A 72089-nucleotide genomic window follows, 5' to 3' on the forward strand; every position below is an offset into this window, starting at 1 on the left:
ACTAGTCCCAAGTTCAAAATCAATGAAATAGAGGATTTTGAAATATTATCTTGAAAATTTGGATTTTATGAGAATGTGATGTTGTTTGCAAGGATTAGAAGTTGAAGAAAGATCTAATTCCGACTTGTATTTGATGATTTTGGCAAAAATGGAGATTTAGAGAGAAAGAGAGGATGAACGACGTTTAAAAAGAAGAGAGTGTTTGAGCAAATATTGGGTTCTGCCTGTGTTAAAACCAAAACCCCATGGGCGTATCGATTCCCCTACAGGGGGATCAGTTCCCATTCAAAGGGGGAATCGGTTCCCTTATGGGGGTATCGGTTCCCTCTGCCAAATATTAAAAAAATATGTATTTTAAACATCAATAGTGCTAAAATAATTAATCCTAGTGGTATTGGCAACTCATATTTCAAAATTAACTATGTTCAAACAATCAAATTTGTCATTAAACATCATTTGAACAAACAATTAATTTTCACTAATAATCATAAACTCCCCTAACTAATAACAAGAATGCAATCAAAAATATTATTTTAAGCTTTTTCATTTATTTTTAAAAGTGCTAAAAATTATTTTTAAACACTAAGTGAAGATAGGCCAGTTAAACCTAATTTTCTCCTAAGTGTCCAAAATCTTTCCTTATCTAAAGGTTTTGTAAAGATATCCACTAATTGATGCAAAGTATCAACAAATTCTAGAACTACATCTTCCTTAGTGACATGGTCTCTAATGAAGTGATGTCTTATTTCAATGTGCTTAGTTCTAGAGTGTTGGATGGGATTTTTAGTGAGAAAAATAGCACTAGTATTGTCACACTTGATAGGAATGATACCAACTTTAATTCCATAATAAAAAATTTGTTGTTTCATCCATAAAACTTGTGCACAACAACTACCAGCTGAAATGTATTCAGCTTCAGTGGTAGATAATGTAACACAATTTTGTTTCTTTGAAAACCAAGAAATCAGCATATTTCCAAGGAATTGGCAAGTACCAGACGTGCTTTTCCTATCTAATTTGCATCCTCCATAATCCGCATCATAAAAGGCATGCAAGCTAAAGCTAGAGTCTCTAGGATACCAAAGTCCTAAACTAAGAGTGTCCTTAAGGTATCTAAAGATTCTCTTAACAACTAGTAAATGTGATTCCTTAGGGCATGATTAAAATCTAGCACATAAGCAAACACTAAACATAATGTGTGGTCTACTTGCAGTTAGATAAAGTAGAGATCCAATCATTAACCTATATAATTTAACATCTACACATTTACCTCCTTCATCCAAGTCAAGCTTTGTAGAAGAGCTCATTGGAGTGTCATGAGGTTTCCCATTTTCCAGTCCAAACTTCTTGAGCATATCTTTGACGTACTTAGCTTGATTGATGAAGATGCCATATTTTCTTTGCTTGATTTGGAGTCCCAAGAAAAATGAGAGCTCCCCCATCATGCTCATTTCGAATTCGCTTTGCATTAGCTTAGAAAATTCTTGGCAAAGAACATCATTAGTAGAACCAAATATTATATCATCAACATAAATTTGAACTACTAATAAATCTTTACCTTTATGCTTTAAAAACAATGTAGTGTCAACCTTCCCTTTTGAAAAACCTTTTTCAATTAAAATATTTGACAGTCTTTCATACCAAACTCTAGAAGCTTGTTTTAAACCATAAAGTGCTTTTGTCAATTTAAGAACACGATCTGGAAATTTTGAATCTTCAAAACCTGGAGGTTGTTCCACATACACTTCTTCTTTTATAAAACCATTTAAAAATGCACTTTTAACATCCATTTGATATAGTTTAAATTCATGAAAACATGCAAATGCTAATAACATTCTAATTGCTTCTATCCTAGCGACGAGAGCGTATGTTTCATCATAGTCTATGCTCTCTTCTTGAGTATACCCTTGAGCAACAAGTCTAGCCTTGTTTCTCACTATATTACCACTCACATCAAGCTTATTCCTAAATACCCATCTAGTACCTACAGTAGATTTATTACTAGGCCTTTCAACTAATGTCCATACTTTACTTCTCTCAAATTGATTTAATTCTTCTTGCATAGCCATAATCCAATGTTCATCTTTTAATGCTTCTTTAATATTCTTAGGCTCTATGCATGAAATAAATGCAACATAATTACAAATATTTCTAAGAGAAGATCGAGTTTTTACCCCTTTGGATGGATCACCTATAATCTCACCATCCTTGACATAGTTGTACTCTCTTGGATAAGATACTTCCCTTTCTTCAATGGTTGGATTCTCAAGAGGATCATGAGTTACCTCATCTTTTGTTTATTCCTTTGATGATGGTTCTTCAACGTCATGTCTAACTTCATTTGTATTTATAATACCTACATCATCATTCACACAAGAATCATTTCTCGGAAGGGGATTATCATCGAAAACATGTATAAACTCTTCTACAACTAAAGTTCTTTTATTAAATACTCGATAAGCTTTAGAATTTAAGGAATAACCCAGAAAAATTCCTTCATCACTTTTAGCATCAAATTTTCCAAGGTTTTCTTTACCGTTGTTCAAAACAAAACATTTAAATCCAAAAGGATGAAAATAGCTAATGTTATGTTTTTTATTTTTGAAAATTTCATATGGAGTTTTCTTTAAAATTGGCTAATCATTACTCTATTTACAATATAACAAGCGGTATTTGTGGCTTCCGCCCAAAAATATTTTGGCAAATTATTTTCACAAAGCATGGTTCTAGCCATTTCTTCTAAAGTTCGATTTTTCATCTCAACAACTCCATTTTTTTGAGGGGTTCTAGGTGCTGAAAAATTATGGCTAATACCATTAGAATTACAAAACTCAATAAATCCAAGATTTTCAAATTCAGTGCCATGATCACTCCTAACACTAGTTATAGAGTAACCTTTTTCATTTTGGATTATTTTTGAAAATGTGATGAAATGTTCTAATGCTTCATCTTTAGTACTTAAAAATAGAACCCAAGTATATCTAGAATAGTCATCTACCAAGACAAATGCATATTGTTTTCCACCCAAACTAGTAGTCCTAGTTGGCCCAAAAAGATCTATATGGATCAATTGTAATACTCTGCTAATTGATACGTCATTAATGGATTTAAAAGAAACTCGCTTTTGTTTTCCTTTAGCACAAGCATCACAGATTTTATCATTATCAAATTTTAGTTTAGGCAGCCCTCGAACCAATTATCCTTGAACTAACCGTTGCAAAACACTCATGCTAGCATGTCCTAGTCTCCTATGCCATAACCAACTATCATGCTCATCCTTTACAACTAGGCATAAATTAGTCATTTCTATAGAGTCTAAATGCACCATGTATATGTTTCCTATTCTATGACCAACAAGCATAATCCTATTAGATGCAATGTCAATGACTTTGCAACCATTAGTTTCAAATATGACATTGAATCCCTTATCACATAATTGACTAATACTCAAGAGATTATGCTTTAATCCATTCACATATAAAACATTCTTAATTTGTATGGAAGAGGTATTACCAATAGTACCAATACCTTCAATGTGACCTTTTGAATCATCACCAAAAGTCACTTCTCCTCCATTTTTGGCGTTAAACTCAATGAACTGGCTTTTGTCTCTGGTCATGTGTCTTTAGCATCCATTATCAAGGTACCATGAATTTGAATTTGTTTCCCGTGCCTTGTAGTAATGCTCCTTTTCCTACAAACATAGATTAATTTCTAATTTTTGGTAGCCAAATTCTTTTGGGTCCATATCCATTAGTTTCCAAAATCCTAGTCCCCTTAGGTATCCATTTGTGTATGATATCCTTATCTTTAGTAGTAATGAGCTCTTTAGGAACCCATATACTTCTAACGATTTTTCCATTAGAGGTTCTTTAGGGAACTCTATGATTGTAGTTTTTAAAACTTTTTCTAACAAAGTTGGATTTTGAATTTTCTCCATTTTTAAAACGTTTTGTTCCAACTTTATCAAAAGAACTTTAAGATCATCAATTTTCTTTTGATGATCATCGTTGACCTTTGAAAGTAAATTTTGCAAATCCAAAATTTTCTTTTCAAACTCTTCTAATTTGATTTGCAAATCTTTGATTTTACTTTCAAGATCGTTGTTGGTTTTGGATATGAGTTTATTTTCATTTTTCAATTTTGAAACATCATTTTTATATTTTAAAAATAATTTCTCATAATCCGAATCCAACCCATTATATTCCTCTAATAACTCATCATAGGATATATCATCAAAATCAGATGAGTTAGAGGTTACCTTAGAATCTTCCCCGAATGACATCAAGCACAAGTTTGCTACTTCTTGTTCTTCTTCATCGGAACCTTCTTCATCGCTCCATGTAGCCACATGAGCCTTGTGCTTATTCTTTGATTGACCCTTTCTCTTCAATTGTGGGCAATCATATTTGACATGCCCCAACTTTTTGCATTCATAGCAAATGATCGGGTCATTCTCTTTTGGTTCATTTTTGAGGTCTTCATTTCGTTTGAATTTTCTCCCTCGGTAAGGTCTCATCATTTTTCTGAACCGTTTGGCAAACAATGCCATTTCCTCATAATCGTTATCTTCATCCGAATCACTCTCATCTTTTGTGGATTTGAGAGCAACTCTAATATTTTTCTTCTTTTCCTTCTCATTTGGTGTCTCTTCAATCTTATCAAGGTCTACCTCATCTTCAAGCATCATTTCATGAGTGAGGAGTGAACCGATTAGCGCTTCAAGAGTTAAGGACGTTAGGTCCTTAGACTCGATGATTATTGTCTTCTTTGATTGCCACGATTTTGGAAGGGAGTAGAGTAACTTCCTCACAAGCTTTTCATTTGAAATGATCTCTCCATATGATTTGAGACCATTAAAAATTGTTAAAAATCTATCTGTCATAGCTTTGATATCTTCATTTGGTTTCATCCTGAAATTTTCATAGCTATGCGTTAGAACACTAATTTTAGATTTCTTTACCTCATCGGTACCTTCATGAGTGACTTGAAGTTTTTCCCATATTTCTTTGGCGGATGTACAAGATGAAACTCTTCTGTTTCATCTGGTCCAAGAGAAAAAATATGATATGGATGGCTTTGGAGTTGAGCTGGAACATTTTTGTCTCTCCTTCACTCCACAATCTTGGATGAGTGAGAGGCTTGATGTATCCGTCTTCTACGACAGCCCATGCTCCTATGTCACTTGCTTGAATGACGTACATCATCCTATTTTTCCAATAGGCATAGTTAGCCCCATTGAAGAAAGGAGGCTTGTTAACGGGCATCGAATCGAGACCGGAGTCGAAGTTTGAAGTAGAGGCCATTGATGACTTTTATTATTGATGTAACTCTTCCCGAATCGACTCAAGAGGCAATTAAACCTTCAAATGAGTTAGACTCTGATGCCAATTTTTGAGTTAATCGATTGGCGAATATGGCCAAGAGGAGGGTGAATTGGCAATTAAAATTTTGGTGGAAGCTTTTGCAGAAAATTGAAAGAAATTTGCACAACGATTTAGAGTGGTTCGACTTTCTCAACCAAAGTCTACGTCCACTACCTTAGCTATCAACACTAAGGATTTTCCACAAATTCACTAATTTGTCTTTCTTTTGAGGACAAAGAGTAACCTTACAAACCCTTAAGAATTATACCCCAAATTCTTGAGAACACTCTCTCCCAAAGAGAACAATACAAATTTGCAAACTTAAAAGGAAATCCTCACAAGGTAGATTGTTTGCACAATTCTAAAACAAAGAAAAGAACACTCAAGAATGAATACAATTGAGAACAACAAGTGTTCTTGAAAGCAAAATGAATATTGAATGAAAAATAGGCTTGAAATGCTCAAACTTGAGGTTTGATGCTTTCTCTTTGATTCTCTCTTGATTCTAGTTGCTTGATGTTTCTTGTTATTGATCAATGGCTTCTAAGTTTGCTTAAATACACCTTGAATCACTTCTGAACGTTGGGGATCATTAATGAAGTTTTTGGAGCCGTTTAAGTGTGAAAACAATTAATATTTCTGCTTAGAGCGTGGGGGGAATCGGTACCCCTAATAGGGAATCGGTTCCCTAGGTGTAAAATTAAAATATTTCGACCGTTGAACAGTGGGGAGAATCGGTACCCCCAGGGGGGAATCAAGTTCCCTCCGAGCATACTGGAATTCTCGGAGCCAAACCATTCAGGGGGAATCGATACCCCCTTGGGGGGGAATCGGTTCCCTCTGAGCAATCTGGAATTTTTGGCTTTGAAATGGTTCGAAATATTTTGTAAAATCATTTTGAAATTATTTTAAGATTAAAACTTAATTTTACACTTGAGTAAGGATTAAAAATGACATTTGAAAGATTTGGAGTAATATTTTGATATTCGAATAATTATATCGAATATACTTAGAAAATCTTTTTGGAAAATCTTAAAATTCATTTATCTTAATTTGTTATATTGAAATATCAAAATGTTTTCAATACTTCCCCATACGTAATAGGCCCCAAACACCTTTTCTATTACTAAAAAATGAATTTCTGGTTACACATATACTGGTTTATCTTTTAAAATGATGTTTTCTTAAAAACTCTTTTAAAAGGAGTGTTTTAGGTATTCGACCTACCTAGCCCAAAAAGGTCGATATCGACTCCTATTCTTTTCACTAAAAACCATTTATTTACTTGCTTTTTCCAAGAAACATCGTATCGCCGAAAATCGATTACGACTGCTTGGCGACTCCACTGTGGACCTTGCTGATCAAACCCTAAATCAATTATATATTATCTTTATAGTTAGAAATTGAGAATTCAATTTTATTAATTTACAATTCTTTTGATTTCTTTCAATTCTTTATTCTATATCCTTGTATACTAAGGTTTATATTTGATTGATTCTCAGATATTAAGATTCACTTTTTGGTGTTGTTTGTGAAAGGTCTGATAATTTCTCTTCACACAAGACACTTGCATTGCATAACATACGCTCTATACTCGAGCTCTTTCCCTTTTAAGTGGGAGTGAAAGCGACGTCTTCGTGAGAATTTATTCTCCGTGTCAGACCTAGCAAGTAGCTTCTAGGGTTCCTATGCCTTATGTCTTCGTGAGGATTTATTCTCCGTGTTAGGTATAGGGAAATGTGCCCTCTCGAATTGAACTCAATCCGCTTAAGCCTATAATGGATGAGGATTGAGGGTCTGGTTCGCCCAAGGGGGCACTGTCGAAGACAATTTGAGTACTTTTACTTTTAGAGCCAAAACTCTACATATAATAAATCGTAGAAATTCACCATATCTGAGGTAATGCTGAAACTCTGTCCATAGGCACCTGAATAAGTGTATACAAAGGAGAAATGAAATCTAACCTTCGTCTTTTAATTTATGTGATAGATTATTTTCTAAGTAAATGCATGTGAACTAGAAAAGCATGCGGTTAGGGTTATCAATTTCATTGTGTATTTTATTTATTGTATTTATGGTTCATTTAACCATTGAAGTTAATTTATTTCTTTATTTACTGATTTATCTTCCCTTAATTATTATTTTAATTTTATTAATTTGTTTTTTTTGTTTTATTGCTTGACTTTTTTATTTCCTTTGCATAAACATTACATGGCATAGAAGGCATTGATTCATGAGTTAATAGTCACATTAGAAGGCTTTTATTATCACAATGTCACTCGAAGAAGTAGAATAGAACTGAAAAAACACATCAAAATTCTAGAAAAGGGGCTCTAGGAAGCAACTAAGGAAGGAACATCAAGTCAAAATATGATCAGAGGCCTGTCCAAGAAGAAAATTCAGAAAGGAAGTTCCAAGAAATCGAAGCATTGAAGTCAAGCATCAAGATAGAGACGGAAGAAGAATGCCACCTGACTTGATCAATTGAGGAAGTTAGAAGATCAAACGATTCGTAGTTTTTTTCTGCCTCAGTGTACTGAGGCATTGTGCGTTATTTAAAAGTTTTTTTAGGACAATTATTTCAGAATCAATGCTTTCATTGCATGTGCCTTTTTTGCATTTGTATTTACCTTTACACTTATATTTTGCATTAATTTATGTCCTTGTTATTTTGTTATCTTATATGTCCTAACTTGTTTTTCTTGCATCTCGTAATCATGACATAAACAAATTCGATTTGTGAGTAGTCATCAATTAGAAGGTTTTCATGATGGATAAGGGGTTTCGTGATCAAGTAGACCATGCTACAGCTAAGAGTTGGCATCTTAAAGAAGCTCCGAGAAGAGTGGAAATTCATGTGCCCAAAGATTGTATGTCCAACAAAGAGCAAAAGGAAATACGAGAGATGAGAGAACAGATGTCCAAGATGATGGATAGAGTAGCTTCTTTGGATGAAGGAAATGAGACTTCTGCACAAGAAGAGAAAAATCTCAATGAAAACAATCATGGTATGTCAAATATACAAGGACTACTTTAGAGGCAGGTGATCCTAGAAAACTTGAGAAATCATGCATATTCACCATTCATATCAACAAGCTATTTGGAGATATCAGGGAAATAGTGCAACTATAAAAGTTCAAAGAGATGAAGAAAAGTCAAGTGATCAGGAATTATTGGTACTTGAGAGCCTACTCCCAATGTTGGTGGAAAGGAACCTGGTGACTCTGGTTTAGTGCAAGCCAAAAGAGTCCCCATATCCTAAGGGGTATAATACGAATGCCATATGTAGTTGCTACATAGGAAGCTCAGGGCATGTTACAGAAGATTGTGGGGCTTTGAAAAGTAAAGTTAGAGATCTTATCCATGCAGGGTTGTTAAGTTTTAAACAAGGTAAATTCGTGTTTCCTATAAGTCAAGTGGTAATGAGATTATCTGAAAAATGAGAAAACAAAGAATGACAAGAACCCAACTGTGGCAACTCAATATTCAAGTCCATTTCCAAATATCGTCTCAAGGAGTCACATTTAAATAATGACCAAAAGTTGGGGGGTAGTGGTCCTCATTTTAATCGTGTTCTTATCTCATATAAAGAATTGTATATCAATATATTAGAGGCTCGAGAAGTGGCCCCGCTTTACGTGAAGCCTTGACAACCTCTGTATCTAAATTGGTATGATGTTAATGCCCATTGTGAGTATCATGCATGAACTCAAGGGCATTCTATCGAGAACTGCATTGCCTTTAATCACCGAGTTCAGTGCTAGTTAGAGCATCGAGTATTAGAGTTCAAGATGGGAAGTGAACATGGTTTGGTAATTGACAGTCCAGTTGAGATGGAACCAAAAGTGTTCAAGGATAAAGGCACCACTGGGGCACCCAAGAAAAAGAATGTCTATTGAAGTACAAAGTCTAAATACTTCATTTACAAAAAGAAAATGATGATATGGGTAGATAGATGGAAGCCATGCGCAATGATTTTCAAAAAATCAGTCAAACCTTAAAAAATGTTGGTCTGGGTGATATTCATAGGAGTTGGCAAAAAGAGTCACTAAGTTGAAGAATGACGATGAACAATAGGAAAATAATTGTAAAGTGCATGAAAATTGAGCTAAGAAGTTCCTTCGTGATTTACGGATTGAAGAAGGTAAATACAATGCAACCCTAAATGATTTAGGAAAATATCGAGCAAAAAAATGAGATGTTGAGCATATCCATAGCCAGTGCAGAAGCATCATATCAAAGCCACATGCATGAGGTCGATGATGAGCTAGAAGCCAATAGAACCAATAGCAAGATATTAATAGAGATTGTACATGATCACAAGAATATTGCACAAGAACTTCATAATACATCGAGTCTCGCATGAAAAAATGTACAATACTGTCAACAGCTTCGAGAATTTAAATGTAGGGTGGAGAAAAAAGATAATTTCATGAAGGAGGTTGTTACTAAAGCAAGGAACGTAGCTCACAAGTTGGTTGACTTAGCTGACCTTGCAAGATATTTGAAGCATATTGATTACATAATATCACATCATACTTGGAAGTTAACGTGGCTTTTGAAGGAAATAGAGGAGCTAGGAGTTAAAGTTATTCCTTATCTGTAAATTTAGCAATTTGATGTACTGAAACCTTTGTGTTCAATGAAAATTGTTTTAAGATGGTCACTCTAGAATAACACCTTTTTTGCATACATGCATTGCATTAATTTATCTAAGCATTTTCACATGCATTAGTTATGAAAATACTAAAATAATTCATGGAGGATTTTCCAACAATGATCTTAGTCTTTTTTTGTTCCAAAGACAATGTTATTAATGACACGTACAATTGTCAGCTACGGGGCGAAATACATACAACCTAGAATTATGGGCGTTGAGGCATGATATATAGAGTGTTTCCAAGCCAAATACTTCAAAAGGGTGTTACAATTACATCACCAAAAGTTGTATCGAAAGATGCTCAAATTTGGAAGAAGGATGTTATTGCCAAGGAAATTCATTTTATGCTCAAATTTGGACCTAGTTTTCAACAAGAAAAGAAAATGGCAGAAGAAGAAGGAACGAGAGATTTCAAATTGAAAGGAGATGATATCCCCGTGGGGCATATGTCATTCCCCCATCTGAAGAACACTTTCAAATTTGAAAGGGTTAATGTTGAACCCCAATTGGCAAAAAATAATAATTCAAGAAGAAGATAAGATAAAATATCAAGGGTCACATGCCAACGGGATGACATGGATAGAAAATCTTTGGCTGAAATCTGACCATATTTCCTTGAAGAAAAGCTGAACAATTGGATATAGAAGATCTACTTGTAGTTTTGAGATGAAATTTAGAGCAATGCCATGAATTAACCCTTATGCTTTTGCCCGCGAGCATTAAGGGATTTTTTGTGAATGTCTCCTATGTTAATTCTACTTCTTTTGCAATTAAAGATGTTTTCTTTCATTTCTTAAGTGGCAACCATTTTATAAATTTTTATATTCTTTATTATTCATTACATTCTTTCATTTTTGACATATTTTTTCATTCATTCCATACAAATGTCTATTGCTCTTCCAAATGTATATATTCACTCCAAATTTTCTTTGCAGGTGCCCTAATCATTAATAGCATGAATGTTTTGGAACTTTAATCACGAGATAAATTTCGAGTGTCCTGTGTTTAGAAGAAATCTATGAGTGCAAAGATTAGGTAGAATGTGATGTTTCTACAATTTATTAAGGTTGGTGAAAAATGAATGGGCGTTAGAATTTTAAATAAGAAATTGGTGGAGCCAACTAGGATCGAAAGACGGGTTATTGCTAATTTTTATGCTCGTTGTGATCCAAAAAAAATTGTGCAAAGTCTGATTCGGTGCAGAGAAATAAAATGAATTAAAATAGATCCTCCATTTGATATATTTACTGAGACAAGCCAAAATAGACGCCTCCATTGGTTGCTAAAGTTGAGAAAATGTTCGACCTTGTACAATCTAAACTACCTGGAGCTCCAAAGTTCTTTCCCTACCTTTTGCCTGACAGGAAAAATTTTGATCTTTTTGGTCCATGGAAGAAGAAGAATCTTAAGGAGTTTGGCATAGTTATGCAGTGACTGGCTCCTACTAGGGTCAATAATCAGTACCTTACAAAACTTTTCTAAAAATCAATGCAAAGCGTGGAGGGCTGGATTTGATGTTAGTAATTGAACAAACACCTTCAATACATATGGTTTCAAAGGTTCCAACCATCATCCTTGGCATGGATGTGTCTCATGGCTCTCTTGGATTAGTTCTAAATGATTTGAATGAAATTTTAGTTCTTTTGGATGTATCTTTGAATCATATGCTTTTATATGTTAGGTTAACTTTTCTGTATTGTACGCCTTTGTATGTTAGGTTTACTGATGGTATGATATTTGTATAATATGCTTTTGTCTGTTATGGTTGGAACTAAATCTCATTCAAATGATTTAATATATTAAGAATTTTATTTTTGAGAAAAATGCACTTCCAAATGCTTCTTTTATAAATTAAACAGTAAAAAGAAAGTATAATTAGTGATATGACATGATTCAAAGATAGTTTTAGCACATAATGTTTATAAGTTTTGTTGTTTTGATCCTCATTTTTAAACTAAATTTGACCATCCTTCTTTTAAATGATTGAATTTGATCATTAACCCCTTAAAAGGAATGCTGAATCATTATTTTTTCTAATGAAAATACTAATTAAAATGTTAAAATATTTGTAATAATGTTACCATGACGAGCTATCTACAAATCCATATATATTTAATGTAAAAACATTATATATATATATATATTTTTAATATTTTTTAATTAATGTAGAGTATATACAAGACAAAATAGTATTTGATCAAAGATAACTCTAAAACATTTGACATTGAACGCTCACACCCCTGAATTCTTGGTGCTCAAACACGGACCTAAGAAATAACAACAATTTCTTTACAAATGAGACTGCTTGGTTAGAATTATTTTTAATATTTTAAATATCTATTAAGGTGACAGTCGTACTATATCAGTATGAAATACATATGCAATTTATCAGCTTCTAAAACCATTAAAAAGTTCAATGTTTTGTCCATATATTTCTTGAAGAAAATTTAAATGACCGAAAGTTAAATTGAACTAAAAAATCAATTTAACTAAATAAATAAAATATTTATATCTTAAAAATGCCTGAAAAAGAATTCACAATTGCTAATCTGTAGTCAAAATTTAACCAAAAAAAAAGGTCTGAATGCAGATGACAATGTGAAGTGTCTTCAATGTAAAAACTGGCATATTAAGGGAAGTCGTCTGCGGAATTGAATTCGATTTTCAAGTTATAAATTCAACTATTTGCACACACATATATATAATTAATGATCTCAAAAGATGGAGTTTATAGACCAAAAGCAAAAATATGAAAGCCTTGTCAGAAGATGTCTCTAAATTCAACCATTTGCACACACACATATATATATAATTTGAGTTTTGGGTAGGGAAAAAAACTTGCAATTAACATAACATGCCTTGCCTTTTCCAAACTCATTTCCTTTGAATCCATAAGACGCCAAACCAATGAGTAGTTGTTTTTACCGGTTCCCGTGTTAAGACCCCAACGCAAATACCAAATATTCTAAAGCGAACAGGTCAGACAAAGAGCCCTACTCAATTCAATCACTCGGTCAACAATTTCCTAACATGACTTGATCTCCTCAAATCTATCTATAAATAAAGCCCCCCTCGCCTTTCATCCATAACAACTCCGAACAAATCTTCCATTTCTTTGCTCAAACCACAAATCTTCAAAAACTTGTTTCCCATACAAATTCACAAACAGAAGAGATCTTGAAGAATAAAAACTGTCTCATGGCTTCTTTACATGCTTCTACTTTTCTACTATCTTCTTCTTCTTCTTCAAAGCAAATTGTTGAATAATCGGGTAAAGAAAACAGAAAGAACACAAGAATTTTAACGAGGTTCAACAATGTGCTTACGTCCTCGGTGCCTTAGGCGGCGCTAGAATTTTTATTCAATTCAATTGTCTCATAGGTTTAAGTTGCATCTCCTTTTATAATAAATAAACTCTGGTACATATTTACAAAAATAACCTTGTACCATACCACGGGGCCACAGCCCCCGCACCCCCAACCCACATAATCATAATCCCCACTACGAGACTTTCTCGGTATATTTATGAGTCATACCTAACAAATTTCACCTTGGCGAATATCCTTCCCCTTAAGAAACATTCAATAAGGGTTGTGTTACCTTACTTCTTTAACAACTCAAAACACTCAACAAGTCCAAGCAATGCATGAACTTGTATGTCGTAACTGGCTTGGTGAACATATCAGCGACATTTTCATCAGTATGTACCTTATGAAACAAAATCTCTCCAGACACAACCAACTCTCTGATATTGTGAAACCTTACATCAATATGCTTAGTTGTAGCACGTATACTGATTCTTAGCCAAGTGAATGGTCCTTTGATTGTCACAAAGGAACTGAACTCCACCTTGCTGAACACCCAACTCCTTCACTAAACCAGTAAGCCATAAAGCTTCTTTTGCAGCTTCAGCCGCTGCCACTACAACAAATTTGTCAATTTATGACAAAATTGCTATATGACATTACGTATATGGTCACAAAACATACTATAATGTGACGTTTTTTTATTTTCGTCATATTTTTGATTAATGGTATATCTTTTATGACAATTTTAAAAATGGTTATTGATTTTGTCACTATATGTTTGGCGCCAAAATCTTCCCACCAAAGTTTTTGGTGGGAAACTTTTTAATGACATTTAGATAAAATAATGAGTTTTAAAATTGTCTCCAATGAAAAACATGTATTAGTGACGATTTATTATAATGACGATTCAATTTGAATTAGTGGCGTTGCACATTTGTCACTATTAAGTTTTATTCGTGACAATTTAATTTGTCATTTTTTTATAAGGCACTAAAAGTGACATTTTATTATTGTCACAAAAGTGACAATTTAATTATTGTCATATATGAAGTTAGCTTGCGTATTCTATTTGGAGAAACTTTACACGTGAACCTATTATTTTTTTAAGTTTAGGAATTATAACTTTTTTTAATAATAAAAAAATTCTTTAATATTCAATCCAAAAAAACTCTTTAATATTCAATCCAAAAAAATTCTTTAAAATATATTAAAATTTATTTAATATATGTTAAAAGACATTTTCTTTTAAAAATACATATAAATAAATATATTTATCTAAATTATTTTTAATAATTATTTAAATTGAATATTCCTTATTTTTAATAACTATTTTAAATTATTTAAATTATTTTTAATTTATCTAAATTTTCTATATTTTTCTAATTTTTAATAATTATGTTTAGATATATTAGAGGTAATTTTTTAACTTCCCTCCAAATAAAATTTACCTTCCCTCTAATAAAATTGAATATTCCTTATTCATAGCAGGATTTTTCTCTCATTCATAATGAATCATTATTGCTTTCCTTATTAATTGATTTTCATTTTATAAAAGCATTTGTGTATTTGATTTCCTCTAGGGTTAAGAATACTATCATAAACAAGTAGGTGAAATAAGAAAATCTTTTCTATATTCTATATTAAGATAATTTTGCTTTATAGTTTTATTATTTTTATATTTATTTTTTGTTTTGATTCAGATTGCAGTAGTACAAAGGTTTCTTCAACTTTAATTTGCAGGTAATTTTTTGTTTTCTTTTAAATTTATTTTCTTTGCTGTTAAATATGGTTTTTTCGATATTGTTGAATTCATATGGTTTAGGGTTAGTTTTATTATTCGATTTCTAATTTTTTGCTAAACGTTGATGCTTTTTACAAAATAATTGTTAGTTTTTTTTTAATTTTACTAAATGTTGCTGCTTTTTTTATTCGATATTGTGCAATCTGATTGAGAATGACGTATAAGCAAAATTTTGATGATAAACTTAATTAGAATCATGGAAGAACTAAGACCCTTCTCTGATACGATGAGCAATGAAATAGACATTTCTTTCTCGAGTGGATTTAATGCTACTTCTAGTCTGTAACTTTAGATTTTTGGTTCTGTTGGTAGTGTTTTGCTTTCTTTTGGAATTCCTCATTCTGTATTCCAAGCACTGATTTTTCTTTTCTAATATGCATAATTTTTCATTTTGTTCTTTCTAGTTCACCTTATGGTTCTTTTGTCCAAACCGCTTACTTTGTTGCAATGAACTCATTGATTTGAAAGAAAATAAATTGTGTATTTGAAACAACTGGCATTATAATGCCTCATTGTCTGTAACCCTGCTTTGTGCAATTCAGGGTGTTATAATCCACTGATTCCCTTTATATTTTACTTTCAATTCAGTAACTTATCTAAATCCCCTGACAATTACAGTTTTCTACAACCATATCAGAGTGTCATACTGCAATTAGTTACTACATTGACGACAATTACAGTTTTCTCCAACTCAGATTAGAGTGCAGATATAATCGAGTTAAAAAAGAGTTTGAAGAATAAAGAACATGAACTTAATAACTATAAGTCGAATTTTGAATTGATTCAAAATCAAATGGAAGCTATGAGATCTGCTTTGTTAGTTGTTGGAATTTAAGTGCCATAACTTCAATTTTCAGGTAAACAATATAGTTAATCAAATAAAAATTATTATATAATATTAATTCTAGTAACTAATGTTGATTATTTTAATTTGTAGCTTCAAATGATACCACGAACTCAACATCAACAAAATCACAACCGACACAAGGTTTGGATTGAGATTGCTACAACGAAATATTCCACAAGTCATATTATTATCATATTATTTTTATTTTCTGTAAACATTTTTATATTTATAGAAATGAAATTATTATGTATTTAGTGAAATATTTGTTTAAATCTTATTATTTTACAATAAGTGGACTATTTTATTTTTTATTTAGATTTGTAAAAATAATTTTATTTTAATATATATTGTCATTAAAAATGTCATAGAATATAAATTATTTGTGCTTTGCCACAATATCTTTTTCGTCACATATAAGTTTATTTTAATGCATTATTTGTGACAATATAAATTATCAATAACAAAATCTTATTTAATTTAGTAACGTAACCAACTGTCATAAAATATAAATTATAAAGTGACGTTATGCATAAACGTCATTCATAATATTGTTAGGTAACATTTATATTATGTCACTAAAAATGTGACAATATCTCTTTCGTCACATATAGGTTGATTTTAATATATTATCTGTGACGATATAAATCATCAATAACGAAATTTTATATAATTTAGTGACATAATTAGTTGTCATTGAATATTAATTATATAGTGATGTTATATATAAATGTCATCCATGCTACTATTAGGTGACGATATACTATGTTACTAATAATGTGACAATTTTCTTTTCATCACATATACAATGAAATTATTGTGTTATTGGTGACGATGTGATTTATTAATGATGAAAATGTACATCATTTGGTGACAAAAGTAATTGTCACTGAATGCAAATTAAACTGTGATGTTATCCATTAGCGTCACCATATATTTAACAAACATGACTATAACACATACATCGTCACTTTTGACATTTAGTGACAAACCTAGGGTGACGATCGTCGTGACATTGACTTTTACATCACAAAATACATCTAGTGACATAAATTGAAGTTTTAGTGACAATAACCTAGATGCCACTAATAATAACATTTATTGTAGTGTGCCATGTATTTAGCTTCAATTGTAGATAATGCCACAACTAATTGAACAGTAGACTTCCAACAAATAGGCCCTCCACCAAGAGTAAAGACATACCCTGTCATAAATCTGCTATTATCTAAGTCACCCGTATAGTATGAATCCACATATCCTATAACCAAAGTATTATCCCACTGATTACCAAAATAATTTCATGTCCCACAGTACCCTTTAAGTACCTAAAGATCCACCTGACTGCTTCGTAGTGTTGCTTACCAGGTATAGACATGCACTTACAAACTTGACTAACAACATGAGCTAAATCAGGACGAGTACATACCATTGCATACATAAGCAGCCAACAACATTAGAATACAGAACCTTTGTTATATCTTCAACTTCCTTATCTGTCTTAGGGAACTGTTCTGATGAAAGCTTAAAGTGATTCGCCAATGAAGTGCTCACTGGTTTGCGCTACTCATCGCAAACCTTTCTAGCATTTTCTCAACATAACCCCGTTGAGATAGCCATAGTTTCCTTGAGTCCCTGTCCCTGCAAATTTTCATTCCAAGAATTTTCTTTACAGCACCTAAATCTTTCATATCAAATTCCTGACTCAATAAAGTTTTCAAACCGATAACATCATCCATGTTCTTCGTAGCAATTAACATATCATCAACATACAATAACAGAAACATAAAAGAACCATCATCAAGACTCTTAACATAGACACAACAATCATGCTCACATCGCTTGTAGCCAATCTTGATCATATAGGAGTCAAACCATTTGTATTATTGTCTCAGAGACTGTTTCAACCCGTACAAAGATTTCTTCAATCTGCAAACTAAATGCTTGTTTCCAGGTTGAGTGAAACCTTCAGGCTGTTGCATGTAGATCTGCTCCTCTAAATCACCATACGAAAAAGTAGTTTTAACATCATATACTCTAAATGCAAATCCCAACTAGCCACCAATGCAAATACTGCTCGGATTGAATTGTGCCTGACCACAGGAGAAAAAATTTCATCATAATCAACTCATTTCTATTATGAAAAAACCCTTTGCTACAAAACGAGCCTTGAACTTCTCCCCCTCTTTTTCTATTACTGATGGTTTCTTCTTATACACCCATTTGCAACCAATAGGCTTCTTACCCTCAGGAAGGCGAACTAACTCCCATGTGCGATTGTGATTTAAAGACTCCATCTCCTCAACCATGGCAGCCATCCACTTGTCGTTTTCTTGACTAGTAACAGCATCATGAAAAGTAATCGGATCATCACTGCTAACAGTAAGTGTAAAAGAGACCAAGTCTTCAAAACCCAATTTATTCAGAGGCTTTATATTCGTCAGTCTCACCCTATCTCTGGAGAGACTATAATCCTGCAAATCATCAGTAGCGGAACCACCAGAAGTCGGGTGAGAAGTTTCTGTTTTCTCAACTGGAAACTACTCGAAATCCACTACTGTCGTGTTTTTCTTCTGCTGCAACATGGTTGTTCATAAAAAACAACATCTCTACTGATCACAATTTTCTTCGCAGCTGGATCCTAGAACTTGAATCCTTTGACGCCTTTCTTATATCCCAGAAAAATGTACTCCTTCGATTTTGCATCAAGTTTGGATCTCTCATCAGCAGGTACATGCACATAAGCAGGACAACCAAAAATCCGTAAGTGATCAAAAGTAACACATGACCAGTTCATACCTCTTATGCAACTTTCCCAGCCAATGATGCCCTTGGCGATCTATTGATAAGATAACACGCCATGTTAACAGCCTCAGCCCAGAAGTGTTTGGGAAGCCCCGCATTCAACCACGAACATTTGGCTCTTTCATTCAATGACCTATTTATCCGTTCTGTAACACCATTTTGTTGTGGTGTCTTACGCACTGTGAAATACCTCTTAATCCCATGCTCTTTACATAAGTTTAGAAACTATGAATCTATGTACTCCGTACCATTGTAAGACTATAAACACTTGATTTTTCATCATGTTTGGTTTTCTACCTCAGCCTTCTACAGCTTGAACTTCTCAAAAACGTCAGACTTCTATTTTAAAAAATACACCCAAACTTTATGTGAAAATCGTCAATAAAAGTAACATAATACCTAGATCCACCGAAAGATAATGTCGTAGAAGGCCCCCATATATCAAAATGCACATAATCAAGAATCCCTTTAGTTGTGTGCTTCTCAATCTTGAAATGAACTTTAGTCTGTTTACCAAGAACACAATACTTGCAAAAATCGAGCTTACAACTTTTAACACCATGCAACATATTTCTTTTATATAATTCAGCCATACCACGTTCACTAAGATGAGCAAGACACATATGCCACAGTTTGGTAGTATCATCACATGACTCAACAGAATGAACTCCACCTACAATGGTACTCCCTAACAATCTGTAAATATTCCCTGCAATCATCTTTCCTTTCATCATAATCAAAGCTCCTTTAACAATCTGAAAGCTTTCCCTATCCTCATTAGCCATAGGGATAAAACCATTATTGTGCAAAGTGCCCAGAGAAATCAAATTCTTCTTCAAATCTGGGATATGCCGAACACGACACAACGTCCAAACAAAACCATCATACATCTTAATTCTGACATCACCAATACCAACAATATTGCAACATCGATCATCACCCAAATAAACAGAACCAGAATTAATGGACCTATATGTCGAAAACCATTCCTTATTTGGCGTGATGTGATAAGAACATCCATAATCAAGAATCCCGGCATCCGTCAGTTGAGTCGTTGAAATAGAGAGCATATCACCCTCACTGCAATCAGAATTGTCATCCTTGACCACATTCACAGACTTGGATGAGTCATCACACTTCTCATCAGTCTTCTTTTTTAACTTCGGACAGTCTCTCTTCATATGTTCCGCCTCCTTGCACTTGTAACAGTGAATTGCCTTCTTATCCCTAGATATGGAAATTCCCTTCCCAGACCCTGCCTTATCTGGCTTCCGTCCTCGGTCTCGATTACCCTTGACATATAAGCTATCAACTTAAGAGATTTCCCCTGTATTTTTCTTTGGATGGTTTTGAGCCAACAAGGCTGCAATAATCTCCTCAACTTTGATAATCTTTTTCCCATATGTAAGAGTAATCACCATGTGTTCGTAAGAGGGAGGAAACGAACACAACAAAATCATCGCTTTATCTTCATCCTCAATTTTCACATCAAGTCGAGCCAAACCGGAAACAATTAGATTGAAGACATTCACGTATTGCGCCAAATCATGAGCATCCTGCATCTTCAGCCCATACAGTCGTTGCTTTAGATACAGTTTAGTCGTTAAGGATTTTGACATAAACTGACTTTTCAATTTCTTCCAAATTTCATCTAGAGATGACAGATGCATGACGTGATACATGACCTCGTTCGTCAAACATAATCGTATGGTTCTTGTCGCTCGCTGCTGCAATTCTTCCCAATCTTTCTCCACCATTGACGTTGGCTTTGTAGGTCGCAAAGCCTTCAGGATTCCTTACTGCTCCAACATATCCTTCACCCTTGTTTGCCGTAATCCAAAGTTACCCTAACCATCGAATTTTACAACTTTAAATTTTATTCCTGGCTCTGATACCAATTGTTGAATAATCGGGTAAAGAAAACAGAAAGAACACAAGAATTTTAATGAGGTTCAGAAATGTGCTTACGTCATCGGTGCCTTAGGCGGCGCTAAAATTTTTATTCAATTCAATTGTCTCATAGGTTTAAGTTATATCTCCTTTTATAATAAATAAATCCTGGTACATATTTACAAAAATAACCCTTACCATACCGCGGGGTCGCAACCCCGCACCCCCAACCTACATAATCGTAACCCCACTACGAGACTTTTTCGATATATTTATGAGTCATACCTAACACAAATTCATGCCGCTCTATCTGCGCCAAAGCTTCATTCGATTAGGTTTTCAGCTCCAAAAGTATAGACCAAAGGGTTGTCTGTGGAATTGAAAACTAGGGGAGGGTTCATCAGCACAATTCCTTTTGAAAAGAATCTCGTTAGTTCACCATTGGTTCAAGGAAGCTCATCAGCTATTTTAATGCCTACCTTTCAACTTTATGCTATATTGGAGTCCATTGCCGACAGAGTGGAGATACACAACAACGTCGGACAACAACGGGACAACTGGAACACCCTTTTCCTTAATTCCGTCAACATGATCACTCTTACCGCCGCAACCATGGCTGGTTTTATGGCAACTGGCGACCACGGGGCTTCTGATTTGGGTTTGAAGTTGGCGTCGACTCTCATGTTCTTTGCAGCCACGGGAATGTTGGTGTTGATGAACAAAATCCAACCCTCACAACTCGTGGAAGAGCAACGTAATGTGACGAGATTGTTTAAGCAACTTTAGAGACATATAGAAACCCTACTTTTCACTGGCTCTCCAAGCAAAGAAGACGTGAGAGATGCTATGGAGAAAGTATTGGCACTTGATAAATCTTATACTCTTCCCTTGCTAGGTGTGATGCTTGAAAAATTCCCTGAAAGTTTAGAACCTACTGTTTGGTGGCCTAAGATGCAGTCTCAGAAAACCAACAAAGAAAAATACTTTAAGGGAAAGGTAGAAAGCAATGGATGGAGCAAGGAGCTGGAAATGGAAATGAGAGAAGTCGTTGAGGTGATTAAGAGAAAAGACAGTGAAGATTACGACATAGTAGGCAACAAAGTATTGAAGATGAACAAAGTTTTAGCTGCCTCAAGGCCAATACTAATTGGAATTGCAGCACTAGGATCTACCTTTATGGATTCGTCCAATGGTTCTTGGGTAGCAATCCTGGAAGCTGCTGCAGGAGCTTTATCTTCAGCAGTTAACACTTTGGAGAACGGTGGCCAAGTTGGGATGGTGTTTGAGATGTATAGGAACAATGTCGGCTTCTTCAAACACGTGCAAGAATCAATTGAATCAACTCTGAGAGAAAGTGATTGGGATAAAAGAGAAAACGGGGAGTTATTTGAAATGAAGGTGGCGTTGCAATTGGGAAGAAGCTTATCGTAGGTGAGAGATTTAGCCAAAAAAATCTAGTTATTCTCGTATAGAAAGAAGCCCCATTGATGAATTCGCAAGCAAGTTGTTTTAGTTTAGAGATTCATGATCACATGTACATATGTAAATGATCATTCTTTGATTTTTTCATTCATTTAATTAACCACTGCTAATATTTTTGTACAATTTTGTAAAGATGATACAGTTGAATTATGAAAATATACATATTTCATGGCCCATGCATAGAAATCAATGTGCATCTTTCCTTAAAGTTGATTATTTGTTTGATGTTAGTATTCTACTTAATTTCTTAAAAAAGAAAAGGAATTGTTTAAATAAATGAATAAATGTCTTCAAAACAAAAGGCAATGGCTTTTTGGAAGTAGAAATATTACCTGACAGTCAGGACAATACCTTAGTGAAAGTGATTGGGATAAAAGAGAAACGGAGAGTTGTTTGAAATGAAGGTGGTGTTAATATTGGGAAGAAGCTTACTGCAGCTGAGAGATCTAGCCAAAAAGTCCAGTTATTCTCGGGTAGAAGGAAGCTCCATCGATGAATTCACAAGCAAGCTGTTTTAATTTAGAGATTCATGACGACAACATTGTGCAAATGTACAAGGATTATTCTTTGATTCTTTCAGTCATTTAATTAACCACTGATGATAATATTTGTGTACAATTTTGTAAAGACAATACAGTTGAACAATGAAAATTTGAAAATATAATTCATGGCTCATGCATAGAAATCAATGTGTATCTTTTGTATAAAGTTGATTATTTGTTTGTTTTTTGCATTCAACTTTTCTTTAACAAATGAAAAGATAGAGCTGTATAAATAAAGTGAGAAATGTCAAATTTCAAAGTAAAATGAATGAATATTATTGCCTTTTCTCTTTCAGGTATAATATTGTATGCTTGGATGTTTACATTTTCACTCTTTCAACTATTTTTGACCCTTCCAACTATTTTTGAAGGATAAAGAGGAGGAAGTGTTCAACTTTGTATGCTTGGACTGTGTCACTCAATCATTCAGATCCAAAATTTAAGACCAAGTAGTTATTTCCTACACGAGCTAACTGCTCTCTGGGCTCTACATTTGTCCGAGCAAAAGCCCACGTTGTCTGGTTTGAGTGTCCATGAACATAGAACGATCGAGAAGGGATTCTCGGAGCCCGGAGGCTGCTACTTTATACATGAGGGAACCATATAAACAACTGTTTGATTTTAGCTTGCTCCCGTAGCCTGGATTCGACTTACATTTTCTCGTTGTAAATTAATTTCAGATTTCCGGGGCCCCTGTTCCAGGACTTCACTTTCAAGACATAATTTCATATTTTCAAAGAACGTTTTTATAATGCTTCAACTTGGATTCTAAATTCAGTTCAATTACAGACCAATTACATATAACCTCGGATAAAATCAGCAGCATACATTTAGATTCCTGGTCGTTAGATAAAGGGAGTAGACACATGTGGGTGTGGGTGTGGGTGTGGGACATGACAGTGATTGGGAAGTGGTGAAATAGACAGTGAGTTGAGCTCCACTGCTCCAAAGTCTTATAAGCACCACTCGCTGTTGATGTGGTTTTGTTGGCTATTTGTTTTTATTTTCCTTCTATATTTTGCAGACCAACCCTCCACCAATGAAACCATCTATTCATTTGTTTTAATACTACCAATATTTAAGTTATTGTATATATAGAAGGCTATCCTCTTTTTTATCTCTTCGCAGAGCAATGGTCTTTTGTGCTCTCTGTGACTTTTGAAGAAGAATAACGCAAAGAAGGGCCTTTGTAAGCCTTTTCCATTCTCTTGCTTTTCTTTTTATTGCATTGATAGTTTCATGTTATTTTTTCCTGTTATTTTTCCTTGGTGTTGTGGTGGTGAATTTGATCGTGGTGTTTTTCATTGGAGATGGTTCGGTTTTTTTCTAAATGTCTTGGATAGCTCAATGCTGATTTTCATATCGTTTTGGGTCATCTTCATCTGCGAAGAGATTCATTTGATATTTGATTGGTAATACGGTGTTGTGTTGTAAATATTCACATTGAACCGATTCATTGTATTGCTTGTGTGATTTTGCAGACAGTAAGCATTTCTATTGAATTATAGCATGGTTCCATTCTGTTTTCCCTGTAATCATGTTTTAGCACCTTCGGATTTTGACAACCTTTTTAGTTGAACATGGCAGAATGCTGTAAAAATCAGTTTCCCCTTTTAATTAGAATTTTACAAAATGGGTTTCATTTGACACTGCTTTTGCCTGCTGCTACCCGCTAGTTGTTTGATTTTGTGCAATTTTTCTTGGATTTGTGTTTCTTTACATATGACTGAGCATTACCTATTCTATCTTCAACTATCCAATTTTTCAAGTAAGATATGAATGTTATTCCTACTAGTATTGAAAGATTGTGTTATTGCTTATTTCTGAAAGATTACTTTTCTTCATATATTTCAACCTTAAAAGATGAGGGGAAGTCTTTGGCATCTGGGCAATCGATTACACGCCATCTTGCTCAAGCAGACAAGAAGGCTTAGCACGACGGTTCTTTGCTTCAGAGGCTGATCTGAAAAAGACTGTTCTTTATGACTTCCATGTTGCTAATGGTGGGAAGATGGTCCCATTTGCTGGATGGAGCATGCGATTCAGTACAAGGACTCAATCATGGACTCTACAGTCAACTGCAGGCAGCATGGTGGACTCTTTGAAGTATCCCATATGTGTGGGCTTAGCCTTAAGGGAAATGATTGTGTTCCTTTCCTCGAAAAGCTCGTCATTGCTGATGTTGCTGGACTATCCCTGGAATGGGAACACTAACCATCTTTACAAATGAGAAGGGAGGGGCAATTGATGATTCTGTGATCACCAAAGTGAAGGATGATCACTTATACCTGGTTGTGAATGCAGGCTGTAGGGATAAAGATCTGGCACACATTGAAGAGCATATGAAGGCATTAAAGTCCAAAGGTGGCGACGTCTCATGGCACATCCATGATGAGAGATCTCTTCTGGCTCTCCAGGCTAGTTACTAGACGCTTCTAATAGTATGGCTCCATGCCTAATTCTCTTTATAGATTGTAAGTGCATTACTTGCTGATCTTGGAGTAACCCCGCGACAGGAACCGGTTATATGGTGAGATAATACGGGCGCTGTGGCGTTGAGTGCCAATCCGGTTTATCATACTCAGTCGAAGCATATTGACTTGGACGTTCACTTTGTTCGGGAGAAGGTTGCGTCTGGACAGATGCGGGTTAACTATGTTCCTGCACTGCATCAGCTTGCAGATGGTTTCACTAAGCCTCTGTCGAAGGCTGCATTTGAAGATTTTCGAAGCAAAGTTGGTGTGGTGTCTGGATCATTTGTTTGAAGAAGATGGCAAAGAAGAGTAGGGAGAATATTAGACTATTTTGTATTTTGATATCCTATTCAGCATGTGCAGGTGATACGGTTAAGTTGTTGCCAGGTTGTTAGCTAGGTTGTTAGGCTAACTAACTGACTTCAGTGTATAAATAATGTAGAGGTTCATGTGAAAATGCAGATCATTTTTTTCAGTAGTATTCTTTGCTTTTCACGTGTTATAGTAGTTTCTTAAGATGGTATCTTTCGCTGTCGATCTTGGGTTTCTTGCCTGAGCTTCCGTTGCTGCTCGCCTGTCAAGGAGTTCTCTAAGGGTTTCTCGCACAAGAAGGTTAATGTAGTCCTCGACGAGATGAATTTTCTGCTCTGGAAGCAGTAAATTCTGCTTACTGTCCGTAGCCATCAGCGTTTATTGACTGGTGCCTTGATGCCACCACCGGAAACGGTTCTTGATGCTAACGGCAAAGTAAGTGTCAATGAGGCCTTTGAGGATTTTGTAGCACAGGACAGTGCGTTGGTGTCGTGGCTCCTCTCTACCATCAGTCCTTATTTCTTCCACAGTTCGTTGGTGCTGAATCGGCTGCGGCGATCTGGAATATGGTGCTACAGCTCTTTGCCAATAGATCTACGACTGCTGCAATGAGCTTGCACTGCAAGCTGCAGTCGTTGAAGAAAGGGAACAACAATATGTGTGTTTACCTTACACGCGTGAAAGAGATCTGCGATGCGCTTGCTTCGTGTGGTTATGTCGTTTCTCACGTTGGTCATGTTGCCAGTATTCTGAAAGGTTTACCCCGGGAATACCAACCGTTTATGGCGGTTATTACGACCATGAAGGATACACTATCGTTAGACGATCTTTATACGGTGCTCCTCGATGCTGAGGCGCAACTTGCCGGCTTTGATGACCAACTGGAATATCTTCCTATGAGCGCACATCTTGCTCAACGTGAAGTGGTTCGTGACTCTTCTGATTGAGATCGGCATGAATCAAGGTCGATTCGATCGTCATCTGCATCCAGAGTTGGGGGCCGTGGTCGAGGTAGACCTCGGATTCAATGCCAGCTGTGTGGCAAACTTGGCCACTTGGTCGATCGTTGCTGGCATTGATATGATGATGATTTTACATGTGTTACGTCCGATTCTTGATCCAACAAAGGTCAGTCTGCTTCGTGCATTATACTACTGAATCCTCTAATCCGAGTTGTATGTTTTGTAAAGGGTGCTCTCAGGCAGCTGGTCAATCACAAGCTAATATAATTTCTAACTCTGGCGAGCAACATTGGGTTGTAGACTCTGGTGCAACGCATCATCTTATGCCTGATGCTACCAAAGTCTTGAGCCCGACAGAGTTTAGAGGTCCAGGTAAACTCACTGTCGGTAATGGCGTCTCACTTGATATTCGTTCTATTGGTAGTTCGGTTCTGCCTTCTACTTCTTCTCGAGCCTTGTTATTGAACAATTTATTGCATGTGCCTAGCATGATAAAGAATTTGCTTTCAGTCTCTAAGCTTGCTAGGGACAATGTTGTTTACATTGGGTTTCATGCTGCGACGTGTTATGTTCGAGATGGTCAACTAAAGAGGTTCTTTTGCGTGGAAGAATGGATGGTGGCTTGATGATAAAAGTAAAGACAATTCTGGTGCTTCAGCTAATTTGGTTGCGGCTGATTCGTCGAGCTACGGCATCGTCGTTTAGGACATCCTGCTAGCTTTGCGTTAAATAAAGTTGCTAAGGAACTTGGTGTAAAGCTTGATTCAGAAATTAATAAAAATTGTGTGGCATGTTTTATGGGCAAGAGCCACAAATTGCCGTTTACTCAATCTAATACTCAATATTCTGCTCCCTTTGAACTCGTTTTTTCTGATTTGTGGGGACCTTCACATGTTGTGTCAGATGGATTTTGTTATTATATATCCTTTGTTGATGCATTTACTCGGCACACATGGCTCTATTTACTTAAAGATAAGTCACAAGCTTTGTTGGCTTTTCAATTGTTTCAGCAGCTAGTAACAAATCAGTTTGGAGTCACAATTAAGGTTGTTCAGTCAGATTGGGGTGGTGAGTATCGTTCCATCTCATCCATGCTTGCCAAGTTCGGGATAGTTTATCGAGTTACCTGCCCGCACACGTAGGAGCAAAATGGCGTTGCAGAACGCAAGCATCGCCATATTGTTGAGCTTGGTCTTGTGTTACTAGCTCAAGCATACCTATGAAATATTGGTCCTATGCTATGGTGACTACAACTCACCTAATTAATCGACTTCCTACAAAGGTCCTTGATGGGATAACTCCGTTTGAAAAACTCTACAAAAAAGGCCTGATTACTCTTCTCTGAAGGTTTTCGGGTGTCAATGTTTTCCGCATTTGTGACCATTTCAGAATCATAAATTATCATTTCGGTCTCAGTCGTGTACAAATTTGGGTTTTAGCCCACAGCACAAGGGTTTTTAGTGCATTGCAGATGATGGTCGTGTTTATATATCCCGTCATGTGGTGTTTAATGAGGAGGTTTTCCCTTTTGCAGGAAAAGATTCGAACCTCTCAACCACCCCAAGCAATCTGTTCCGATCGCAGGCAATTCCTATTACTGGTGATCCTCGAAAATGGTAGCATGGGACTAGTTCAATTGCTGGAGAGGGAATTGTGCATGAAGGAGCTATTGATGAGGTTACGTGTCAACTCCTCTTTGTTGCTCCTTCTCCTGTTGACACTGATTCACCTAATGAGCCTCCAGACGCTGCTGACACTGGTTTACCTGATGAGTCTTCGGACGTTGCTGAAGCTTCAGATGAACATGATATCGAATCAGGTTTCATGCCTATTGATTTGCGTGTGAGTACGAGGCAGCCTGAACATGCAAGTACATCATCAGTGCAGCCGACACATAATTCACATTCTATGTTGACGCGCAACAAATGTGGAGTGTTTAAGCCAAAGACATACTCAAGCTATTTTGAAGCTGAAATACCTTCTACTGTGCAAGAAGCCATGCAATCGGCTCATTCGAAAGAAGTTGTGCAATCGGAGTATGATGCTATCCTTAAGAATAACACATGGTCGTTGGTTAAACTTCCTGCATGTCGCATTCCTGTTGGTTGCAAGTGGTTGTTCAAACTTAAGCGTAATCTGGATGGTTCTGTCAACCGGTACAAAGCAAGCCTTATCGCGAAAGGTTACTCACAGGTTTCGGGTTATGATTTCACAGATACGTTCAGCCCCGTTGTGAAATTCTCAACCTTTAATGTTGTGTTGGCCTTAGCTGTATCAAATGATTGGGAGTTAAGGCATGTAGATGTGAATAACGCATTTCTTAATGGAGATTTGGATGAGGTTGTGTTCATGGAACAACCACCAGGCTTCGAGTAGGTTGCCGATGATGGAACGCCTCTTGTGTGCAAACTTCAGCGGGCTCTTTACGGTCTTCGGCAAGCTCCACGTAGCTGGCATGCAAAGCTTCGAGCCAACCTAGTTCAGATAGGTTTTATTGCTTCGCAAGCTGATCCATCGCTCTTTATTTCTAGACGGGATGATGGTGACATTTATGTGCTCGTGTATGTTGACGACATTGTCATTACTGGACAATCGTCTAATTCCATTCAAGATGTAGTGCAACTCCTTAGTGCCCGATTAAGGTTTTTTTGGGAATTGAGGTACTTTGCTCTCGTGGTTCGATTGTGTTATGTCAGAAGAAGTTTGTATTGGAGCTCTTACAAAAACAGGAATGAAGGGCGCGACTGCTTGTTCCACGCCAATGATTCTATCTTCCAAGCTCTCGGCAAATGAGGGGAAGTTGCTAACTGATGCTACTGAATATCGCAGCATCGTTGGGTCTTTACTTTATGTGTGTCACACACTTCATGATCTAAGCTATAGTGTTGGGAGAGTTGCACAGTTTATGCATGCTCCACGTGAAGCACATATGGTTGCTGTTAAGCGAATACTTAGATACTTGGCTGGTACTGTTGACTATGGGTTGTTTCGCATTGGGTGATGTTGGGTTGACGATTTCTGCATTTGCTGATGCTGATTGGGGTGTTAATATAGACGATCGTCGATCAGTTTCTAGATATGGTGTCTTCGTTGGTTCTTGTCTTGTTACATGGAGCTCCAAGAAGCAAAAAACTGTGTCGCGTTCAACGATGGAAGCAGAATACAAATGTGTTGCCGACACCGCAACAGAAGTTACCTGGGTAAGTGCATTACTTGCTGATCTTGGAGTAACCCCGCGACAGGAACCGATTATATGGTGCGATAATACGGGCGCTGTGGCGTTGAGTGCTAATCCGGATTATCATACTCAGTCGAAGCATATTGACTTGGACGTTCACTTTGTTCGGGAGAAGGTTGCGTCTGGACAGATGCGGGTTAACTATGTTCCTGCACCGCATCAGCTTGCAGATGGTTTCACTAAGCCTATGTCGAAGGCTGCATTTGAAGATTTTCGAATCAAAGTTGGTGTGGTGTCTGGATCATTTGTTTGAAGAAGATGGCAAAGAAGAGTAGGGAGAATATTAGACTATTTTGTATTCTGATATCCTATTCAGCATGTGCACGTGATACGGTTAAGTTGTTGCCAGGTTGTTAGGCTAACTAACTGACTTCAGTGTATAAATAATGTAGAGGTTCATGTGAAAATGCAGATCATTTTTTTCAGCAGTATTCTTTGCTTTTCACGTGTTACAATAGTTTCTTAAGATAGATTCATTATTTTGCATCCTTGTGATTGTTTTGAGTTAAACATGCATACTTTTGCTTCTTAATTTAGCACATTTTATGTGAACGTTTCTCCTTAATCAAATGTTTTCTTTTTATTCATATGAATAGTTTGGTCTGCTTAGTTTGTACGTTACTGAGATCATGAAATGCCTGTAGCAATCAAACTATGTGTTTGCCCTCTCACTATACGTGGAAAGCATAGTCTTCTGTTATCATGATGATGGATAGTCTTTAGAAGATGCAATCTGACTGAATTAGAAGACAACGAAACATTTTTTTCAGGGTCCTCATGCTGCCCCAGGTCTTCAACATATGACAATGGATGACCTGAGTAGGAATATAAACGAACCGAACGCACACGAACGGAGGTATGTTTATGTTCGTTCATTTAATAAATAAACGAACATAAACAAACAAGAACATAAACGAACAATTTTTTTTTGTTCATGTTCGTTCATTAAGGAATATAGCTTGTTCATGTTCGTTCATTTAAATAATAAACGAACATAAACGAACATAATAAATGAACATAAAAGAACAATACAAACACAAAAAACAAACTTATTTGAACAGAACAAATGAATGGAAAAAAAAGTAAACAAGAATAACAACTTAAAATTCATTAATATAACCTGCAACTTTAGAGTTAATTTATTCGAATACGAAAAAACATATATAAATCATAAATAAGCTATATGAACATAATAAAGTCTTAAAGTTAATTTGTTCAACAAAATAATCTTCTTGAAATCCAAACAACTTCAATAATCTTCTTAACATATTCAACTTGTCCTCTGTTCGAACATAAATGAACTAACATAAACAAACATATAATCGAACGTTCACGAACGTAAATGAACGAACGAGCCCTTTGTTTGTGTTCGTTCATTTATTAAACGAACGCAAAATATTGTTCATGTTCGTTCATTTAATAAATAAACGAACATAAACGAACTTCCCGCTGCACGGTTCATGAACGGTTTGCTGAACGTTCAGTTCATTTACAGGCCTAGACCTGAGTAAGCTATATTTTGGGGAATTCCACATATTGGATATTAATGGTGCAACATGTTTTCTCACTCGGACAGGGTAATCTTCCATATTTGTTTCTTCTTGCTATTCAAAGAGTAGTATTTGGTTGGCATGGTGATGCCATCACTTGTTAAGATGGCAATGGAGGTTAACTGATGAATCTATCAATCAGGTACACTGGTGAGGATGGATTTGAGATCTCAGTTCCTTCTGACAATGCTTTGGATCTTGCTAAAGCAATCTTGGAGAAGTTTGAAGGGTAGGTCAGGTTGACGGGCCTTGGAGCTCGAGTCAGTCTCCTACTCGAAGCTGGGCTGTGTCTATATGGTAATGACATGAACAACAAATAATAACAGTGGAGCTGGAATGACCTGGGCCATTGGGAAAAGGAGGAGAGCAGAAGGCGGATTCCTTGGAGCTGAGGTCATCCTTAACAACTAGAAGAGGGTCCCTCTATCAGGCGTGTCGGCTTCACCTCATCCGGACCACCTCCTCGATCCCACAGCGAGATTCAGGACGAGAAAGGGAACAACATTGGTGAGATCACCAGTGGAGGATTTAGCCCCTGCCCTAAGAAAAACATAGCAATGGGATACGTGAAATCTGGGTTACACAAGGCAGGCACCAAAGCTAAGATTTTGGTAAGAGGAAAGGCTTATGATGGAGTTGTCACAAAAATGCCATTTGTACCAACAAAATATTACAAGCCATCCTAAGCTCAATTTGATACTTCAGGCTCAGCTCCAACATATTTCGCCTTGTTTCCTCAACCTCTGCAATTAATACTAATCTCCCATTTTTCTGTTAACTGACAGGGCATGTTTTAATTTGTTGCTTTATCATGTGTTAAATTCCAATCTACTCAAAAAGTAATAATTAACACAAACTTAATAAATATCATAGGTATAACATTAGAGATTGTGGTCATACATACGATGATTAACCCTTTTTAATTAAGATGAAAAGTCATATAGGAATATAAATTTAGGGGAAAATAGAAAGGAGAGAAGAAGACACCAATATTTGAGAGGCCTCTTTTTAAGAGAGATTAAGAGTTTATAATCTATTTGGTGCTCTTCGAATCACGTAACGTCAATAGATCAAACAAATAATCAAGATTGAAACTATTACGAGCATTGTTTAAGTTGGTACTTATATAACTAAACAATACACTGATTTAGAGAATCTTGTTACATGCAACTTTACTAGTATAGTTTTGGGAACTATATTGCATGCACCTTTCAATAAAAAGAACATTTATTTTTAGTTATATGTTGTTCAAGAGAAGATTGTCTGAAATGAACAATAAGATATTATTAACATAATTTCGAGAACAGTGTTACATGCAACTTTACTCCCCATTATTCACTTTTAGGCTTTCATTTAACACACGTAGAAGGGAGCCAAAGCCAACTAATCGACAAGTAAAGCAAACCTAAATTGGTAATACCATACAACATACGGGATGAAGTTACTTCAGTCCCAAGTAACGTTCAGTTAGTTTCACAAACTCACGGTATCCAGCTCCCACTTCCGATTCCACCTCCAAATCCTGCACCATATCCTCCGCCAAACCCACCACCATGGGAGACCCCACCACCGCCACTTCCGCCTCCACCTCCAAGTCCTCCATTTCCAGACCCAATCCCACCTCCAACACCACCCCCGAAACCATATCCAGCTCCCCCATTGCCACCCCCGCCTCCGCCACCTCCACCACCTAATCCGCCACCCGCACCAGGCCAACCAAATCCACCACCATAAACAGGGATATAAGGGAAGAAAGATTTATTGTCACCAACTGCATGCACTTCCTTTTCACTCGCAGCTAGCTTCCTAGCATCAATACGACCGCAAAGAAGAAAAACACCAAGAAGCAGGAAAATGGAAACCCTGAAGGTACTCATCGTTTACATGCAATGAGAAAGGGTACCCAGAACGATGGACCGTACATCATATATATAGATGATTGAGAAGTAAAATTGAGTGATTAAATGGCCGGCAGTATTACGATACTTAAAAAGCGAATTAGTAATTTACATCCAATCATAAATAATCCGTGCTCAGACATGAAGTTAATAAAGCCAGCTAAGCCTAGGGAAGAAGCGACCCTCCACTATATGAGTAATGATCAAATCGACTTACCAAAGTGTTGATTTTGGTCTTTGGATCATCAATCAATATTGGAGACCTTCCTCCATCTAACTTCATTATTAGCAATCTTATCTTTTTAATTGGCCTCACTTTGAGGTCCTAACACTCTTCTCCATGACCATCATCTTCTAAACTTCATTTTAATTGTTTGAACATGTCAAAAGTTAAAACTTTCTTTCATTAAAATCAACCTCACCCTTAACATTAAACTTCAACTCAACCTCGTCCTTCTCTTTTCCCTTAGCATCCAAATTTTCGGTGGTAAAACTTCAATTCTTCCATTGAATTAGATGAATTGGTGGTTTAAAAGGATAAGAATAAAAGACGCCTGTAGGAAATAGAATTAAAAGTAACCAAAAGTTTGGTGTATCATCAGCACTCATATGTTAGATTGCCGACTCTGTGCATCATCAGGCCAAAATAATATATATTGGGAGTTGGTTAAGTCTAGTGGTTTTCTTATTAAAACTTATAACCGATAACAGATTGATTAACATAAGAACTGACTTAACTGAACCAAATTTGATCGAGTCCTATCGGTTAAGTCGGTTTCAACCAACTTTTACCCAGTCTAGAAAAAATGTTTCCTGGAGGCACATGTGAATCAAGCCTGGATTATCAGCCTTTCTGATGGCGCTTTTGGTCAGCGTTGGTCATAATTGGAGATAGCTGCATTGCTAACCGTCAAGGGTTAACTGTTCCGTGCCATGCATGTGGTTAGCATAGACATACTTTAAGCTAGAGTCGTTGAACAATCATTCACATTTAGGGTCTTAGCTTTGCTCGGCCTAAACACCGACTGGGAAACTTTTGAGTTCTGCATAAGCACATTGAACAATCAGATGTATTCTATCTGCAGCCGCCTGGGGATGAGCTAAGCCAACTTGCAGCACCATATACCCCCCGAGTTCGATTGCATTAAGAAATTCTTAATTAAAATCCCTTAAAGTAACGAAACAATCCAATCAAAGAAAACGACAACAGTACCAGTTCAAGGCTTTTATGTTGTTATTTGGACGCAGACTTTACATTGAAAAAGCTAAATATGAAGGGTCAATTGCCAATAAGATAAAAAGTGGCGGCCTCTTTCGGCAGTAAAATGACAATGTTGCAACTTTTCATTGGTAGTCTTTGGACAAATGGGCAGGCCTTTCTGGGAACTCTTATTTTAGGGCCTGCTTTACTCTATTGAGCTAACTCCAGCTTCTAGCTCCACCTTCAAATTTTCTAGGAAACTTAATGTAACTACAAATAAAGAAACATGCATGTTGCTATTTTTTATCTCAATTTATTTTTTTATCAAATATCATATTGTAAGTATTTTATATTATTTTAAATAAAATTTGTAATAGTTTTGGTGATTTGAATTCTGTTAAATCTGTATTGAAATATACTTTTAATATTAGATGTTGATTAAAAAGTAAAAAAATGAGTTTAGGTAGATTTCTTATAATGTAAGTTTTTTTTGTAATTATACCTATAAATAAATACTAATGATTAGGGTTAGAAATCAAACCTAGTCACACAATAAATTACAAATCCTTTTGTGTATTTTTTTCCTATAATATTAAAATTTCTCCTCATTTGTTCATGGTCTTTTCCTTAAGATTTTCCACTTAAATTTTGGGTAGTATTTTTTTCTCTTTTATTTTTTATTGTATCTATTGTCATTATATATTTTTAGTATAATAATTGGTCTCACTGTATACGAATTGTTTGTCTTGATCACAATAATGATATTCTTTAAGTATGAAATTCTATTGTTAAATTACAATACTAGATTTATGTTATAAAAGATGAATATATAAACAATTCTAGCATAGATGGATTTGAAAGATGTGATTAACATTGACACTTGAAGAAAAATAGCATAAGTATTGAAAAGTTTTATTGCCATTATATTTGCATCCTTTGAATGAAATTTTACAGGATGTAGTAAAAGAGGAGATCGTTGCTTACATTATAATTGAAGTTGGAGCAATTATATATGTAGAAAGTGTAGCGAATTACATTTGAAGTATGTGTATTTAAAGAATTCGTCTCATTGGAGACCATGAAGATTAACTATGATAAAAAGGATTATGGTTTATGGTTAACTATACTTTGTTTGTTGTTTGTATCTTATTAGGCTTTTAGAGATATAATTTTGTGTAGTCGAGAAACTCTCACACTTGATAAAATTTATGACTCCTTAGTCTTGTATAATAAGATAAATTATCTTGTGGTTGGATCTGACTCATAGGAAGATGGTCTCATTGTTTGTGGGAGAACTCAAGAAAAGAATTCTGACAATGATGCCAAAACTAGGTCATATATAGGATATAGGGAAAATGTATTATTATTATTACAAGAAAAGGGGAAAAACACATTAAGCTTGGGTGGTGCAGATTGTAGAATAGAAACTAAAAATATGATATAGATTATAAGAGAAAATAATCAAAGAATCTGAGAAAATTGACATAATTGGAGACTACAATGGGATTGAACTTTTAGTTGCTTATGATTAAGTACAATAAATTTTAACCAGGAATTTTTTGTTCTCTATCTCATTGCTATCTTACAGCAACGCAACGCCACACAATGTGCATTTTTCTACACTTAGGTGTCCACTCTATAGTTAAGTCCATATAGGCTGGAACGTCAGAAAGATCTTCCCTTATATTGTGCGCAGAGGCGTGGCTTGGGCGGCGCAAACTGCTCGACCGCGCAGGGCCCCAAAAAATGGGCCCCCAAAAAAGTATATATATAGTGGCGTTTTTCCAATAAACGCCACTATAGATTGACCTATTGCGACGTTTTTTCAAAAAAAAACGATACTATTATTGCGCAGGACCCTAAAAAAATGCCCAAAAAAGTATATATATAGTGGCGTTTTTCCAATAAACACCACTATAGATGGACCTATTGCGACGTTTTTTTCAAAAAAAGGCCACTATTGTTGCCCCGAAATCGAATATACCTAAAAAATAGGGCCCCTTTATAAGAAATTGTACAGGGCCCGAAAACCTAGCCACGGCCCTGATTGTGCGTTTAACCTTGTTTGTTTTCCTGCACCAACTATGTTTGGATATCCATACTTGTATATGCAAATTGATTTGTAACTATTTTTTATAATTAATCAAATATTTCTTCAAGGCTATATACTACTTTTGGCATGTCGAAACGAATACAGAAAATAATATAAGTGTTGCTATTTCATGTACTCTGATACACCTTATTATGTCGGCTCAGTGGGTATGACGACATGAGTGGTGTACATTGCCAAATGAACAAAAGATATAAAGAAAAATAAAATTCCATGGTGGCTCTCTTTATATAGTCAATGTTGCACACTCCATTATTGCCTTTATTTTTTTCCAGTGTTTGCAACATGAAAGGCTAATATTCTCTAAATTGTTAAAAAGTGCAGTGCATCATTATACTGATTCTTTTGTTTTTTTCTTTAAAAGGTCATTTTTTTACTACCTTGCATTAGGGGTGTCCATTATCGCATATTGGATATTATTCGATCCGAATTTTTGGATATTCGAAAATTCGGATACCTAAAGTAATGATCCGTATCCGATCCGAATATATGGATCAGAATCGATTTTTTTTTACAAAAAAATCAACATAATAAAACCATTAATCAAATAAGAAACACTTAATAGCTCTTATGATTTCTCAGTTTAGCAAATATATGGTGAAACTAGAGGATGATATTCGCTATAGTTATGGATTTTTCCACATCATATTCTCCATGGGTGCCATGTACTTTGCCATGTTGTTCATCAGCTGGAACTTATGTAGGTTATGCGATAGATAAGGATAATTAATTAGTATTTTAATATAATACTAACTCTTAGAAAGTTAGATAAAGATAACTACTACGTAGTTTAGTTTAACTTAACTCTTAGAAAGTTAGATAAGGATAACTACTAAGTAGTTTAGTTTAAATTAAATACTTGTTCTCACCTACTATATATACATATTAAACTTGTAATCTATTGTTACTTGAATATACGACAGTGAAGTTTTTCACTTTTTCTTACCTTTGTCATTTAATTTATTTCATCACCCAATTCCTTTTACTTCACTTTACATTAGCCCTATTTTTAACATGGTATCAGCTAGGAAACCGATCCTTCACCTAAATCTAGCCGATTTTTCTTTTCTTTTTTTACCCTAAATCTAGTCGTCGATCATGAATTCCACCACTTCTTCATCGGAGGTCACTTCGAAATTCCTCATTAATTCACCCCATTCTGATGCTTCTTCAGCCTCTATCACCTGTCACTGATTGAATGGTGACAATTATATCCCTCACTCTCGAACTAATACTCGGCCAAAAAAGGGGAGACCTTGGTGTGACTCTTGTAAGAAGGTTGGCCATCTGCGGGATTCCTGTTGGAAATTACATGGCAAGCCTACTGATGGGAAGTCTTCAAAACAGCATCAACAATGTGATACTCAAGAAACTGTGTTGTGAATACTGATTTACAAGGAAGTTCATTTACTAAAAAACAAATGGAAGAGTTGCAGCAGTTTTTTAGTCAGTTAAACACTCATTCCCAATCAGTACCTGCAGGTAGAATTCCTTCTGCTACTTTGGCTAATACATCCACCACTCCTACTTGGGTTGTGGATTTTGGTGCAAGTGATCATATGACAGGTGATCTTTGGCTCTTTCACACTTTTCATGCCGACTCGTCTATCTCTCATATTCGAACAGCTGATGGTTCTCTATCCGGTGTTGCCGGTCATGGGTCTATTCGAATAAATCAGGACATTTTGTTATCTCATATTCTTTATGTTCCCAATCTCACTTGCAATCTTATCTCCATTAGCAAGTTGTCTACCGATTTATGCTGTATCACGAAATTTAACTCTGATTTTTTTGAATTTCAGGATTCTAGCTCGGGGAAAGTGATTGGCAGTGCTAGGCTTTGTGGGGTCTTTACCTACTTCTAGCAACTTTATTTTCCCACCCATCTACTTCCTACCATGTTATACAACAATTTCCTTTACTTGAACCTTCAACCGATGTTATGTTATTACATTTTCATTTAGGACATCCCAGTTTCTTTTATCTTGCAAAATTGTTTCCACATTTGTTTGTCAATAAGAGTCCAAAATCTTTTTCTTGTGATATTTGTCCACTTGGTAAAAAAACTAGGAGTGTTTATCTACCTTCTCCATATAAACCGTCCAAACCATTTACCATGATCTATAGTGATATTTGGGGACCATCTCGGGTCGTATCTTTACATGGGTTTCGGTGGTTTATTTCATTTATTGATGATCACACTCGTACTACACGGACCTTTCTCATGAAAACCAAATCTGAAGCTTGTGAAATATTTAAATGGTTCCATAAGATGGTTGAAACCCAATTTCAGTGTTCAATCCAAATGTTTTATTCTGACAATGGTAGTGAGTATTTTGCCAATGTTTTGGGTTCTTTCTTTCAGGAAACCGGGATTGTTCATCTTACTTCGTGTGTCAATTCTCCTCAATAAAATGGGATTGCTGAGTGAAAAAATAGACATCTTCTTGAGGTTACTCGGTCTCTACTTTTTTCCACAAATATTCCTAACTATTTTTGGGGGGAAGCTCTTTTAACTGCCACTTATTTGATTAACCGTCTCCCTAGTAAACCGTTACAATTTAAGTGTCCGAGAGATGTTTTTCTTCAATTTTTCCCCAATTTTAAATCGATGACTTCATTGTTACCCCTTAGAGTTTTTGGTTGTATTGTGTTTGTTCATAACAATGTTCCTTTCGGGTCCAAATTAGATCCTCGAGCATTTCGGTGTGTGTTTCTGGGTTATTCATCGTCTCAAAAGGGCTTTCGGTGTTATTATCCTCGTACAAAGAAATTCTTTATTACTATGGATGTTACTTTCCTTGAACCCATAAAACGTATCCTTGATTTGCAGGGGGAGTCATAAAATGAATATCAGTTTTTGACTCACAACAATTGTCACTTGATTTGGTGCCAGCTCTTTTTGATCAACCAGCACCGTCAAACCAGTTAAACCAGTTAAATAAGCCTACAAAATCGCTACAGCCAGACCAAACAACACTATTGAACCCATAAAACGTATCCTTGCCAAACCAGTCCACCGAAACACATTTACCTTGGCATGATCAGTATATCACTTCGCCTAAAATACCTTAATCTGAGTTGTATATTTACAAGAGACGACAAAAACCAATTTCTAAATCAATCCCTGAACCTAATTCTGAGTCTCCCACATAACATGAACACTATCATGAACCGGAACCGAACGAGAATCCTTTGGAGAATGAAGAAGGTAATCAGAGTTCTTCCACTGAATTAAATGCTTTAATTGATGATAATGACTTGCCGATTGCTAAAAGGAAATGAGTAAGAAAATACAAAAATTATCCAATTGAGAGATTTGTTGCATACGGAAAGTTAATGCCTTGTTTTAAGAACTTTACAGCAAGTGTAGATAGCATTACTATTCCAGATACGGTGGAAGAAGCATTGAAAGATCCCAAGTGGAAAAAGGCAGTAGAAGAGGAATTAAAAGCATTGAAAATAAAAATACTTGGATTATAGTTGATCTTCTGAAAGATAAAAAACCAGTCGGCTGCAAATGGGTATTCACGGTAAAATACAAAGCTGATGGTAGCAATGAAAGATATAAGGCGAGATTAGTGGCGAAAGGAATCACTCAATCTTTTGGAGTTGATTATCATGAAACATTTGCTCCGGTAGCAAAATTAAACATTGTGAGAGTGTTACTGTCATTAGTAGTTAATGAGAATTGGGTGCTTCATCTGTTAGACATCAAAAACGCATTTTAAACGGAAACTTGGAGGAGGAAGTATATATGCGATTTCCACCGGGTGTGAAGAGCAATACAGGAAAAGCATATAGATTACTAAAGTTCTTGTATGGACTTAAGCAATCTCCAAGAGCCTGGTTTGACAGATTTACAAAGGTGATTATTTAGGATGGTTACAAGCAATGTCAGTCGGATCACACTTTATTTGTCAAAACAGGTTCAAACAACAAAAAGGCAATTTTGATTGTCTATGTGGATGATATCATTCTAACAGGTGATGATTGTATGGAGATAGAAAGATTAAAAAAGCTACTGGCGAAGGAGTTTGAAACCAAAGACTTGGGAACTTTATAATATTTTTTAGGCATGGAGGTTGCAAGGTCAAAAGAAGGAATAGTGATCAATCAAAGGAAATATATCTTTGATCTACTATCAGAAACTGGAATGAAGGGATGTAAGCCAGCAGAAACACTCATGGAAGCAAATCTTAAGCTAAGGAGATAAGAATTGGGAAGTCCTGTGAACAAAGAACAGTACCAAAGGCTAGTAGGTAAACTAATTTATTTATCACTTACTAGACCTGATATTGTGTTCCCTGTCAGTATAGTGAGTCAATATATGAATGATCCAAGAGAAGAACATTTAGAGGCAGTGAATAGAATTCTAAGATACTTGAAAATGACCCTAGGACATGGGTTAATTTTTAGAAAAAGTGATGATAGAACAGTAAGAATTTTTTTCGGATTCAAGCTGGGCAGGTGAATTAACGGATAGAAGATCTACAACTGGTTATTGTTCATTTGTTTGGGGAAATTTGGTTACTTGGAGAAGTAAAAAATAGGCGGTGGTGTCTCGAAGCAGTGCAGAAGTAGAATTTAGAGCAATGGAACTTGGAATTTGCGAAGGAATTTGGCTTCAAAGAATGTTAACTGAGTTGGGGTTATGTGCCAACAAATGGTTTGAACTTTAAAGTGACAATAAATCTTCAATAAGTATTGCAAAAAATCCAGTTCATCATGACCGAACGAAGCATGTGGAGATTGACAGACATTTCATCTCTGAAAAGGTGAATGGTGGAACGGTGAAACTCAATTATATTTCAACTAAGAATCAGTTAGCAGATATTCTCACCAAAGCACTTCCAAGAATTACCTTTGATGAGATTATATCCAAGTTGGGTCTTTTCAACATTTACTCCCCAACTTGAGGGGGAGTGTAGGTTATGCGATAGATAAGGATAATTAATTAGTATTTTAATATAACACTAACTCTTAGAAAGTTAGATAAAGATAACTACTAAGTAGTTTAGTTTAAATTAACTCTTAGAAAGTTAGATAAGGATAACTACTAAGTAGTTTAGTTTAAATTAAATACTTGTTCTCACCTACTATATATACATATTAAACTTGTAATCTATTGTTACTTGAATATAAGACAGTGAAGTTTTTCACTTTTTCTTACCTTTTTCATTTAATTTATTTCATCACCCAATTCCTTTTACTTCACTTTACATTAGCCCTATTTTCAACAACTTAGAAAACTCTGCAAGCAAGTGAGTAGATATGATTTAATTGTGAATATCGTCCATTTACTTTACTAAAATTGACAAGTTAATCCTTTAAATGTAATTTGATCCTTATACTTTACAATCAGATGGAGCATTGATGTAGGGTGGGCAAGCACTTGGGTGAAAATCATCAACGAGTGGTTTGCTGATATTACATAAATCGAGGCATGAGTTGAGGGATCATTGTTGTTATTTAAAGAACTGAAGGAGTTGATTGTACACAATATCCTGGGCATTTATACCCATTATGAAATCTGCATGTGCATAATCCTTAACGTACTGAACCGACAGCTTGTTCACATCATGGAACTTGAGATGATCCAACAATAGCTCTACATCTTGAACATCAGACAGAGCGTCGTGCCCTCCATAGCTAACGAAATTTCGGGCGAGAAGAAAACAAAGGAAATGGCTGAACAAGGTTTGAAACCTACTAATGTCTAATATAGCCCAAATAGCTATGGGCTAATAATAAAGCCCAAAATTTTTCGGGTTTTCGATAATCTGAAATTAGATTTTGATCGATCTGTATCTAATACGAAAATCCAAAAAAAAAAATTGGATACCCTATCCGAACTATCCAAAAATTGAAAAACGGATCGTATATCTGAATTTTCGGATCAGATCAATGGATCAACGAATCGATCGGATCGGGGTTTTTTGCACACCCTTACCTTGCATATCCAGGGTGATCTAAAAAGTAGATTTAATGTACAACATAATAAGAAATAAGAAATCAAATACAATAGCTTCCTCCATATACTTATGTCTTAAGTTGATCAGAATATTTTCTTCAGCCTTCCACAAAAACTGCAATTAATAGAAGTACCCCTTTTTCCTATTTTCTTCTTTCCAAGAACCACCCAAACACTTGACCTTCCGGTTGTTATGTGTGGCTTGTAAAATTACAAGCCTGCAAGTTGTAAAGTCAACAAATGTTGGTCAAACTTGGTAGCCATTGAAGAAGTCAAGTTCAAATTTGTTATCGCAAGATTAAATTCAAGTTGACAAGTTGCTATGATGGACACCAAAGGTTGGCAAGTGGCCAACTTATGCAGATGGTAGAATTCATCTTTGGTCTCTTAACTATAAATAGGTCTAAGCACTTCCATTTGAATCCATCCCAAAAAAGTTCTCTCTCCCATTTGTTTTCTTCATTCTCTCACTTTGTAATATTTTGGGAATTCTAAAGAATTCAATTTATTGTAATATTTTGTTAATAGTGAAGTTATCATCTGTTGTGATACCCGAGGAGTAGACGATATTTTCATTGAACCTCGTAAATTTGGTGTGTTCTCTCTATTTACTTTGTATGTTCATTATTTGGTTTTCTCCACTGTATTTGAATATTCAATAGTTTGGCGGGTTTGTCGCTGTGCAATTTAGGTAGTTTTAATTTTGACATTTCAGATCAATTTTGAAACTACGTTCATGTGAGAAATAACCATGTTTCCCCAATAATTGGTATCAAAGCTTCGGTTGAGATTATCATGGTGGTCATGTTGCTGAAAATATACAATTCGTGCTATTGAATATTGTTTGTTATAATTAAATGCCAAAATATGGATCAATTGAGACATCGAGCTCTTCATATGGACCAGTGAGGAGGGTGATGTCAAATGTAAACTTTTCAGTTGAGTTGTTTGATGTATCCGGTCATTTTAGCATGTGGCAAGGCGAGGTGTTAGACGTTTTATTCCAACAAGGTCTAGACATCGCCATTATGGAAAAAATTCCAAAGATATGGAGGAAAAAGAATGGGGAACAATCAATCGTTTGTCGTACAATACGATTCGATCTTGTCTTTCCAGGGAGCATAAATATAGCTACGAGAACATGACTTCTGCAAGTAAGTTATGGAAAGCATTGGAGGAAAAATTTCAAAAGAAAAGCTCTCATAATTGTCTTTATATGAAGAAAAGATTATCCAGATTTGATTATTAACCAGGCACCAATATGAATGAACACATCATTGCATTCAATGAGCTAATGGAAGACTTATTGGGCATGGATGAAACCTTTGAAAGATGAAGATTTGGATTTGATGTTGTTGTCATCTCTTCTAGATGAATTTGAGCACCTTGAGACAACGTTACTTTATGGTAAGAATAATGTTACCCTTAAAGATATAACTGTTGCTTTGTATAGTTATGATCTCAGGAAAAAACCAAGAAGAAGAGAAAGTATGAAGCAGAGGAGGCCATGGCGGCAAGAGGTCGCTCAAAAAGTCAAAAGTCAAAGGGGAAAAGGTGATCAAAGTCGAAGTCCAGACTGGGAAAAGATGAATGTGCCTTTTGTCATGAGAAATACCATTAGAAGAAAGATTGTCCGAAGCTGAAGAAGAAAGGAAAAGTTACTCCAGATGCATGTGTTACAGAGCATGATGCTAATGAATTTGACATATCATTGGTTGCTTTATCAACAACATTCCATTCAGATGAGTGGATATTAGATTCAGGTTGCACCTATCATATGTCCCCTAATCGAGAGTGGTTTTCTGATTTAGTATAACTAATGTAGGAGTTGTTTATATGGGCAATGACAATGCCTATAAAATTGTTGGTACAGGTTCAATTCGATTGAAGAATCAATATGGATCAACCAGAGTTCTGACTGATGTCTGGTACGTGCCTAGTTTGAAGAAAAATCTCATCTCTTTGGGAGCCTTGGAATTTTAAGGCTCAGTAGTCACTATGAGAGATGGACTTTTAAAAGTCATATATGGCGCACTTGTGATGATGAAGGGCATCAGGAAAAATAATTTGTATTACTACCAAGGTAGTACAATTATGGAGCAGTTGCAACAGCTTCTAGAGGATATGATTTGGACACAACCTAGTTGTGGCATATGCGGTTGGGACATACTCGAGAGAAATCCTTGAAAAATTTTGCAAAGAAATGATTGTTGAAAGGTGCAAAGGCTTGCAAATTAAACTTTTATAAGCATTGTGTTCTGGGAAAACATAAGAGAGTGAAGTTTGGCACCACTGTACATAATACAAAATGTATTGTGGATTTTATTCACTCAGATGTGTGGGGTTCTTCTAAGACACCATCTTTGGGAGGAAAACATTATTTTGTAACTTTTGTAGATGACTTTTCCAGAAGAGTTTGAGTATCCGATGAAGTTTAAAGATGAAGTTCTCCAAAATTTCCTTAAATGGAAAAATATGATTGAGAACCAGACTGGTAGAAAGATCAAACGTCTTAGGACAGACAATAGAGAGGAATAAAATAGTGAATCATTCACTAATGTTTGCTATGAGTATTGCATTTTTTTGACACATCGCTGTTAGAGATACACCACAACACAATGGGGTGGCAGAGCGTATGAATCAAACACTATTGGAGAAATTTCGATGCATGTTGTCTAATGCTGGGTTAGGTAAGACATTTTGGGCTGAGGTTGTGACATATGCTAGCTATCTCATCAATCGTCTTCTGTCATCAGTGATAGGATGAAAAACACCATTGGAGGTAAAAACTGCTACTGATTATGATTCCTTACATGTATTTGGATCCACTACTTAGTATCGTATGAAGGAATTCAAGCTTGATCCGAGAGCAAAGAATGATATCTTTATGGGAATCACCCATGGAGTGAAGGGATTTCGTTTTTGGTGTTTAGACACCAAGAAGATATTTTTTGGCAGATATGTTACCTTTGATGAATCTGCACTAATAAAGAAGGTAACAAATGAAGCTCTGCAACAGATAGAGCATACTCCAAACAGGTGGAGTTTCAGCAGACGATGATACCAGAAGTTGATGAAGCTGATTCTTCAACTCCAATAGAAGAATCAAAAGATAAAGATGATCAAACCCAAGAACCATTGGAGGCACCAGAACCACTTGCAGTTACAAGGCCAAGTAGAAAAATTTGTAGATCTGCTCGATTTACTGATATGGTAGCCTATGCTCTTCTGGTTGTTGATGATGACATATCTATCACTTACCAAGAAGCAATACAAAGCTTGGAAATTGATAAGTGGAAAAGTGGCATGTATGAAGAAATACAATCTCTCCGAAAGAACAACACCTGGAAACTGGCAAAATTGCCAAAAGGTAAATGAGCAATTGGATTTAAGTGGGTATTTATAAAGAAAGATGGATCTCATAGCAAGAAAGATGTTCACTACAAGGCAATGTTGGTAGCTAAAGGCTACGCTCAAAAGGAGGGAATCAACTACAATGAAGTATTTTCCCCTGTTGTGAAGCATTCCTCATTAGAATATTATTGGCCTTGGTAGCACAGTTGAATTTGGAGCTAGCTCAACTTGATATAGAGACGACTTTCTTGCATGATGATTTAGAAGATTAGATCTATATGACTCATCCAGAAGGATACAAAGATATTGGTTGTGAGAAATGGGTTTGTAAGCTGAAAAAATTGCTATATGGATTGAAGTAATCTCCGAGGTAGTGGTACAAGCGATTTTATAGCTTTATAAAGAGGCAAAAGTACACTAGAAGCAAATATGATCATTGTGTGTATTTGTACAATCTCAAAGATGGATCTTTCATTTCCCTTGTACGTTAATGATATGTTGATCCTTTCGAAGAGTCAAAAGCGGATAGACACATTAAAGGCTCAGCTGAATCAAGAATTTGAAATGAAAGATCTAGGTATGGAGATAAGTAGAGATAAACAGAGAGAAAAGCTTTGTTTAACACAGAAGCAGTATCTGATAAAGATATTACAATGTTTTGGCATGAATGTAAATATCAAACTTGTAAGTATTCAACTTGCCTCTCATTTTAAACTTAGTTCTTAGTTATCTCCTAAAACTAATGGAGAACAAGAGTATATGGCAAAAGTTTCATATGCTAATGTAGTTGGGAGCTTGAAGTATGCAATGACATTTCACAAGCAGTTGGAGTTGTGAACAGGTACATCATGATCCTGGAAAAGGACATTGGCAACCTGTGAAATGGATTCTATGATATCTCTAACAAATCGTGGAAGTTGGTTTAGTTTTTGAACAGGATGAAACATTTGGTCAGTTTTTGGTTGAATATGTCGATTCCGACTATGCTGGTGATTTGGATAAGCATCGATCAACTACTGGGTATTTGTTTACTCTTGCTAAAGCCCCGGTAAGTTAAAAGTCTACTTTGCAATCTACGGTGGCTTTGTCTACTACAGAGGCAGAATACATGACAGTTTATAGGCTGTGAAGGAAGCAATTTAGCTTAACGGGTTCATGAAAGACTTGGGAGTTTTTTAAAGTCACATTAATCTCTATTATGACAGTCAGAGTGTTATTCACTTAAAAAAAACAAGTATATCATTCAAGGACTAAGCATATCTAACATTACAAGACAATAACATAGATCTGAAATCCCTTCGATGCTACATATCGTAACTGATATTATTGCTAAACCACCATTCAAAATTTTAACGTACCTAAAGTGTACTCCACAACTAAAGGTCACACAAGAACTATGAAAACAAGAGTTCATTGTCAAAGTATTTTTTCTACTTATTAATGGGTTCTTCCTGTAAAACCCATTACTTCCGCTATTACACTCTTTTTCAGAAATTGCATAGAAACCTTTGTTTTGTTTTCTGGCAAATTCTATATATTTTTCTCTTTACTGATGCTCATATACTTCCGATTGTTACCTTTATCTTCCCATCTATTTCTAGAAAGAAGTATGATGTTTTCTTGAGTTTTAGATGTAATGATACCCACAATAACTTAATATATCAACTATTAAGCCAAATAAAACAGAGAAAGAGATGAAAACAAACCTGTAAAACTTCAGATTGCATTATAATATAAATTGTTTTGAAGCTTTTAGCGATCGTTTCCAAATAAATTGGGTTAATTATAGAGTTGGCCATCAGAATATCAGATTAATTAATATTTTTAAGATACTTACAAATTGGTCACCAAAATTGATTTAAGAAGATTGGGTTAAACATAAATGAAAGAACATAAACGAACATAACTGAACGAACATAACCGAACGTTCACGAACGTAAATGAACGAACGAGACCTATGTTCATGTTTGTTCATTTAATTAAATGAACACAAAATCTTGTTCATGTTCGTTCATTTAATAAATAAACGCACATAAACGAACTTCCCGCCGCACGGTTCATGAACGGTTCGCTGAACGTTCAGTTCATTTACAGGCCTAATCAAAACACTGCAGTTAATGCCTTATAAGAAATTTATTTTTATAAATATTATAAATGTAAACTGCACGTTTAGTACCTAAGCTATTGCTTTTATTTTATTTTAGTACATAAACTTTTTTTTAAATCATATCTAACATTTGCTTTTTGTTTCATTTTGATACATCGACGTTAAAAGGTTAACAAAATTTCTGTACTTGGTACTTTTTTATGGGTAAATTACATGCATCACTCAACTATCTTCTCACTTTTATTCTATCACTAAAATTTAAGTTTTTAATTTAATTATTTAACTTTCAAATTACTCCTAATTTAATCACTCTAACTTTTAAATTTATTTTTTATCTTAATTATATATTAATAAAATAAAAAAAATCATTTCACAAAAGTTATTAATAAAATAAATTAGAATGATTAAAACAGAGTAATTTGAAAATTGAGTAGTTAAATTAAAAAAAATTAAACTTTAGTGATAGAATAGGATTGATAAGATAGTTGAGTGATGAATGACGTAATTACCCATAGAAATACCCCGTTATATTTTTGTACCAAAAAAAAACCTAAACTAAATGTTGGATATGATTTTGAAAAATAAAGTTAAATTATCAAAATAAAACAAAAATAATAGTTTAAGTACTAAATGTATAGATGGTTACCCATCTTATTTTCCAAAAAAAAACAATTATAATCAATTGCCTATTTCTTTAAAAATACATATAAAAGTACATCAAAGTATTATAGTTTATTGCACTTTCTTGATAAGCATGTTCATTCAGTTGATTTTATTAGACTAATAAGTAGTATACTCTTATATAAAATCTATACATGATTTTTTTATCAATAAATATATTTAAGATGATATATATTTGAGTAGTCGAATGCATATTTCAATAGTTTTTGACAATGTTGAGAATTATGAAGAAATTAGATAACTAATTCCAATTTTGAATGTAGGAGTTCTGAAGCTGACATCGAAAAAAAGTTTATTCACAATCTTTAGGTTTCATTTCGTGTGTTTCTTAATCTTTGAATGAAGGTGGGGTAAAGGCTAAAGCAGGTTCAAGGGTGGGAGTTTTTCTTATGAGTATTTTTATTTTATTAGATTAAATATAAAATATTATTAAAATATTTTTTTAAATCTTTGATGTCTTTGTAATTATAAAATAAATATTAAACTTATGAATCGTTATTTAATAACCATTATTTTTTTATCAAACTAGTATAAAAATTAAAATATTTCTTAAATTTATTATTATTTTATTGTGTTTAATGATAATTTTATAGTTATTAAAATTTTAGTAATAAAAAATATCACTTTGATATTATTTAATGATAGTTTATGAACTTCATTCATTTTATTTATCTTACATGTAAAATGCAAAAGAAAGAAAGAAATGAAATGAGATAATTTTCCACACCATTTATTAAAAAGGAAAAGATTGGAGCTTTGTTTGTGACGCCGAGTGAACCAAATGATTCTTCCGAGCTGAGGTCACAATAAATTGCATACTCTAAACCACACCTTAATCTGTCTCTCTCAAATTTGAAAAATATATATTAGGGATAACCAGAAAAAATGAAAAAAAAAAAAGAAGAATCTAAGAAAATAATAGGGCCGTTTTTCCACCTCCAAACACAAACTTAACCGTCTTTACATTGACATCGTACCCTTGTGCAGGCCACGTGACGGAAGCGATGAGCCCACTATATTAAGATCCAACCAACCAAAATCAGCCACGTAAGAAATTTCATGTTGTCCAAAATTGCGTCCAGGTTCAATGAACCTGGTAACCCCGTCTTATTTAATCCTTTACCCCTCTTTCCCTCCCTCGCAAACGCTGAACACAGAAATAAATAAATAAAACAGAATCTGAGGGAAAGCCAAAGTTTTTCTCTGCCTCCTGTAAACAAAGGAATAATTTTCGGATATGGCTTTTACTGTTTCTTCTTCTTCTTCGGCTGCAATTTCCGGTTCCAGCTTTTCTCGTTCTAGTTCGTCCTCAGACATCAAAGGTACTTCAAATTCATTTTTAAAAAGGTTTTCAGGGTGGGGATGGGGCTCAAATCTCAATTATGTTTACTGATGCTTTTGTTTGGGGTTTTCAGTTTGTCATTTGGTTCACTCCGGCTAGCGGATCGCCATGGAACGGTGAATCTATCTAAAAAACGTTGCACTGTGAAGCCCGTGAATGCAGAGCCAAAAAGGAATGATTCCCTGCTTCCTCAGGCTGCAAGCATCTCTGCTCCTGGTAAAACTTTTTTTTATTTTTTTTCCAAATTGTTAATTTAATGTTGAATAGAGAGATTTGATCGGGATTAACCATTTATGGATTTACAGAAGTGTCGGAAAAGTTGAGGTGGAGGGTTTTGAGCAATTGGCCAAAGAACTTGACAACGCTTCTCCACTTGAAATCATGGATAAGGCTTTAGAGAAGTTTGGAAGCGACATCGCCATCGCTTTCAGGTATACCCTTACCCCTGAGACTGAATGTGTTAGCTTCATTTACTTATATGGCCAAGCAATTTCATCGAATGTTTTCAAAGTAGTATCTAAACTGTAGATTAAATACGGCTTTAATGTGTTGGTGCTACTGTTACTTTTCAAATCACTAGATTCATTTTCTGTGATGGTAAATTTGAGTGTTAACAAGTAATGGAATATTTTAATTTTTTTTGATAGGAGGTGGAGGCCTCGTTAAAAACCCAGCGGAAGGAAAAAAAGTGTCTCAAATTTCATTCATAATTGAAAGATTACGTAATATTTAAAACAAACAGTCCCCTTACAAAAAAACCCGAAACACGCCAAATAACACATCTAACGTTTAAGGGGAAAAAACATCAAAACCCAACAAACAAAAGAAAACTACCCAATACCACCTTAGCTAAGGTATCTGCTTCAATATTAGCAGTTCTGTCCACCCGTCTGATAGCACCCTGGAAAACCTTTATCATATCAACAATTTCTTTGATTAAATCGCGAAAACCTGCAGGACAATTGTCCAAGTTCTTAACCCAATCCACTGCAAATTTGCTGTCTAATTAATTCCTCTTCTTCTTCTTACTGCAGTGGGGCGGAGGATGTTGCTTTGATCGAGTATGCAAAATTGACCGGTAGACCATTCAGGGTTTTTAGCCTTGATACTGGCAGGCTGAACCCTGAAACGTACCGATTCTTTGATGAGGTTGAGAAGCATTATGGGATCCGTATCGAGTATATGTTTCCGGATGCTGTTGAAGTTCAGGCCTTGGTTAGGAGCAAAGGGTTGTTTTCATTTTACGAGGATGGGCACCAAGAATGCTGCTGTGTTAGGAAAGTGAGGCCGTTGAGGAGAGCTCTCAAGGGGTTGCGTGCCTGGATCACCGGTCAAAGAAAAGATCAGTCTCCGGGAACACGTTCAGAGGTTCCTGTTGTTCAGGTTGATCCTGTTTTTGAAGGTTTGGATGGTGGAGCTGGTAGCTTGGTGAAATGGAACCCTGTTGCCAATGTCGATGGTACAGACATTTGGAACTTCCTCCGGGTGATGAATGTGCCTGTCAATTCTTTGCATTCCCAAGGATTCGTATCCATCGGGTGCGAGCCTTGCACTAGACCAGTATTACCAGGACAACATGAAAGGGAAGGAAGGTGGTGGTGGGAAGATGCCAAGGCCAAGGAGTGTGGCCTTCATAAAGGCAACTTGAAAGAAGACAGTTCTGCCCAATTCAATGGTAACGGAAATGGAAATGGCGCTGCTGCTCATGCCGACATTTTCGGTAGCCAGAGCTTGGTCACATTGAGTAGGGCAGGAATTGAGAATTTGGCGAGATTGGAGCACTGTAAAGAGCCATGGATTGTTGTAGTCTATGCCCCTTGGTGCCCTTATTGCCAGGTAACTCCCTGCTTCATGCTAAGCAGAATTAGATTGAAAAATGTTGTTTTTTAATCTGACGGATTAAAGTACAAATTTCAAACAGGCAATGGAAGAATCATACGTTGCATTGGCTGAGAAGCTGGAAGGTTCTGGGGTGAAGGTTGCAAAATTCAGAGGCGATGGTGAGCATAAGGAGTACGCGCAGAAAGAGTTGCAGTTGGGAAGCTTCCCCACCATACTCTTCTTCCCCAAACACTCGGCCAAACCAATAAAGTATGCCTCAGAGAAGAGGGATGTCGATTCATTGATGGCCTTTGTTAATGCCCTCCGATGATGGGGTTCAAAAATAATCTGTCGAATTGGCAATACTCAAATGTTGAGGAGGGGGTGGTTCGTCCTGGTTTTCAATATCAGAAACCAACTGATGAACCCGAATTTTGTTCCAGCATCCATAGCATCAAAATAAGCTTGTCTGTTTTTGTATGTTTAGCACAGTATTCCTTGTTTGGGCCTACTTTGGACATCAGCATATGAAGATGAGTTATTTACAAAAGTCGTGTGTGTTATGTTTTCTCCCCTCCTCTTCCCTCCAAAACTTCAGTTAGCTGACCTGATTTGATATCGTAATGTTAAGCGAAACATTAATAATAAATCAGATTACTGTTTCCTAATGATGTTGGAAGTAAAAGGTCATTGCAAATTGATAACGTAATTTCCATTAAATATAAATATATGACATTTTAATACTAAATTTAAATGGAACATTCTATATTCCAAATTAAAATTTAACAAGAAGTTAATTACTTTTAATTTAATCTTAAATTAAACAAGTGAAGAGACTGGATTCATAAATCAAAACCATTTGCTTGGTGCAATTCAATACTTGTGCGAGTAATAATCCGATCCCCATCCATATCTATCCATAGAAGGTAAACAGGGATAGGTAGCATTTTAATTTATCAACTTATCCATCTTTATCATATCGAATTCTTGAAAAAAAAATTAACATTGGTACTAGAATCCCATATTTTTCCTATATTATTTTTTAATATATTTACTTTCCTTATTTAGGATAATTTTAACAGATGCAAATTTAATAATTCCATTATATTATTTTGTATTTTCTATATTGTCAATTTATCATATATTTTTTTTATCATTTTTAATAATATTTAAATTTATTTTTAGACGATGTTATAACATATTCTCATAGTATCAAGTCATTCAATTTTATTATCGTTACATAGAATATATTAATATGAGAAAAATAAATAAGTTTGTATTCGGCCCGTCCCAAAAGATGCGAAGACCGTGTATTATTTTTTAAAATGAGATCCTAAAATATTTTATAATAAGACGAAATTGTAAAATATCAAAATTTATCATATTACGATTGTGTCTAGTTAAATTTAAAAAATCGAAACATATAAAACTAAGACAATGCCACTAAACAACTCTATAATTATGACATTTTATTTAAAAAAATATCATCCCTTGAATGCTCCTAGAAGCAAAATTGTGATATTTGTTAAAGTGTGAACCCCTAGATTTTAGGGTCTTATCGCATATCACATGTCAAACTTGTCGACAGATAGGTCTAATAATTCATATATTAAAATGGGCCAAAGTAACTTAGGTTCTTATATAAAAAAATAGATCAATTTAAGTATCAAAATAGACAAAATGTAGGTATGGATGTGAAAAAAATGAAAAATCATATACCAACATAGATAAAATATTTAGATGATAATAAAGAAGAGGTTAAAAATAGAGGCTAGAATGTGTCTTATTTTAAAAAATAAATTATTTATAAATATAAATAGATTTGAATAAAATGTAAAACATGTATTTTAAATTGAAGTACATTTAAATAAATATAAAAATAGAATATATTAATATTATACATAAAACTGAAGCCATTAATAGGAGGATATACACTCGTGCAAACTATTTGAGAAATCACCCTCTATCCTTAAGATTATATTGCTGTTCGGTTAAATCCTGCTTTTTCAAAATTGTTTACGACATTTATGTACTTACTGCTATTTCAACCAAAAAGAAATTATATTAAATATTTAAACCCAATTATTTTGCTTTCCTGCTTCAGTAATCATCAGTATTTAGTCAACACTCAAAAGGCATTTTACATTCCATTCTAAGCCAACAGATATCATCTTCTGTAAAGGGGAATGAAATGCTGGAAATGGACCATATGAATATATGATATCTAAGCCCACACCATCATAGAAAATAAAGACAAATTTTGTACTCGTGATTGGTTAATATCTAAAGCATGAAAGCCAAACCAAACACAGATAAGGAAAAGGAAAGAAAAAAAAAAATAGTACAATATTTGTGACCCGTGTGAATTTGCATTTCTATTGTTAATGAAAAACTCCATACCGACTAATTTATGTTCATCATCTATAACATAGTGTCTAAAATTATAGCCGACTGAAATATCTTATTCTCATTTGCATTTCGAAAAATTAATGTGCTTGTTCCAAATCGACAAATTTCTAATAAATTTCATTCTGACACATGAGATAATCTATTATTTAAAAGGATCAAACAATGGACCGAATAAAGACGCAACTTTAAAGCTTGACATGGAGAAGACCTATAATAGAGTGAAATAAAATTTTGTGTTTTTCACTATCTCTTATTGTATCCAGATTAATGCGCAGTTATCTTGTACCTTCAAATCGGGGAGAGGACTTCGACAAGGTGACCTTCTCTCCTCTTATCTTTTTCTCTTCTGTTCACATGGATCATCCACATCGCTTCTTGTCTCGTGATAGAGAAGCAACCGTGAATGATGAATGTTGCTCGTCGTTAAAGAATCAAACCTAGAAAGCTCTAGACTCGATCAAAGAATGAGAGGATGAGAGAAAGATGTGGGTGGTGGCAAGGGAATTGGATTAGGGTTTTGAGTTGTTGATTTTAAGATAAGGGAAACAAAGATTAGGATAAGAAAACAAGGGTAATGAAAAAATTAAGGAAAATAAGACAAAAATAAGAAAAACAACTAAAAGAAAAAACATGTAATGAAATATTAAGCTTATCTCATTTAAAGGTGGGTGGCAAGGATGAATTGATGTTGGATTTTGATGAATGAATGCTCGTTGGAAAGATAACGAGATAAGGATTGCAACGGAGAAGACGGATCGAAATTCTAACTGTTGAATCTTCGTGAAAAGTGATTTGAAAATTCACCCCCCGATAGTATGATGCTTAACGCAAACCCTGGGGCTTGTGATAGTAAATGGCATGATGATGGGAGAAGGAAGATGGTGATTATAAAATATGGAAAATAGATGGATATTGTCTTATCGAACCCTCCTAATCGCAATTAAAAGGTAAACTTGACAATACAACTCTAACCAGCCTTCCTCTTCGCAATGAGAAGGCAAATCGGAGTGTGAAGATCTTTCTCTCAAGAACTCAAAGAACTTAAAAGAAAAAAAGCTTCGAATGCACAAGGATATTAGCTCTTGAAAAAACGATCTCTCGTTATATTGAATAATAAAGAAGAAAACTTGATAATTACAATGGTGGGAGGAGCCTCCTTTATATAGGTGAGGAGGAATCCTTATTGTATCATGACTAAAGAATAAAATAACATTAAAATAAGAATAAATAAAAACTAAGATGTATCCTAATTGCAATGGGGTGGACAACATTGATGTGAGCCGTTGATGTAGTGTTTGATCCAGTGGTGGTGATGAGACCAGGGAGTTTGATGTAAGATGAATCCCGCTAACTTAACTTAATGAACAGTCCGAATGAGTCTGCTAGAAGATGAATGGGCGACAATGCCATGTGGAGCAAGGAAGGGGAGACTATGGAGGAAATGATAGATATTTAGGGTTTTTTTCATTACAAGGAATTACCTTTTTACCCTTATCCTGAGAAAATAAAAGGAAAACAACTTAAATAACTAAAATCTAAGGGAGAAAGTAATCCATGCTTCAGAATTCAGTAATGGATACTTTTTACAAGGGTTTTAGTCATTTAAGGAGGTTTGAAGTTGTTTCCTGGAATGTATTCTTGGATTGTGCATTTTGGTCATAGATTGTCTTCAATTTGGGATATAGAGATACAAGTAGCTGTGGGAGGGGAAATGAATGGGTTTCCCTCTTTGAATTCTTTTGTTTTCATGTGGGCTTGAATTCCTTTACTGATAAATTCTTGAATTGAAATATGGAGTTTGTTCTTTAGAAGTTTAGCCATGTTTCTTGTAATTGGGCCAGGTTGAAAAGTTAGCTCATCCTCTTTGGAATTATGGCGTGTGGTGCATGTATCATCTCTCCCCTTGATAGAAGGATCCGTCCACGAATTTGAACCATCAAAAGGAGATAAATCAGAAACATTAAAGGATGCACTCATATCGTACTTACCTGAAAGGTCAATGCGATATGCGTTATCATTGATCCGTTCAAACACTTGGAATGGTTCATCGCCACGATGGTCAAGTTTAGATTTTAGCTACTTTGGGAATCTTTCTTTGTGCATGTGCAACCAAACCTAATCACCTGGTTCAAACTTAGCATGTTTGCGTCCTTTATTAACTGTGTGGGCCACTACTTTGTATGTTTTCTCCATCCTTTGTTTAGCTTTGGTGTGAATGTACTTTACAAAGGTTGGTTTTTGTTCGTCATCCATGTTAGTAATATGTTCTAATGGAAAATGAATAAGATCCAAAGTAGTTAATGTATTAAATAAACAAACTATTTCAAATGGAGAATAATGTTTTTGTTGAGTGGATGGATCTGATGTAAGCAAATTCAACAAAAGGTAAACATTCTTCCCAGTTACGATTGTTCTTACCTACCACGGTTCTTAGTAAAGAACCAAGAATTATGTTTATTACCTCAGTATGTTTGTTGGTTTGGGGATGATAAGTAGTGGAGTATAGAAGTTTTGTATCTATCTTACCCTCATAGTACTTTCCAGAAGTGGCTTATGAATTTCATGTCTCGATCGGAATCAATCGTACGAGGAATCCCATGGAACCGTACTATCTCTTTGAAGAATAGCTCAGGAATATGTGTTGCATTGTCGATTTTATGACATGGGATGAAGTGTGCCATTTTGGAAAACCAATCAACAACTACAAAGATATTATCTCGTCCTTTCTTGGTTCGAGGTAAGCCCATAATGAAATCTATAGATAAATCAGTCTAAGGAGATGAAGAAATCGAGAGAGGGTTATAGAAACCGTTAGAATTTACCTTAGATTTGGCTTGTTTGCAAGTAATGCATGATGAACATACATTTTATATGGTTTTTCTCATGTGGGGACAAAAGAAGTGTTCCATGATCATGTCGAGCTTCTTGTTAACATCGAAGTGTCCCATTAGTCTTCCTGAGTGTGATTCATAGAATAGGAACTCTCGTAAGGAACCTTGTGGCATGCACAACCTGTTTAGTCAAAAAAGAAATCCATCTACAAGATAAAACTTGTTAAGAGCACATTTTGAACAATGGTTGTAAATCTTGGAGAAGTTTGGGTCAGAAGAATAAAGTTCTTTAATATGTTCAAAGCCTAGAATAGTAGCATGCATTTTAGTAATGAGTGTGTACCTTCGGGAAAATGCATCGGCTATAACATTATCTATCCCTTGTTTGTATTTAATAACATAAGGAAAAAATTCTATGAATTTAACCCATCAAGCATGTCGTTTGCTTAACTTACCTTGATTGTTTAACCATTTGAGCGATTCATGGTTCGTATGTATGACAAACTCTTTAGGAAGTGGATAATGTTGCCAAACTTCAAGTGCACGAACAAGTGCAAGGAGTTCTTTTTCATATGTCGAGTATTTGAGTTGCGCTCCTTTTAACTTCTCGCTAATATAAGCAATAGGTTGTTTTTCCTGCATGAGTATTGTGCCTATACCTATACTAGAAGCATCACATTCTAGCTCGAAAGTATTAGAAAAATCGAAAAGATGGAGAATGGGTGCATAACATAACTTACCTTTTATAAGATCGAAAGCTTCTTGTTGTTGTGGTCCCCATTTGAATTTAATTGATTTCTTGATTATCTCTATCAATGGTACGACAATGGTGGAGAAATATCTAACAAATCGCCGATAAAAACTGGCCAACCGTGGAAAGATCTAACCTTGGTGATAAAAGATGGTTTGGGCTATTCTTAAATTACCTTCACATTTTCTTCATCTTCATGAATACCTTGTACACTTATGATAAAGCCTAAAAAGATAAGCTTGTCACTACAAGACAGATATTTGTCCTTGTTAGCAAATAAATGTTCTCACCGTAATACTTCGAGTACATAATGAACATGCCTGACATGAGATTCAAGATAAGGTGAGTAGATAAAGATATAATCAAAGTAAACAACAACATAACCATCAGGTAAATCATTGAGGGGGAAGCCAGTGTCACATAGCATCGATAAAATTCCCACTAAGTTGTTAAATGATCTTTTGGTCTCATATAGCTATCAGGTAAATCATGGAGGAGGAACTCGATCATCACATAACAATCTGTACCATTTCTGCTCAAATGAAGCACTAACTCGATCCCACACAGTCATCAAACTAAGCTTTAAGGATATCTATTATACTAGACTAATGCAACTACACATGCATATCTGAGAGCCCTAAGTCCACACAACACTGACAATGCCCCACTAGGGCAACTGAGGTAAACTAACTACACACTAGTGTAGCTCGACAACTAAAGTGAGGTCAACCCCTCACTAATTGTTATCTCGCTCGTTCTCTCATCTAGAACATTATGCAAAAGTTTATTAATCTGTTTTTTCTGATAATTTATTAAGTTGATGTATTCTAGTCCTTAGCCCTCAAAGGTATTTTAGTCATTTCTATCTCTAAAGAGGTCTCTATGTGTTTCATGATTTTACGACAATTATTGTCTTTGTTATTCACTGGCTGTAACACTAGCTAGCCTGATACCTGACTTGGGTTTATTACTGGTAGCGATACTCTAGTCGTTCTTATCACACTTTTCTTCAATACCCCTTGAATTGGAGGGGCGCCTTATACGTTCTCGATTCATTAACGTTCTTAGAGTACACGATATTATTACATATCATACCACTTGTCATTACATCCTCTGCAACGATCCTCATTCTTAATTATTTGATACGTGCTCGACTGAAGATACTTTGACGTATTACAGTTAGTATGGTTACTTTAATTGTAGCATACCCTTACGAGTGGTTTTAGGCCCTCTTTGTCATTTATGTCCCTCACGGACTAAGTTCCACCATTACAGATCATCCTTAACTCTTATAGGCACTACAACAAATTTATCAATTTATGACAAAATTTCTATATAACATTTTGTATAATGTCACAAAATATACTTTAAAGGTGACGATTTTTAATTTTCGTCGCATTTAATGATTAATGATATATCTTTTATGACAATTTTAAAAAAGTCATTGATTTCCGTCACTATATGTTTGGAGCCAAAATTTGCCTCCAAAAAATTTGGTGGGAAATATTTCAATGACGTTTAGGTAAAATGGTGACGTTGTAAAATCGTCTCCAAAGGAATAAAAATATTAGTGATGATTTATTATTATGATGTTTCGATATGAAATAGTGGTGTTACAAATTTGTCACCAATAAACTTTATCTGTGACAATTTATTTGTCATCTTTTATAAGATATAAAAGGTGACATTTTATTTTTGTCATAAAATAAGTTTAACATGACGAAAATAATTATTTGTCACTCATTGTATATCTCTTTTTTTATATATGACGATTAAAAAATATATAAAATATTAAAACTTTATTAAAAATTACTCTTGTGAGGTGAATTGTTGTGTTATGATGTCATAGATTCTTCTCGAAAGAACTGTTATATAGTGGCGTAGATCTCCATGGAGAAGAAGCGTTGTACATATATCTCCCGTTCGAAAACCTATGCTACATAGTTTTATATATTTTTAAATATTTGAATAATTTTAAAAATAAAAATGTAATATTTCATAATTTTTATTATGTTTTATAATTTATAACAATAATTAAAATTTCTTTCTATTTTTAAAATATTTTTAAAATTTTTAAAAATTATAATAATATTTAATTTTTTATTTTTAAATAAATTTCAAATTTTGAAAAAAATAGCTTAATTGGGCTTAAAATAATAATAATTCAATCAAAATTGGGGTTAGATGAACGGTCATAATAATTTAGGACTTAATTGAATTTTATAATAAAATATTAAGGTTGTGATAAATATGAAATTCAAAGACTAAAAAATAAAAAGTTGAAATTCTAAAAAGTTAAACCTAAATTGTTTAATGGCATACGTTGCAGTTTACTCATATTTATTTAGGATTAATGTTCTCTGTAATTGTTCAATTTCTCCGAAATTGCTAAAGGTAAAATCATATTTTATTATTGGAAATTAAATTAAATAAAATATATCTAACCCTAACCCACCCTTTATGTAGAAAAGGAATAAACAAATTCTAAACTTCATCATCCTTTCGGTCGTCGCCGTTCGCGCCATCACCGGTGAACCATGCCTACGTTCACGAGTCAAGCACTCCTTGTAAAATCGCGAACACCATAACACTGTGATCAGTGCCCATCCTCGTGTCATTCAATCATCTTATTTGAAGTCCCTGCCGGTGACCTCTGATATTCCGTCCGTATGGTTTCTTATTGTAAGTTTTTGTCTTGTATTCTGGTATTACTTAATTGATATGATATTTTTTTTTCTTATGGAAAAACTGTTTACAATGGTTCATCAATGGACAAATCGTTGTGGAATCTGGATAACTACGCCTTCACTTATCCAAATGAGAAACTTGGAAATCAAGATGGTCAAAAAGACATTGCGGGGATAGCAACAATGTTGTGGACAATTGTGTCTAGAATTGTTGCAATGCTTTGTTTTTTCTTTTACACTTATGATACTGATTTTATCATTTGGTGTTTCTATTTGAACAAGTGATGTATCGTCATAAAAAACATTAGCATTAGGGAAAATCTAAGTGATCATGTCTGAACAAGCTTCTTGTCTGATGTTGGTTTCTTTGAATGGGTAATACTTAATAGGTGTTGTTTAATACTGTTTAATATTGTATTGTTTAAGTGATCATAACATGGAATTGAATCATCACGTTATTGGGGGACATGTGTCTTTTAAGGACATATGTTCATATATATATAATCATATAATTAACTGGTTTTTTATTTTTTTTTTCTAGAAAAGGTTTACTAATTGTTGCACAGTATCTTACAGTTGTTAATGTTGCTCTAGGATGGGGTCGTAATTGATATCCATGAAACCAAAGATTTCCTGGTAAAAGCATCGGATGTCCTACGGTAGATCCTCATTTTGGGAGTTGGAGGAGAAGAATTCAAAGAAATGGAGGTATTTACTATTGAAAACCTTTTATATCCATTTAAGGGAGAATGGTTACTTCATAAGTTATCTTTTTGTTGGCGGGTACTTGAGTCAATTGATTTATCAAGTTAATCTGTTTTATAGATTTTAGATGCTGACAAGGGGGAAAGACTTGAAAGCTTAACCGGAGAAGTTACTTCACTCCATATTGTTCAATTGTTCCATTTAGATATATACAAGGTAAGCCATCTACTCGTTTCAATTGTACCATGTGAACATGGATTAAAATGCTTTGTAGTTGGGATATAACAATCGTTTTTCATTGCATGTGATGAAAACATGATTATTCCATTCAATGTAGTAAATGGCATCACATAATTTACAATTAAAAAAAGAACTTTAGTTTTATATTAATATAAGTGGGGGTTTATTGTAACATGGCATTATTGGGGTTTAGGTTCTCTGCTCTATCAAAAATTTGCTTCTCACTTTGTTTTGGGTTTTTTTTCTGTAGTCATCTTGATAAACTTCATTAAGGTTATGGTGAGTATGAAATGTGGATACATCATTCCCATGGAAATGGCAATACCTTTCTACATTGGCCCATACTTTGCTATTGATATGTGCACAGGAAGTTTGATCTTATTCGTCTGGGAAAAGTTAAACAAGGAAAACACAGATGCATTTGACCTAGAAGTCTCCTCATATCTTATTTACTGGGACGGTATATGCTAGTTTTCGAGTTCAATACTTGCTCTTGCCGAGTATTTCTTCAAGTAAACTTGTTATTGGTGCTACGAATGAAGTAAATTCATCTTCCATGGTTCCAATATTTGCAAATCCATTCTGGAAGGAAATTGTGGTATTGTCAAACCGATCCATCTTGAATTTGAGATGATGTTGGAATTGTTTGATATTCGTTTGGAAGCAGTTCTAGTGATAGAGTTTGTTCGAGAAATTCCTCTCAAGTCATTATTGTAATTTATTAGAAGTTTTTTCTTTGATTGTAATTTATAAAAACAATTGGAATTTGTTGTAATTATAAAAACAATTGGAATTTGTTGTAATTTTTAATTTTTTTTGGCATTTGTTGTAATTTATAAAAAGTTTTGGAATTTTTTGTAATTTATAAAATGTTTGGCATTTGTTTGTAATTTATAAAAGTTTTGGTCTTTATTGTAATATATCAAAATATTATTTTTATTTTTATATATATAAAATTTTAGACTTTTATTGTAATTTTAAATTTTTATTTTTTAATTTTTTTTTAAATTTAAACAAAGAATTACGACGATCTTTTCTTCGTCGTTTATACAATAAAAATTTAATATTATTAGTGATAATATGAATGATTAATGACAAAATTTTATTTCATTTAGTGACGCAATTAGTTGTCACTGAATACAAATTATAAGGTGACGTTATATAAAAACGTCATTATATATTTAACAATAAGTGACGATAAAAAGATACATCGTCACGCTAGACATTTAGTGACACACCTTGACACACACTTAGGGTGACGAACGCCAAGACGTCGAATTTTATGTCACAAAATACAAATAGTAATGTAAATGTAGGTTTCAATGACAATATTTTCAACACAAAAAATTAACAAATTTTTTGTAGTGGCCTTAACGATGTCAAATCTAACCATCCAAAGTGGGTAGTATCAATATTCTACTTGTAGTATAGACACCATAGGATCAAGTATCAATACGCTCATGAGTATTGGTACAAAAAATAACTTATATTTGTTGAAAATTAGCTCAATATCGATACCAGGTATCGTCAATATTGATATTGTATTGGTAGTACCGATACTCTCCCCCTCAGTATCGGTACTCCATGACAGAAATTCCCAAATTTCGTCCAATTCATCCAGTATCAATACTTGAACCCAAAAATGCCTTGTTTAAGCTCGAGAAACACCCAAAACAAATCATAAATGTCTTAGTTTGGTTCCTAATAACGTGCTAAAGCTTTAGAAAGTTACTAAGGGTCATAAAGTGTCATAAAAACACACATTTTTCATCAAAAAAGTCATTTAATCATGAAATCAAGCATAAACTCTAAATTGCTCAATACTCAAATCTTAACAAATCTTCATGCTTATGAAAGCCTTAACATCACAAACGATTAGAAATACACTACATTGATGCTAGAATACCGAAATAAAGCTCCTTTAAATAGCTTTCACTCTCCTTCAAAGCTTGGATGATAAATCCCCACTTTATCTTTAGCTATAAAGAACCCAAGACTTTGAAACAACAAAACAAGTTTGCTGGAGGGATTGAGGACAAAAATGAAGCTTAAAAGAAGTAGGAAATGGCTCAAAGGACTCACCCTTAGCTATGGAACTTAGAGAAGATGAGAAGGAAGAAGAGAAATGAGAATGAAGACAGCGAAGAGAAGAAGATGAAACTTTTCATCTTTTTAAAATGGTTTAATTACACTTTTGGTCATTCTCAACTTTCTACTATGTAAAAATACCCCTTTTTATGGTTCATTGGGCACAATTCTCATCCAATTAAGCCTTCACTCAGCCCAATGACTTCAATCATGAAATCCTCGGAGTCCACATACTTCTCGGGTAAATCTAAAACTACTAACCCGAAATTTGGGGTGTTATAGGCCATCACTTCTAATGATTGAGTTGCTTCACATCTACTCAGTGCCCTCCTCAACGATGGTTTTACGTTGCCATGGCTGCTACGGTTGAGGAATAAAAATTGAAAAATTATGATGAACAAGATAGAGCATGGAAAGTGTGATTTTCTTCTCCATTTATAGACCAAAATAGTTAAAGCTTTGTCAAAATAGAAAATTTCATAGTTTTCTACATTTTCTAGCCTTGATATTATCTAAAAAAGTAACAATTGGTTGTTCTAGATGATTCCTCTAACCACATAATGAGTCATCAATTGCTACAAAATCGACTTAGCAATTCTATCTTGCATTGATTCATATCTACATCTGCAACATTAAACAATGTCACATCATTAAAGTAACAATTCATAGAAAAAAATTTAAATTCAACCCAATAACTAACAATTCACTCCCAACATGCAAATGATGTAAAATATGCTAAAATAAACTTAAAATGATCACAATGATGCTAAAGTTCAAGCTCAACATAAATAAAAAAACCCTAGATAATAACTCTTTTAGAAAGTTATCAGTTACTTTACTAATTCGAGATATAATTGGTTTTTAATGATGAAAGGGAATACTCAAGACTGTTCAAGAATTTGGAAATGTCTTTCCAAGCTACCCACTCTACCAAAAATTAAAATATTTAACTAAAGAATTTGTCACAACATCTTTCCAACCAGGGACAAGCTAGTGATCGTTAGAATTGGGAGGATGTTTGCCTGATGTGCAACAGGGTAGTGGAGATCACACTTTAAGCTCTCAAAGATTATCCCACGTCACGCTCTGTTCTCTCCCTCTCGGGTGTGAGTTGTTCGATCATGAGTTGACAAGCACAATCGTGCAAATAGTGGTTGGAAGAAGTTGTTTCATCATTGGACCAAACGTGTTTTGCTATATTGATCACATTACTCTGGAACTTTTGGAACATACGAAATAAATGAATTCATTAATAATGCTATGGTTCTTGCATATGCTTTCCTCGAAGCCAATGTGAGAAATGGCGCTACAACTCTCATGAGCACTCCCTCACGGCATCTTTAGAGGTGCCCGATGGTTGGCTGAAGATAAATATGGACGGGGCTTTTAGTGCAAGAACTGGTGAGGCGACCATAGGTAGAGTAGCTCACGATCTTCATGGTACAGTCCTTGGCGGGATTCTGTTGGTAATGATCAAGGGAGTTAGAGCATTGTGTCCCACATTGGGAGGGAATATCGCTTGAAAATGGTATTTAAAGAGTCTTCATTTTCCTCTATTTAATGTGGCAAGATAAATCTCTCACACGGTGCGTTTTCGCCGCCATCCGTTTGAGTAGTCGTGGTTGTTATCGTGTTAATACATGTCCTCGATATGTTTGCACAGCTTTTATCTTTTAAGAGGAAATTCATAAGAATTTTTTTTGAGAAAATAAAATTTGAAACAAATACTGTTTTCAATGTATATATCAGTTGTAAAGGCATCAATCTTATTTATAAATTATTGTAATTATCCGTAATTATTCTGTTGATTAATTAAGATAATTAGAGAAAGAGTTGCAAGTTATTAGGTGGGATGTTATGTGACAGCTAATAATCTGACTGATGAAACAGTGTACCTGGATGAGATTCGATCCAAATACAAATGTTTACTTAAGTTGTTATAACAACTATTTAATCAGTAATTAAAATTGATTTAATTACTAGAGGATTTCCAGCTTTGTTTTCAGTTTACCCATTTTACCTTGAGGTCTGAGCCTATATTACCAAGACTGCTTTTCGTTTTTCAATTATCCAAAAACATTTTTTTCAAAGTGTTTTACTCATTCAAATATTTTCTTTCCTTGTTTTTTTTTTTGAGTTTATTTAAGTTCTAAGTTAGAAACAATACCACAGTTAGTCCACTCAGATTTTTGAGTGTACAGATAGAGACCATACTAATCTCGAGGGACAACCATATATTAAAACGATTACACACATCGAGATGAATTTGTTTCAAAGACAGTGATTAATATTACGACATGATTATTTGTTTTATTGTTTATTTATTTTTATAAATTTTCAGTTTGCTAACGATTTTATTTTGCAGTTTGTATTTTACCAACAATTTCTCTCACAAGCTCGAGTCTCCTTAAACTCCTGAATTGAGTGAAGTAATTACATTTGTTCATGGTGTAAGAATGACAATCGAGAATGACGGAAATTATGTAATCTTTGAAGGAGTCGTAATCTCTATTGTCAACCGTTTAACTAATGGAAGAGAAGACATCTCGGTCATGGGCTTGCTTCTCAACTAGGCACATGCAGCACTTGCTAACCACCTGGATTTCAAAAATGTTCTATATGCATTGAGAGGTGAATAGGGTGGCACACTCTTTAGCTCATTGGGTCTTCTCGGAGACCAATCTTCTTTGTTTCTTCTATGATAAACCATGATATAATTCTTGATGTTATTGATATTTGAACGAATACATTATATTATAATCATGATTTATATAACAACTAAATCCTATACTCATAGTTCCACCTAAACTCACTTTTTGGACATCTTCATTTTTATTTTTAGAATTTTTTTTATTTAAAAAGAATCAAAATCATAGGCAACTCCACGCTAGAAAAATAAGCGAATAGAAAGTGTCGAGTGTGAACCTCGAAGGAAGCTAATGAAACAGAAAGCGGCTAAAGAAGACACGAGCAGCTGCAACTCTGGAACGCCAGCCTGTATTATTCAATAAACATCTCAAAACTCACCATGCCTCATTTACGGTGCTGCCCCTCAGTTTTCACGCAACACACATGTAGAAACGTGTTTTCGTACGAGGATTTTGCTTCATTTTATTGGTTGTTTTATTTTATTTTTTATAATAATTATGTATAGTAATATATAGTATAGTATAAATAAAATAATATAAAAAAGGGTTTTGAAAAATCGTATATTATATAGTTTTGAAAATTATATATATATATTTGAAACAAGGGTTTTGAAAAACAATATATTATATAGTTTTGAAAATAATATAATATAAATAGTTTCAAAAAAAGGTTTTAAAAATATAATATTATATAGTTTTGAAAATAATATATATATAGTTGTGAAAAAAAGGTTTTGAAAAATAGTATATATAGTTTTTTAAGTAATATTTATATTTTTTCTTTTTTAAGTAATATTATAATAATTAGTATATATATATATTAATTTAATTTTTATTTATTCTTTTTAATTTAGGGTCAGATTTGTGAAGTCCAAAAAAAAATCAAAGTACAAGTTGCATAATCCAGTGGATGAGTCCAAATGATAATCATCAAGAGAGCCCAAAGTGGAGACCGTTCGAAGCAGCTTAAGTATGGTGCTGAACAATTAGGGTTTTGGGCTATCATCCAGGTGCCGACAATCAATAGCCATTAGATCTGAACCAATCCAAGTGCCTTGATTAAGATGAACAAGTTAGGGTTTTTATAACCCCTGAAAGAAACACAGTCGAGGGATAATCGTTCGATCTGGCCCAATCCAACGGTTCAAGATCAAAAGGAGTAATGGTTTATTCTAATCCAAATGGATAGACAACTCAACCAAACCGTGACCGTTGGATCTGACCCAATCCAATAATCCATATCAGAAGATATGGGGTTTTTGAACCTTAAAATTATCAGCGCCACAAGAAGTTTCAATTGTTAGATCTGACTCTAAGATCCAACGGTTAGCAACACGCTGGAGGGCTCTCAGTGGCGCGTGAGATGTACCGAGGCCTTCACAGGACAGCTGTCCCGTTCCTCGACTGCTTCAAGCGTACCTGCAAAATGAAAAAAAAAATGCAGATTCTTTAGCCACATAGAATGGCCAGCACAACTAGGCAACACGAATTTCTTAAAGGGAAATTATTGTGGGTAATTTTGAGTAATGATAAAATGACACCCATTACCCATCAGCAAAGAACCAGAGAGAGAAAACAACCACGAAAAAAACCAATTAGCAGTGAGCAACCAAAAGAAAAATCGAAAGAAAAAATCAGAGCAAGAAAACCAAACACTCCACTGTTCTATGAACGAACCATCAACCAAGGAAAAAACAACCGAGAAAAAAAAACTTACCTTCTCTGTCCAAAAGCCCTCACTACTGTCGCTAGGAATCAGAACCCTCTCGAGTAGAAGGTAATCCATTAGTTTCTTAGCCTTTAACATTCATTTTTGGGGTCATGGGGTCATTTGGAAGAGATTTTGGCCTTAGGGTCTCGGGTTTGGTGAACTTTTGAAGGGGTTTAGTTTAGGAAGAAGTTTCTGAGATGGTGAGGTTCTCATCGGGGCCTCGGGGTATGACGTAGGTCTCGGCGGCTGTCTAAGCAAGAACCTAAGGGTGCGTTTGGTTCACAGAATGTAAGATTACCGGCAGTAATAGGATTACCGGTGAGAATAAGATTACTGGGAACATTGCATTGTTGTGTTTGGTTCGTTTAGCAGGAATGTAAGATTATAGTGTTTGGTTAAAGGAATAAAAGATTATTGGAATGCATATTTTACCAAATCGTCCTTATTATATATTTGTTTTTTTAACAAGTTGAATTCTACTATAATTCTACTATAATTAATTTATATATTTTATTTAAAAATTTTAAATTCATAAAATTTATATAATTTGTTTTGCAAAATTGAAAAGATAAATAGGTTTAATGAAAGGGTAAAATTTTATTTTAACTAGTGAACTTCATATAAAATTCTAATTATGGACTTTTTTTGTAAATCTAAAATAGTTTAACGATAAATTTGTAATTTAACATTCGTAGAATTTTTTTTCAACGACAAAAGAAGGATATTTTTGAAAAACCAAATTAAGGGCATTTTAGTCCAAAATATCGGGAATGTAAAAATACCTAAGGGAAGAGGCTAATCACATTCCCGATAATATACCCCCAAAATACCATTGTTGAAAATAACTAATTACCAGAGGTTGTGAATATTTGCCAACCAAACGGGGGAATGACATTTTATTCCCCTCGGTAATGTGAGATACCCTGAACCAAATGCCCCTAACGGTGGAGAGAAGAAGAGAAAGGGTTTTTATTTTTAGTGGGCTAGATCTAAGGTTTGTGAGTGTCGGGGTTCTTTATCGGAACACGTTGGCTCCTCATCAGAGCCCGTTGGGAGTATAAAGGCCAAGGTGGCCATGGTTTTGTTAGGGTTGAGATGAGTGAAGAATGAGAGAAATGAGAGAACGACTGAGGGATGCTTTCGATAGGAGGTTAAAAGTGGGCTAGGGTAAAAATCTTACCTTATATGTCATACATATGTGGTCGCTTGAACGACATCGTTTAAGTATCAGTTGAAATGATAACACTTTTAGGGTTGGGAGAGTAACCCTAGTTTTAAGATAATAGGATAATAATGCTTTAGGTCCCTGTTATCTTTATAATGTACCGATGTTGTCATCAATCAAAAGTTCGCATTTTTATGATTTGGATCGTTAATTAATTTATATTTATTTTTAATCACTGTTTATTTTAATTATTAGTTTACTGTTTGATTTGATCCATGTGTAAAATATTGGTTTATTTACATATAAGTCAATTTTAATTTTGTTAGTTGCAATTTAAGCCTGGTTTAAATGATTAAATTTCCTTGTAAGTCATTAGAGATTTCTGATTAAGCTAGTTAGTCCTTAGACCTTTTAGGGTTAGAATTTTAAGGAAAATTATGTAAAGGCTCTCCATGTTTTGACTTATTCTTACTATAGTCACTAGTCTTTAGGTTTTTTTTCTTTCTTTTCAATCATTTTAATTTAGATGTTTTTTTTATTTAAGTCACTGTTATATTTGGTTTTTAAGTCATTTACTCTTATGTTTATTTTAATTAAATCTTTAAATTTTGGTATTATTTTTTAAAATCCTAATTTAATTTAGTAGGTTTAGTCCTTTTATTTTTTAGTCCATGGTTATAAGATTAAATTTATTGATTATTTGGGTTATATCACTGGAATGAATATACATATGGATGATAATTTTGTAAATAGTATTAGACTTTCTTCCATTTAGTTTTATATTAATTATTTAATTAATTTGATAACAGGGGACATATCTTTTATTTTTATATTAAGGCGTTTATAAGTGTCCCAATATATTATTATGTACTTGTGTTCATCTAGATCTAGGTTTTTGCATCATTTATTTATTTAATATATGTTACCCTCATATGCATAACTTGACCTATAATTACATTATTGGATTAAGGGTAATACCCTTTTAATTTAAAATTGTTTTGAGTGGCTTGTCTTAATTTATTAGAGAGTAACTTTCGATAATTTTAAATTGAAAGTGTATCCCAACAGTGAAACCTAAAAAAATGATTTGTCACTTAAAATTTGGGAACGAAAGAAAAAGAAATGTTTGATTATTTAAATTTTTCGAGAAAAGATTGTTAGAACTTATCTAAGATATGATCTCAATATTTTTAAATAATCGAATATTCTTCATCTTTCTAAAAAAAGGCTTGGTAATTTTAATTTAATTTATTTTGGTGAATTTGAATATTATAATGGAATTACGATATTTCTTTATTTTGATTGGAGTAAGAATTGATTGCCTCAAGTTATGAGGGATTTGTTTATTCTCGATAGGAAATAATTTCATATTATTATATTTCATTGTAAAATTCATATTTTGTTGTATTGGTGGGATCATAAATCAAATTAAACTCGAATTTGTAAATTTCATTATAAAGACATTAATTAATTGACTAGGTACCGATTTAGGGTGTTGTGAGGTGCTAATTCTTCTCCACGCGTAACCGACTCCTGAACTTGAATTTTGGTAATGCGGACCATAAATTTGACATTTTAATTAAAATTATTTTTATTTAAAATGACAACATGTTTTTGGGTTCCCAATCACACCTTAATCAAATATTGGTGACGACTCCTCGAACCATACGTTTTTATTTTTTTAAAAGGAATCCCAAATTTTCGAAACGAGAGAATTTTTTAATCAGATTTATTTTTTAATTAAAAATTAATCATAAAGAGAAAAATTAAAAATATGTGGTTTTTTAAATCTCACTTTAAGAAACAAAATCGTTTTGACAGCTTAGCGACTCTGCTGATATTTTTTTTAAAGAGTCAGGCCGATAGTCGATTAATTAAGTGTCTTTGCAAATGAAAGTTATAAATTTGTTCTAATTTGGTTTTTGATCCCTTGTTTGGTTTTAAATTTTTTTGTTTATAATTTAATTACCCACTAAATAGTTGTACTGACATGTTTGTTAATGTTTACAGATAAATTGTGTGTTTTGAAAGGAATTTGAGGATTGATTTTTGTGTTTGTCTGATTATGTGTTTTTCGCTTTTCCTTACACACTGCACAATTGCATTATCAGAACATGAGCTAAAACCCTGCTCTATCCGATTTAAGTAGGAGTGAGAAACTACTCCCTCGTGTGGTTTTTACCTTCGCATGGGATAGCGAATCGCTCATGGAGCTCATGTTTTATGGTCCTCATGATGGTATTCACCTCCGCACGGACATAAGGAGACGTGTTCTCTCGAATTGAACTTGATCCCTAAAAGCCTACAATAGGCAAGGATTAAAGGGTTCGACAGTCCAAGAGGGCACTGACAATGACAATTCGAGAACCTATTACTCTAGGGTCGAACCCAACATATAGTGAACCTAGAACCTGAACCTAGTTAAAGCCAAACCCGAACCTTAAGAGTCTAGTGAGGAAGGTACACAAGGAAAATCTTTTTGGGTTATTTAATTTCGCTTTTCGAATAAATGTATGCAAACTATAAATCATGTGGTTAGGTATATTTTTCTCGAATAATCATGTGAACTAGATAGAATGAGGTTAGGTTTTAATGTTCAAACAAAGCATGGGGATAGATATCATGTTTAGGTAGGATTTGATAAAGCATGATTGGTAGCCAGCATATGAGGGTAGGATTTATTAGCAAATTATTATCCATGATTAATTTCTTTATGTTTACTAACTAATTTTCTTTTGTCTTTTCTTTATTTCCTTTTTGCATTGCACTATCCATTACTTGGTGTTGATTCGTGATCGATATCCATATAGAATGCTAGTAATATGGAAAGAAAGATTCTAAAGGAGGTTGAAGACAATGCAGATGGTCTGAACAGTCCTAGCTGACCAATGGAGATAGTTTAATAACAGGATACGTGTCAGAGTTGTTTGGTTACACTCACATCAATGTAAATCAGAACGATCTGAGTGAGCTAAAAGAAGTTTGGAGAAGATGGGAATCAGTAGATAAGCAGTTGTTTTATCAGTTATATGGTGATATCTCTTATCTTCTGGATGTTCTAATTGACCAAAATATGTTTAGAGCCCTTACGTAATTTTGGAATTCTGCTTATAACTGCTATACATTTAGAAGAGT

The 72089-nt window shown here is 34.5% G+C and overlaps 2 long non-coding RNA genes and 3 pseudogenes across 2 annotated transcripts; 4 read left to right on the forward strand and 1 right to left on the reverse strand.

Annotated features, from left to right (window-relative positions):
• The first annotated feature begins 8136 nt into the window (after positions 1–8136).
• LOC120137064 lies at positions 8137–22671 on the forward strand (annotated as a pseudogene).
• Positions 22672–24558: 1887 nt separating this feature from the next.
• Positions 24559–31950, forward strand: LOC120137076 (annotated as a pseudogene).
• Positions 31951–49753: 17803 nt separating this feature from the next.
• On the reverse strand, positions 49754–61618 carry LOC120137026. The gene is made up of 3 exons (XR_005517402.1): positions 61607–61618; positions 50887–50896; positions 49754–49881 (listed from the first exon to the last, which is right to left on the reverse strand). It is a non-coding gene; the product is annotated as an uncharacterized LOC120137026 (long non-coding RNA).
• On the forward strand, positions 49773–52291 carry LOC120137025 (annotated as a pseudogene).
• LOC120137027 lies at positions 60199–61747 on the forward strand. Its single transcript, XR_005517403.1, has 4 exons — positions 60199–60392; positions 60992–61105; positions 61223–61318; positions 61593–61747. It is a non-coding gene; the product is annotated as an uncharacterized LOC120137027 (long non-coding RNA).
• Positions 61748–72089: the final 10342 nt, after the last annotated feature.

The sequence above is a fragment of the Hibiscus syriacus genome, unplaced genomic scaffold (assembly GCF_006381635.1).
Source record: "Hibiscus syriacus cultivar Baekdansim isolate YM2019G1 unplaced genomic scaffold, ASM638163v2 tig00110647_pilon, whole genome shotgun sequence".
In the NCBI taxonomy this organism is placed as follows: domain Eukaryota; kingdom Viridiplantae; phylum Streptophyta; class Magnoliopsida; order Malvales; family Malvaceae; genus Hibiscus; species Hibiscus syriacus.